Source organism: Somniosus microcephalus, chromosome 8 (assembly GCF_052327205.1).
Source record: "Somniosus microcephalus isolate GS21.2 chromosome 8, FLI_Smic_1.0, whole genome shotgun sequence".
In the NCBI taxonomy this organism is placed as follows: domain Eukaryota; kingdom Metazoa; phylum Chordata; class Chondrichthyes; order Squaliformes; family Somniosidae; genus Somniosus; species Somniosus microcephalus.
In genome coordinates, this window is record NC_140994.1 from 252,594,857 (window position 1) to 252,666,945 (window position 72,089).

Below are 72,089 nucleotides of genomic sequence, written 5' to 3' on the forward strand. Positions count from 1 at the left end.
AATCTATCCACGGTACTGCACCCGCTAAACACTCTTTTACAGAAGGGGGTACCATGGGAATGGAGCGAAAACTGTAAGAAGGCATTTCGCAAAAGCAAAGAATTGATCACCTCAGAGGAAATGTTGGCTCACTTCAACCCGACACTGCCTATTCGGTTGGCTTGTGATGCTTCTCCATATGGTATTGGGGCAGTACTCTCACACAAGTTGCCAAATGGCACGGAAAGGCCAGTCGCGTTTGCATCCAGATCATTGACCTCCGCTGAGCGCAACTATGCGCAGATCGATAGGGAGGCTCTCAGGCTTGTATGGGGAGTGAAGAAGTTTAATCATTACCTGCAGGACCAAAAATTCACACTTCTGACAGACCATCAGCCGTTGGTATCCATTTTTAACCCTAAGAAGGGTGTTTCAGTGATGACAGCACAGCGTCTCCAGAGATGGTCCCTTTTCCTAGGGGCACATCAATATCAAATAGAATTCAAAGGTACGAAGCAGCATGGCAATGCTGATGGGCTGTCGCGCCTGCCACTACCTGAAGAAGAAGAAACGACGAAAGTTGACCCTGTTGAGTTATTTCATTCGACCATCATCGAGTGTTTACCAGTCACCAATGCAAGTATTGAAAGAGAAACCAGGAATGACCCGACACTGTCCAGAGTCTACGAGGTGACAGTGAAAGGATGGCCAACACGTGGTGATCCTCTGTTACCGGCATTCTCGGCAAGGTGAGACCAGCTGTCCATCTGCCATGGTGCTTTGATGTATGGGACAAGAGTGATTATTCCTCCCAAGTTAAGGGAAAGAGTTCTAAAAGAACTGCATGAAGGTCATCTGGGGGGAGTTAAGATGAAAAGTCTTGCTAGGGCTTATGTATGGTGGCCGGGTATTGACCAACAGATAGAGGAGTTGACGAAAAGCTGCGCTGGGTGCCAAAAAGTGCAAAATGCACCTCCGATCGCACCGCTACACCCATGGGAATGGCCTTCAGCCCCATGGCAACGCATACATATTGACTTTGCTGGTCCATTCATGGACTCCATGTTCCTAATTGCGGTGGACGCACATTCCAAATGGCCAGAAGTGATCAAGATGAATACCACTACTTCAGAAAAGACAATTGCGGTGTTAAGAACAATATTCGAAAGGAACGGATTGCCAGAACAGATCTGTTCAGACAACGGACCACAGTTCGTGTCGGAAGAATTCCAAAAATTCTTAAAGAAGAATGGGGTGAAACATTATACCTCTGCCCCATATCATCCGGCGACAAACGGGTTGGCCGAGAGATTTGTTCAAACATTCAAAAAGGCAATAAAGGCCATGAATGATGATCAGATTCTGCTACAGCACAAGGTGGATAATTTCCTAATGGCGTATCAAAACGCCGCTCATGCAGTGACTAACCAAAGTCCTGCCATGATGTTTTATAACAGGAGGTTGCGGTCCAGGTTGGACTTGTTAAAACCAAATGTGCGGAGGGAAGTGGAAAACAAACAGTTCCGGCACATTAATAACAAGTCCACTCGAAGTTTCGAGGTAGGACAACCAGTGTTGGCAAGGGGCTATGGAAACGAAAAATGGCAGTCTGGAACAATTCAGGCCAGACAAGGACCTCTGATGTACACAGTAGATATTGGTAACAATGTGATAAGGCGTCATGCGGATCAACTGGTAGAATCAAGAGCAAGGGTCGAACCCATGGTTGCGACAGAGACAACTGTGGAAGATGTTAATGAACCTGAAGCATCTACCTCGGCAGGGACTGTACCTGATGATGACGTCCAATACATAGGAAACCAACAAGAAGAGTCACCTCAGCAACAAGAATCAGAGACCACTGAAAGGCGTTATCCAGACCGAATCAGAAGGCCTCCTGAGAGACTGATCCTTTGAACTGTTTATACCTGAAGTTATATATGTATATATGTTATGATGTTATGTTAAATGGGGATATGACTATTAAGCTAAAAAGGGAGGATTGTGGTGTATGTAGCCTGTTCCACCTTAAGAGAACTTAAGCCTGTTCCACCTTAAGAGATGTACTACTTTCTCTGGCTGCTGTATACGTAATACCGGTGGTGACCACCGGTATATAAGCACTGTGTAGTAAGATGTATTTAGTATAGTCCTGACCTCCAACCAGTAAAGACCTGTTGAACTTTAATCTTGTAGTCTGTGTTAGTAATTACAACTAGAACACACAGACTTAACAGTGGCGACGAGTCCGATTCTTACCCTGCGGCAGTTTATATCCACGGCGGCTTCGTCCACAGAACGGACGTCGAAGAGAGGCTTCCACCCTCATCACCCTGCTGGAAGACACGTCGCGCGGCAGACATCGAGAAACCAGAGTGCAGAAGACATCCTGAACTCGAAGCCTCCATCAGCGGCTGTCAGCTATCTTCTTTCTACCTCGGTGGTGGGTAAGCCGGGCAGCGACGCGACCAGAAAGTCGGCCGCGTTGGCTGTACATACGGGGAGGGAAGATGGAGGAATAAGGGCGGTGAGATCGATCGTGACCGGAGATAAGGGCCGGGCCGCATTCGGGCCGAAAGGCGCAGCGCGGGGACATCGATCGCGGCTGGTGATAAGGGCCGGGCCGCATTCGGGCTAAAAAGGCACAGCGTCTGGGGCAACTGAAGGCGCGAGAGCCGCGGTGAAGCGGAGACAGCGTCGGGGGACAGGTGAAGACCGCCAAGCGTGGGAAAACTGCCATTTTGTTGGCGGAGGATGAAGACAAGAGCGGGAAGCTGCCATCTTGGATAAAATTAAAATAAATTAAATTGCAACGATGCCTAAACATGGGAACATTAATACCTTTGATAGCGACATCGAAGATTGGGCTATGTATGTAGAACGCATACAAAATTATTGTAAAGCAAATAAAATCCCAGATGAAGAGAAAGCACTAACATTATTAAACTTAATGGGTGCGAAGACATACGGGCAATTGAAACACCTTTTATCACCAGATGAACCGGCGGATAAGACGTTCGAGGAGATTGTTACTGTCTTGAAAAATCACCTAAACCCCACGCCGCTGATGCTAGCGGAACGATTTAAATTTTACAGCAGAAGGCAGCTGAAGGATGAAAGCAATGCTGAATAATAAATGGAATTGCGTAAGCTAGCAAAGTACTGTCAATTTGGAACGAGACTGACAGAGGCGCTACGAGATAAATTTGTGTGTGGTTTATTAAAAGAAGATACACAAAAGCGATTGCTCGAGGAGAATGAGCTGACGCTTGAGAAAGCGGTCACTATGGCAGCAGCACATGAAGCTGCAGCGAGAGGCACGGCAGTAATGCAGCTACGGTCACCGGAACTCAGTACAAATAAATTGGGTTTGAGTACTGTAAAATGTTATCGTTGCGGAAAGACAACGCACGATCAGAACCAGTGTTGGTTTAAAAACCAAGAATGCAGAACGTGTGGCAGGCTTGGCCACATAGCTAAAGTATGCCGGTCAGGAAAGAAGACCAGCAACAAAACGTCACTGCAAGGAAAATACATAAAGGTACACAAGGTGACAAAGAACAGTTCGACCGAACAGAAGTCAGATTCAGACGCTAGCAGTAATGAACTGGGTAGCTTAAGAGTACACAACGTTGGTAAGGATGCAGATCTCCAGACAATTTGGGTAACCCTTCAGATAGCAGGAGTCCAAGTAAAGATGGAATTGGACACTGGATCGGCATTGACGGTCATGAATAAGAAAGATTACAAAAGGTTATTCCAACATATTCCCCTACGGGATACGGAGATTATATTGAAAACATACACGGGGCAAAGAGTGTACCCCATCGGAAAGATAGAGGTAAAAGTGGTCCACAAGGGCGAAGAAAGCCAAGTAATGGACTTATATGTGCTACCTGAAGGAGGTCCACCACTACTGGGACGGGAGTGGATTAGGAAAATGAATATGGACTGGCACTCCTTGAAGGCACTAACGGTAGATTCCGGGGAAACAGATGTCAAACCTAAACGATTGTCCAGAATATTGGATGATGCTAAAGAGGTGTTCCAGCAGGGACTGGGAACACTGAGAGGAATTACGGCAAACATCAAGATTGATGAACATGCACACCCAAATTTTTTTAAAGCCAGACCGGTACCCTATGCAATACGACCTACTGTAGAAGCGGAACTGGAAGCGCTAGAATGTTCAGGTGCACTGTCTAAGGTAGATTGGAGTGAGTGGGCTACGCCCATTGTTCCCGTTATGAAACGTCCTTCGAGCAACAAGCCAGGAGAACCAGGGAAGGTTCGCATCTGTGGAGATTTCAAAATCACCGTTAATCCGGTGCTTCACACGGTGCAGTATCCGCTTCCGCGGATTGAGGATATTTTTGCTTCATTGTCTGGCAGGAAACACTTCACCAAGATAGACCTGGCGCAGGCGTACTTGCAGATGGAGGTTGAAGAAGAGTCACGCCAATACCTCACGATCAACACGCATCGAGGTTTGTACCGATACAATAGGCTGGTTTTTGGAGTGGCATCGGCTCCAGCAATTTGGCAGAGGGCCATGGAGCAGGTATTACAGGGAATTCCAGGCACACAATGTTACCTGGATGATATTCTGATTACAGGTGATGGTGATGAAGAACACCTCGCAAACTTGGAACTGGTGCTCAACAGACTGAAAGAGTAAGAGTTAATCGGCAGAAATGTGAATTCTTCCAGAAGCGGATCTCGTACTGTGGTCATGTCATTGACTGGGAGGGGCTTCATAAGTCTCCTGACAAGATAGAGGCAGTTGTAAAGGCTCCCGCTCCAGATAATGTCTCTCAGTTGAGGTCGTTTCTAGGATTGATTAACTATTACCATAAATTTCTACCAAATCTATCCACGGTACTGCACCCGCTAAACACTCTTTTACAGAAGGGGGTACCATGGGAATGGAGCGAAAACTGTAAGAAGGCATTTCGCAAAAGCAAAGAATTGATCACCTCAGAGGAAATGTTGGCTCACTTCAACCCGACACTGCCTATTCGGTTGGCTTGTGATGCTTCTCCATATGGTATTGGGGCAGTACTCTCACACAAGTTGCCAAATGGCACGGAAAGGCCAGTCGCGTTTGCATCCAGATCATTGACCTCCGCTGAGCGCAACTATGCGCAGATCGATAGGGAGGCTCTCAGGCTTGTATGGGGAGTGAAGAAGTTTAATCATTACCTGCAGGACCAAAAATTCACACTTCTGACAGACCATCAGCCGTTGGTATCCATTTTTAACCCTAAGAAGGGTGTTTCAGTGATGACAGCACAGCGTCTCCAGAGATGGTCCCTTTTCCTAGGGGCACATCAATATCAAATAGAATTCAAAGGTACGAAGCAGCATGGCAATGCTGATGGGCTGTCGCGCCTGCCACTACCTGAAGAAGAAGAAACGACGAAAGTTGACCCTGTTGAGTTATTTCATTCGACCATCATCGAGTGTTTACCAGTCACCAATGCAAGTATTGAAAGAGAAACCAGGAATGACCCGACACTGTCCAGAGTCTACGAGGTGACAGTGAAAGGATGGCCAACACGTGGTGATCCTCTGTTACCGGCATTCTCGGCAAGGTGAGACCAGCTGTCCATCTGCCATGGTGCTTTGATGTATGGGACAAGAGTGATTATTCCTCCCAAGTTAAGGGAAAGAGTTCTAAAAGAACTGCATGAAGGTCATCTGGGGGGAGTTAAGATGAAAAGTCTTGCTAGGGCTTATGTATGGTGGCCGGGTATTGACCAACAGATAGAGGAGTTGACGAAAAGCTGCGCTGGGTGCCAAAAAGTGCAAAATGCACCTCCGATCGCACCGCTACACCCATGGGAATGGCCTTCAGCCCCATGGCAACGCATACATATTGACTTTGCTGGTCCATTCATGGACTCCATGTTCCTAATTGCGGTGGACGCACATTCCAAATGGCCAGAAGTGATCAAGATGAATACCACTACTTCAGAAAAGACAATTGCGGTGTTAAGAACAATATTCGAAAGGAACGGATTGCCAGAACAGATCTGTTCAGACAACGGACCACAGTTCGTGTCGGAAGAATTCCAAAAATTCTTAAAGAAGAATGGGGTGAAACATTATACCTCTGCCCCATATCATCCGGCGACAAACGGGTTGGCCGAGAGATTTGTTCAAACATTCAAAAAGGCAATAAAGGCCATGAATGATGATCAGATTCTGCTACAGCACAAGGTGGATAATTTCCTAATGGCGTATCAAAACGCCGCTCATGCAGTGACTAACCAAAGTCCTGCCATGATGTTTTATAACAGGAGGTTGCGGTCCAGGTTGGACTTGTTAAAACCAAATGTGCGGAGGGAAGTGGAAAACAAACAGTTCCGGCACATTAATAACAAGTCCACTCGAAGTTTCGAGGTAGGACAACCAGTGTTGGCAAGGGGCTATGGAAACGAAAAATGGCAGTCTGGAACAATTCAGGCCAGACAAGGACCTCTGATGTACACAGTAGATATTGGTAACAATGTGATAAGGCGTCATGCGGATCAACTGGTAGAATCAAGAGCAAGGGTCGAACCCATGGTTGCGACAGAGACAACTGTGGAAGATGTTAATGAACCTGAAGCATCTACCTCGGCAGGGACTGTACCTGATGATGACGTCCAATACATAGGAAACCAACAAGAAGAGTCACCTCAGCAACAAGAATCAGAGACCACTGAAAGGCGTTATCCAGACCGAATCAGAAGGCCTCCTGAGAGACTGATCCTTTGAACTGTTTATACCTGAAGTTATATATGTATATATGTTATGATGTTATGTTAAATGGGGATATGACTATTAAGCTAAAAAGGGAGGATTGTGGTGTATGTAGCCTGTTCCACCTTAAGAGAACTTAAGCCTGTTCCACCTTAAGAGATGTACTACTTTCTCTGGCTGCTGTATACGTAATACCGGTGGTGACCACCGGTATATAAGCACTGTGTAGTAAGATGTATTTAGTATAGTCCTGACCTCCAACCAGTAAAGACATGTTGAACTTTAATCTTGTAGTCTGTGTGTTATTAATTACAACTAGAACACACAGACTTTACAAGAGGCCGGTCAGGAGATCATTGGGATAGGCAAGCCTGGAGGTAACAAAGGCGTGAATGAGCGTTTCAACAGCATTGCTGTTTGTGGGACCTGGCGGTGCGCAAATTGGCTGCTGCGTTTCCTACACTGCAAAAAGTGACTGCACTTGAAAAAGTACTTCATTAATTGTAAAGCGCTTTGGGACTTCCTGAGATTGTGTAAAAAACACTATATAAATGCAAGTTCTTTCTTTCAATCCTGACATGAGCATATATGTAGAATTTCCACACTGTTGGCTTTACAGTTCAAGGTTTCCCCTTGGCTCGAAACCTAATTGAATTAATGAATGTATGAGCAGACCCAGTCAAGTCCATTCATGTCTCTTTCTTTCTATTCTTGCTGTAGGGAGACATCAAATTGTTACATCAACTGGCAAATTGGAGGAGGAGGATGTTGTTGGGCGAATTTTTACAATGCAGTAATTCCTGGAGTTCTTAATGTCTATATGGGTCAACAAACTTTTAGCTTCTCTGCTCTCCCATTATGTAATTTCCCTCAGCGCAACCTATCTTTAGCTCACAGCAGATAATGATGATCTTAAGGTAGTCCACAGCTTTTAGTATCTTTAACTCAGAAGAAGCTTTCCCTTTGTTGCCTGAGTCATTGGGGGAGAAATTCGGTATCACCCTGTTAGGGGTGCAATTATCGGCCAGGCGCAAAGATTAGCGCCTGGTGCTAATTATCGCCTCTGACTGCAGACTTGGCCTCTATTGCCCCTGGAGGTGATTGGAGCGCTAAATCAGGCGCTTCACACCTGTCTTAAGGTGCAAAGGCCGAGGAGCGAGGCGTTAACTCAGAGCGCTGGCGAAGCTCATGTGATGTCAGTTAGCAATGGAACACAGACACACTGGCGCCGGCCAGTTCTTAAAGGGGAGGGTCGATCTCGCTCTCCACCCACACCCTGCTCATTGCAGCCTTGAATCTCGGCCTGGAGAGACCTGTACATCAAACCTGCTGGAAAGAACAAGGGAGAGACCCAGGGAAAGAGCTCAGTGTGCAGCCCCCACATTCTCTTCTAAATCGATGCAAGGAAGGTCAAATCAAAATGAACCTGCAAAGTGCTGCTCAGTACCCAAAACTCCTTCACACAGCATTGAATCTCTCCAGAAGTCTCTCTCTCTCTCAGAATGCGTGATGCAAAAATGTCACCGACAAAAAAAAAGGCAGGAAGCGGTCGCCTTTAAATAGCGCTCCCCCAGTCCCTTCCCGACTGCAAAACGCTCCCCTCTACCTGTCGTTGCTAGCGGCAGGCGGCAAGGCAGGGTGCACCACTCAATATCCGGTCCAGGGTACTACCGGGGCGTTGCACGCTCAGCTGACGTCACGATCTGCAGGCGCAGGAGATCGTGGCGGTAGTGTTTAGCGCTGCCGCAAAATGTCTGGTCAATTTCGCGAGCGGCACCAACATCGCCGCGCCCGGGAGCTAATTGCTTTACGCCCCATTAGTGCCCTCTAGGGCACTAAAGGGAGGCGCAAAGCAACAGATTTTTCCCCCCATTATCTGAATAATGTATCGTTGGCTCATTGGTGATCATTTTCTTTCACTCCTAAGTTCTACGATTTTCTTTTTCTCTATTCATTTATTTTACCTTTTCTTCTGACTCCGTCCCTGCCTCAGCTCATCTGCTGCTGAAACCCTCATCCATGCCTTTGTTACCTCTAGACTTGGCTGTTCCAATGCACTCCTGGCCAGTTACCATCTTCCACACTCCTTAAACTACAGCTCATCCAAAATTCTGCTGCCCGTATCCTGACTCCCACCAAGTCCCGTTCACCCATTGCCCCCTGTGCTCGCTGACCTACATTGGCTGCCGGTGAAGAAACACCTCGATATTAAAATTCTCAGCCTTGTTTTCAAATCTCTCCATGGCCTCGCCCCTCCCTATGTCTGTAACCCCTCCAGCCCTACAAACCTTTGAGATCTATGTGCGCCTCCAATTCTGGCCTCTTGCGCATCCTTGATTTTAATCGCTCCACCATTGGCGGCCGTGCCTTCAGCTGACTGGGCCCTAAGCTCCGGAATTCCATCCCTAAACCTCTCCGCCTCTCGACCTCTCTTTCCTCCTTTAAGAGGCTCCTTAAAACCTACCTCATCTGCCCTAATATCATAGAAACATAGAAACATAGAAGATAGGAGCAGGAGTAGGCCATTCGGCCCCTCGAGCCTGCTCCGCCATTCAATGAGATCATGGCTGATCATTCAAATTCAGTACCCTGTCCCTGCCTTCTCCCCATATCCCTTGATCCCTTTTGCATTAAGAAATATATCCAACTCTTTCTTGAATATATTTAATGAACTGGCCTCCACCGCCCTCTGTGGCAGAGAATTCCACAGGTTCACCACTCTCTGGGTGAAGAAATTCCTCCTCATTTCAGTCCTAAATGGCTTACCCCTTATCCTTAGACTATGACCCCTGGTTCTGGACTCCCCGGCCATCAGAAACATCCTTCCTGCATCTAGTCTGTCCAGGCCTGACAGAATTTTATAGATTTTGATGAGATCCCCTCTCAATCTTCTAAACTCCAGTGAGTATAAGCCCAATCGACACAATCTCTCCTCATACGTCACTCCTGCCATCCCAGGTATCAGCCTGGTGAATCTTTGCTGCACTCCTTCCATGGCAAGAACGTCCTTCTTCAGGTAAGGCGACCAAAACTGCACACAATATTCAAGGTGCGGTCTCACCAAGGCCCTGTACAACTGTAGCAAGACATCCTTGTTCCTGTACTCGAACCCTCTTGCTACGAAGGCCAACATACCATTTGCCTTCTTAACCGCCTGCTGCACCTGCATGTTTGCCTTCAGTGACTGGTGCACAAGAACACCCAGGTCTCTTTGCACTTCCCCTTCTCCCAATCTATTGCCATTCAAATAATAATCTGCCTTCCTGTTTTTGCCACCAAAGTGGATAACCTCACATTTATCCACATTATAGTGCATTTTCCATGTTTCTGCCCAATCACCCAACCTGTCCAAATCGTACTGGAGTTTCACGACATCCTCCTCACAGCATACCCTCCCACCCAGCTTTGTGTCGTCTGCAAATTTGGAGATATTACATCCAATTCCCTCGTCCAGATCATTAATATATATTGTGAACAGCTGGGGTCCTAGGACCGATCCTTGCGGTACCCCACTAGTCACTGCCTGCCACTCGGAAAATGACCCGTTTATTCCAACTCTTTGCTTTCTGTCCGCCAACCAGTTCTCTATCCAAGTCAATACCTTGCCCCCGATCCAATGTGCCTTAATTTTGCACGCTAATCTCTTATGCGGGACCTTATTGAAAGCCTTCTGAAAGTCCAAATACACCACATCCACTGGTTCTCCCTTATCTATTTCACCAGTTACATCCTCAAAAAGTTCCAGTAGATTAGTCAAGCATGATTTACCTTTTGTAAATCCATGTTGACTTTGTTCGATCCTGTCACTGCTTTCCAAGTGCTCTGCTATTACATCTTTTATAATGGACTCTAGCATTTTCCCCACTACTGATGTCAGGCTTACCGGTCAATAATTCCCCGCTTTTTCTCTACCACCTTTTTTGAATAGTGGGGTAACATTAGCTACCCTCCAATCCATGGGTACTGTTCCAGAGTCTATCGAGTTCTGGAAGATGACCAGCAATGCATCTACTATTTCTAGGGCCACTTCCTTAAGTACCCTGGGATGTAGATTATCAGGCCCTGGGGATTTATCGGCCTTCAGTCCCATCAATTTTCCAAACACCATTTCCCTACAAATACTGATTTCTTTCAGTTCCACCCTTTGATCAGACCCTATGTTCCCCAGCATCTCTGGGAGGTTATTTGTGTCTTCCTTTGTGAAGACAGAACCAAAATATGTATTTAGTTGGTTTGCCATTTCTTTGTTCCCCATTATAAATTCCCCTGATTCTGACTGCAAGGGACCTACGCTTGACTTCACCAACCTTTTTCTCTTCACATATCTATAAAAGCTTTTACAGTCAGTTTTTATGTTCCCTGAAAACTTACTCTCATACTCTATTTTCCCTTTCTTAATTAATCTCTTTGTCCTCCTTTGTTGAATCCTAAACTGCTCCCAATCCTCAGGATTATTGCTTTTTATGGCCAATTTATATGTCCTCTCCTTGGATCTTATGCTATCCCTAATTTCCCTTGTTAGCCACGGTTAGGCTCGGTGACAAATTTTGTTTGATAATGCTCCTGTGCAGCGCCTTGGGATATTTTTACTATGTTAAAGGTGCTATATAAGTGCAAGTTGTTATAGTTGTTGTTTTTCTCCTGAAGGCAATGTCTGTGCCACAGGTCCCACTGAGACCTCAATTGCATGGCCACACTTTGTATATGCACCCAAACAGTAAGGTGGTAATTCTAACCTAACCCACTCACAGGAAGCTGACTGATTCGGGTTCACTGTACTTTTTACATAAAAACATAAGAATTAGGAGCAGGAGTAGGCCATACGGCCCCTCGAGCTTGCTCTGCTATTCAATAAACCCTTGGCTGATCCACTTTCAGGCTTGATCTCCATATCCCTTGATTCCCCTAGAGTCTAAAAAAATCTATCGATCTCTGCCTTGAATATACTCAATGACTCAGCATCCACAGCCCTTTGGGGTAGAGAATTCTAAAGATTCACAACCCTCTGAGTGAAGAAATTCCACCTCATCTCGGTCTTAAATGGCCGACCCCTTATCCTGAGACTATACCCCTCCCAAATTTTACTTTCCACTGACTTCAATGGAAAGCAAAAATCGGGCGGGGTGTAAAACGGGCGCCCGATCTGATCCCGTCAGCTTCTCACCTGGTGGGATGGGTCCCAATTACCCTGTAATGTTGGCAGGGTATTGAACTGGTGGGAGCAGTGAGTCCAGGCCCACCCTGACTCGATGTCAGTAAATAGATAGAACTTGCATCTAAATAGTGCCTTTCACCACCTCAGGACATCCCAAAGCTCTTTACAGCCAACAAAATAATTTTGGAAATGTAGTCACTGCTGTAAACTTAAACGCCACAGCTAGTTTGCACACAGCAAGATCGCACAAACATAATTGTGATAATAACCAGATCATCTGCCTTATTTAGCGATGTTGGTTGAGGGATAAAATGTTGGGCAGGACACCGGGCCGAACCTCCCTGCTTTTCTTCGAAATAGTTGCCACGGGGTGTTTTACGTCCACGTAAGAGAGCAGACTTGGTTTAAAATCCCATCCAAAAGATGGGTATACACATATTCCAACCAAGGTCACCGCAGAGCAATCAGAAGTGTAAACTGGCGGACTTATTTGCCCTCCCAATAAACTGGGGGCACTGAGGCTAATTGCCACTTCTGCTGAAATCGGCCAAGTCCACATACAGCAAGACACAAAAGGCATCAAGGGGTATGGGGAGAGAGGCGGGAATATGGTATTGAGATAAAGGATCAGCCATGATCATATTGAATGGCGGAGCAGGCTCGAAGGGCCAAATGGCCGACTCCTGCTCCTATTTTTCTATGTTTCTATGAATGCACTCAAGATCGCCGGAGTGTCTATGTCTCAATTCTAAAGCAGATTAACAAATAAACCATTGGTACAGCCTTACGTTCTATGAATACTGTTGGGTTTGAGTTAAAATTATTGAATTGAGTTCTGACTCACCAACGCTATGTGGTCCTGCACTTGGTAGATGTCTCCCAGGAAACTATATTTTGTGTTCCGCTAAAGAATCAGACTGTCTTGTTACACCCTCAGCCACTCCGTTTCATTAGTTTTGTGGTTTTTAATGGCTTGTTCAACATTTAACTCGCCTCTTAAATTACATAGAATTGACACAGCAACAGGCCATTCGGCCCAATTGGTCTATTCCATTGTTTATGCTCCACAAGAGCCTCCTCCCACAGTTCTTCATCTCTCACTATCATTATAAGTTGTAACTATCTTATATTCAAGGCCCTTAGTTTTGGATTCCTCCACAAGTGTAAAAAGCATCTCTACGTCTCCCCCTGGGTGGGGGACTTCAATGTCCATCACCAAGAGTGGCTCGGTAGCACCACTACTGACCGAACTGGCCGAGTCCTGAAGGACATAGCTGCCAGAATGGGCCTGCGGCAGATGGTGAGAGAACCAACACGAGGGAAAAACCTACTTGACCTCGTCCTCACCAATCTACCTGTCGCAGATGCACCTGTCCATGGCAGCACTGGGAGCAGGGACCACCGCAGTCATTGTGGAGATGAAGTCCTGTCTTCACACTGGGGACACCCTCCATCATGTTGTGTGGCAGTACCACCGTGCTAAATGGGATAGATTGGGAACAGATCTAGCAGCTCAAAATTGGGCATCCATGAGGTGCTGTGGGCACATCAGCAGCAGCAGATCTTATTCCACCACAATCTGTAACCTCATGGCCCGGCACATCCCTCACTCTACCATTACCATCAAGCCAAGGGACCAACCCTGGTTCAATGAGGAGTGTAGAAGAGCATGCCAGGAGCAGCACCAGGCCTACCTAAAAATGAGGTGCCAACCTGGGGAAGCTGCAGCACAGGACTACACGTATGCTAAACAGCGGAAGCAGCATGCTACAGACAGAGCTAAGTGATCCCGCAATCAACGGATCAGATCAAAGCTCTGCAGTCCTGCCACATCCAGTTGTGAATGGTGGTGGACAATTAAACAATAACGGGAGGAGGAGGCTCCATGAATATCCCCATCCTCAATGATGGCGGAGCCCAGCACGTGAGTGCAAAAGACAAGGCTGAAGTGATTGCAACCATCTTCAGCCAGAAGTGCCAAGAGGATTATCCATATCGGCCTACTCCTGAGATCCCCACCATCATAGAAGCCAGTCTTCAGCCCATTCAATTCACTCCATGTGATATCAAGAAACGGTTGAGCGCACTGGATACAGCAAAGGCTATGGACTGTTTCAGTACAGCTACAACACAATGTGGAACAACTGCCCAGGTATGTCCTGTCTACAAAAAGCAGGACAAATCCAATCCGGCCAATTACTGGCCCATCAGCCTACTCTCAATCATCAGCAAAGTGAAGGAAGGTGTCGTCAACAGTGCTATCAAGCGGCACATACTCACCAATAACCTGCTCACCGATGCTCAGTTGGGGTTCTGCAAGGACCACTCAGCTCCAGACCTCATTACAGCCTTGGTCCAAACATGGACAAAGGAGCTGAATTCCAGAGGTGAGGTGAGAGTGACTGCCTTTGACATCAAGGCACCATTTGATCCAGTGTAGTATCAAGGAGCCCTAGTAAAATTGAAGTCAATGGGAATCAGGGGGAAACTCTCCACTAGCTGGAGTCATACCTTGCACAAGATGGTTGTGGTTGTTGGAGGTCAATCATCTCAGCCCCAGGACATCACTGCAGGAGTTCCTCAAGGCAATGTCCTAGGGCCAACCATCTTCAGTTGCTTCATTAATGACCTACCCTCCATCATAAGGTCAGAAGTTGGGATGTTTGCTGATGATTGCACAGTGTTCAGTTCCATTCGCAACTCCTCAGAAAATGAAGCAGTCCATGCCCACATTTACAAGACCTGGATGACATTCAGTCTTGGGCTGATAAGTGGCTAGTAACATTCACGCCACACAAGTTCCATTCAATAGCTATCTCCAACAAGCGCGTGTCTAACCACCTCCCCTTGACAGTCAGCAGCATTACCATCACCGAATCCCCCACCATCAACATCCTGGGGGTCACCATTGACCAGAAACTTAATTGGACCAGTCACGTAAATACTGTGGCAACAAGAGCAGGCCAGAGGCTAGGTATTCTGCAGCGAGTGTCTCACCTCCTGACTCCCTAAAGCCTTTCCATCATTTACAAGGCACAAGTAAGGAGTGTGATGGAATACTCCCCACTTGCCTGGTTGAGTGCAGCTCCAACAACACTCAAGAAGCTCAACACCATCCAGGACAAAGCAGCCCGCTTGATTGGCACCCCATCCATCACCTTAAACAGTCACTCCCTCCACCACCGGCGTACCATGGCTGCAGTGTGTACCATCTACAAGATGAACTGCAGCAACTCAGCTTCTTCGGCAGCGCCTCCCAAACCCGTGACCTCTACCTCCCAGAAGGACAAGGGCAGCAGGCGCATGGGAACGCCACCACCTCCAAGTTCCCCTCCAAGTTACACACCATCCTGGCTTGGAAATATATCGCCGTTCCTTCATCATCGCTAGGTCAAAATTCTGGATCTCCCTCCCTAGCAGCACTGTGGGAGTACCTTCACCACACGGACTGCAGCGGTTCAAGAAGGCAGCTCACTACCACCTTCTGAGGGCAATTAGGGATGGACAATAAATGCTGGCTTTGCCAGCGACACCCACACCCTGGAACTAATAAAAAAATAATGGGGATAAGGTGGGAAAGTGGATTTGAGGTAGAAGACCAGCCATGATCTTACTGAATGGCGGAGCAGGCTCGAAGGGCTGAATGGCCGACTCCTGCTCCTATTTGTTATGTTTTAATGTTCAATGAGCGATTTCGAGTTTTAAGTCTGGATGTAATACTGAGAATGAAACTGCACGAGTGGGCTTGGAGGAAGCAAACCCTTCACCTGCAGCCGGGCAACCAGGGGGAATTCACCTGACTCTGCCACGTTGGGCCCACATAGACTGAAAGCTTCACAGAAATGTCCTCATCCCCTATTTTAACGGAGGTGGGAACCAATTTAAAATGCAGGCCATTTAACTCCTGTTAAAGCAATGGAGAAGGTTGAGTTCTCCTGCACTAATATCTATTTTCTGGGTCTCAGCGCTGCTAGATGAGGTTACATACACCAGATAAACTTCCATTCGAGTCATTCTGCCGAAGAATTGTTCTCTTCCCTCAAACCCCACCTTTTGCGACATTTATTTGAAGCAATCAGCTGCATTTTCTTCCAGTAGTCATTTTTCCAGTAGTCTTGATGAATCTGCATTTGCCTTTGTGTGCGGACGGCAGAGAATGCTGCGCCTGTGAGGAAATGTTATTGATTGCACAATAAATGGCGACAGCGATGGTGACCTAAATGATAGGCTAATGCTGCCCTCGGTTATATTTTACTGTAATGGAGTCCTGCTTTATAGAGCAAACTGGCACTCGAAGAGATTGTAGGCTTCAGGATTGAATGCAGAGCGGGGCATCCTGGTGGCCTCTTTACGTCAGTGTGATAGCAGTTCTGGCATGTGCTGGGGCTCCCAGTGCTCCGGGATCTGCCCTGCTGATATTGTGCGTCCTATATCAGAGCGCTGACAGCAACGGGGAAAGTGCTGCGCAGGCGCGAGCTGGCACATGTACAGTTGTTTGGAAAAGTTTGCGGTCGAGTCTTTCACTGTTGCTGTCAATCTGCCGGAACGTCCACAGTGTAACACACCACTAATATTAGTGGAACCGCCTGTTGGCTGGGCAATCAGCCTTAGCCCAGCGGCTCAGCTTTGAGTCACAATGTCATGGGTTCGTAGTTCCACTCCAGGAACATGCGCACGTAATCCAGGCTGACGCTTCCAATGATAGCACTGAGGGAGTGCTGCACTGTCGGAGGTGCTGTCTTTCAGGGGTTAAACCGAGGCCCCTTCTGCTTTCTCAGGTGGACATGAAAGATCCCATGGCACTATTTCGAAGAAGAGCAGAGGGAGTTATCCCCAGTACCCTGACCAATATTTATCCCTCAATCAACATCACAAAAACAGATTATCTGGTCATTATCACATTGCTGTTTGTGGGAGCTTGCTGTGCGCAGATTGGCTGCCGCGTTTCCCACATTACAACAGTGACTACACTTCAAAAAGTACTTCATTGGCTGTAAAGCGCTTTGGGGCGTCCGGTGGTTGTGACAGGCGCTGTATGAATGCACATTCTATCTAATCAACAAGTTTTGCTTAAAACATAATCGGGAAGAACAGGCTAAAGAAAAACTAAGATTTAAATAATGCCTTTCACATCCTCAAGGCAAAAGTGTTTCCGAGCCAATGAGTTACTCCTGACGTGCAGTCACTGTTCTGTAGGCAAATGCGGCAGCTGGTTTGCACACGACAAGATGCCAAATGAAGGAATGGCCAGATCATTTGTTTTGGCGGAGCTGGGCGATTTTTCCGCTCTACAAGCCAGAGACTTTGAGGTCAATTGTAATGACCTCTACTGCTGCTCCAGTTTGGCATCAGCTAATTCAGCACAGACTGGGAATCACAGCATGGGATCGTCAAGTCTTTATGGTTTAGTACTGCCCTGCGACCTCATAGAATTGGGTCTTGTGTAACCCAGCTTATTGGAGCTGCCATATTTGCAACAGTGTGGGGGTGCAGCTTGGTCCTGCACGAAATTCTGGCACGTGTACTCTCAATGGAGGGCGATAGCACAACAACAACAACTTGCATTTATATAGCACCTTTAACATAGCAAAACATCCCAAGGTGCTTCACAAGAGCGATATCATTAATAACATTTTTACACTGAACCACAGAAGGAGATATCAGAACAGATGATCAAAAGCTTGGTCAAAGAGGTAGGTTTTAACCAGCACCAGTCCAAAGATGTGCGGGTATGGTTGATTGGCTATGATAAATTGACCCTTAGCGTTAGGAGGATTAAATACGTGGGGTTGCGGGGATAGGGTGGGATATGTGTTGATGTAGGGGTTACGGGGATCGGGTGGGATATGTGTCGGTGCAGGCTCGATGGGCCGAAATGGCCTCTATCTGCACTGTGGGGTTTCTGTTCTGTTCTGTTCTGTTCTTAGAGAAGGAGAGTGAGCTAGAGAGGCAAACTGGTTTAGGGAGGAAATTCCAGAGCTCAGAGCCAAGGCAGCTGAAAGCACACCCGCCAATGGTGGAGTGATTAAAATCGGGGATGTGCAAGAGGCCAAAATTGGAGGAGTGCAGAGATCATGGATTGCTGTAGGTCTGCAGGAGCACAGGAATCAGACTTGTAGGGCTGGAGGAGGTTGCAGGGATAGGGACGGGCGAAGCCATGGATGGATTTAAAATCAAGGATGAGAACTTTTTGAATTGAGGCGTTGTCGGACTGGGAACCTGTGTAGCTCAGCAAGTATGAGGGTGATGGGTGAATGAGACTTGGAGTGAATTAAGGTAGAGGCAGCAGAGTTCTGGATCAGCACAAGTTTATGTAGGGAGGAAGATGGGACGTTGGCCAGGAGAGCGTTGGAATAGTCAAGTCTAGAGGTAACAAAGGCATGGATGAGGGTTTCAGGAGCAGATGAGCCACATAAGGAGATATTAGGGCAGATGAGGTAGGTTTTAAGGAGCCTCTTAAAGGAGGAAAGAAAGGTAGAGAGGCGGGGAGGTTTAGGGAGGGAATTCCAGAGCTTAGGGCCCAGGCAGCTGAAGGCATGGCCGCCAATGGTGGAGCAATTAAAATCAAGGCTGTGCATGAGGCCAGAATTGGAGGAGCACATAGATCTCGAAGGGTTTTAGGGCTGGAGGAGTTTACAGACATAGGGAGGGGTGAGGCCATGGAGAGATTTGAAAAGAAGGCTGAGAATTTTAATATCGAGGCGTTGCTTAACTGGGAGCCAATGTAGGTCAGCGAGCACAGGAGTGATGGGTGAGCGGGACTTGGTGAGAGTTAGAACAGGGGCAGCAGAGTTTTGAATGAGCTCAAGTTTATGGAGGGTGCAAGTTGGGAGGCCGGCCAGGAGTGCATTAGAATAGCCAAGTCTAGAGGTAACAAAGGCATGGATGAGGGTTTCAGCAGCAGATGAGCTGAGGCAGGGTCGGAGTCGGGAGATGTTGCGGAGGTGGAAGTAGGCAGTCTTGGTGATGGAGCAGATAAGTGTTCGGAAGCTTATCTCAGGGTCAAACACAACACCAAGGTGCGAACGGTCTGGCTCAGCTTCAGACAGTTACCAGGGATGGAAAAGGTGGCCAGAGAACGGAGTTTGTGGCGGGGACCAAAGACACCTAATGTGCTCACCCGCGTCCGTTGGGCACTGCAGGGGCTGAAGGCCTCAAGCGGACAACACGTGCTCCTTCTTCAGGGCCACCTGGGCACACAGACAAGGCCACGGAAAAGAGGCAGCCGGCCAGAGCGAATCCCCCATCCCCCACCCCCCAAAACCCATCCCCGCCACAGGCCCGCATCCAACTTGGACCTGCGGATGGCCACCTTGATACTCCCTAGTATGTCTGATGTGAAGGATGGCTCTCCTTGCAGTGCCGCACTGTGAAGTCAGCCTAGATAACATGCTTCAGTTCCTCATGTGGGACTCAGACCCATAAGTTACCGGAGTAGAAATTCACCTTGGTCTGTATCGCATTGGCTGCCTGTTATATTGAAATCAATGGAATTGAAGGCTGTTCCCACTAGTTGATGATACAAGGACTAGGGGACACAGATTTAAGGTTTTGGGCAAGCGATACAGGGGGGACGTGAGGAAAAAGTTTTTTACGCAGCGAGTGGTGAGGACCTGGAATTCGCTGCCGACGGAAGTGGTGGAAGCGGAGACACTCGATATTTTCAAGGGGAGACTGGATAGGCACTTGAGGGAAATAAACTTGCAGGGCTACGGGGATAGAGCGGGGAAATGGGACTGACTGGATTGCTCTACAGAGAGCCGGCACGGACTCGATGGGCCGAATGGCCTCCTTCTGTGCCGTTATGACTCTGTGACTCTATGAATATCGTGCCATCATAACGGCCGGCAGATTTTATAACCCCCCCCCCCCCCCATTTTGCACTGCCGCCCAAGATGAGTTTCTTTCCCGATGACTCAGCGGTAAGAGTGTTACCAACCGAGCCAAGCTGACACTTCCATTCTGGATTACATCATGTCTGGCGTAAGGCAGCTTGTTCCTGCATGAAATTCTGGCACGTGTACTGTCAATGGAGGGCATAGCACAACAACAACTTGCATTTATATAACGCCTTTAACATAGCAAAACATCCTGAGGTGCTTAATAAGAGCGATGTCAGTAAAATCATTTTTGACACTGAACCACAGAAGGAGATATCAGGACAGATGACCAAAAGCTGATTTCCTGATAGATTATCAGTGTAAACATTATTAGGTCTTTCTGCTCCGTTGCTCGCCCGTTCCTGTGTGTTAATGGATTTCATGCTAAATCCCATCTTCTTCCATTGTGTTTATGTAAGGTTGACAGTGTGTTTATATTGCAAACATTTTTAATCGTATGAGATCAGAGCTTCCTTACAGCATCACGTTAACATGATACGTCGGAGTCTGTGATATGCAGGGGTACAATCAGGCTCGGCCCTGTGTCTAACATCTGGCGTTGTGCGAACTGTACTTTTGAACATTTGGTACCATGGCAATAAATTCATAAACAATCGGAAGACAGGACGCAGTCTTGACCCCGTTACTTAGTGGGAGCACAGAATAACTCGGGAGAAATTGCACCAGAGTACGAAAGAGCAAGTCACGGATTTCCCATAACCTAATCGATCCTTTTAAAAACCGTGGGAATTGCGGACTTGTATTCCTGTGCATAAGAGCACTGGCAAATGTAGATTTCTGTATGCGAAGTTCATCCAATTGCAACCTCGCCTTTGCTGAGGTTGGAACACACAACATAAACTGACTGAACGTGATCCATCCCACCGTGAGCGAGAATTCCCATGAACAAACACTAAAGACGGGAGATTTTCCGTTCGGCTGAACATCTGCAGCTAACTGGGCTGCTTGCCTGGAAGGCTGTGCATCAAACTGTGCGAAGAGATGCTCAGCTCCCCGATGACCCAGCGAGTGCGCGGATTGCCCAGTGTGCTCATGAGTAATACAACAATTAGAGAGGAAACCCAGCGTAAGCTCGAGGAACAGCACCTCATCTTTCGATTAGGTACTTTACAGCCTTCCGGACTCAATATCGAGTTCAACAATTTCAGATCATAACCTCGGCCCCCATTACATTTTTACTTATTTTTTTATCCACACCTTTGTTTTGGCCCTTTCCCCCCCCCCTTCTTTTTTTCTCTCTCCCACATGGCAGCTGTCTCCCATTCTGCCAGCGCTTTTCACACCTAATCTAGAGCCGTCTTTTGTCTCCACTAGTCCTATCACCATCTCGTCTCGTTTTGAATACCTCTTAATGGCCCAGAAATTCGGGTCTCCACGGGTGAGTACGCACGGGGTACTCACCCGTAAGCCCAATGGAAGTGCCGGTTTCCTGCATGCACTGCGCATGCGTGGGAAACCGGCACTTCCGTTCCCCTGAAAGAAGGGGTTAAGAGGTGGAATGCGTGCGCAGGAGAGGCTGCGCGTGCGCATCGAACTTACGGTTTTTTTGAGGCTTTCTCCTGGAGGGTAAGTCTCCAGAAGTTACACATTTAAAAAGCAGTCGCAAGGCCTGCTTTTTACAAGGTAAGTGGTGAATTAATTAAAATTAAAACATTTTTCCACAGGTTTATTATTTTTATTAAATACTTTAAAGAAAGGTAAGTTTATTTTTAGCCCTGTTAGAAAGTAAAATTATTTTTTTCAAAAATTTAAATTATTGTTTAAAATAGTTATTTCATGTAATTTATAGTTTATTTAAAAGATGTGATTTAAAAAAAAAAATTATTTGAAGATTTAGTGATGTTTTGGGGTTTATAGTATTTATAAGTTTAAAAGTCCTTCCTGTCAAACTTATGAATGAAGCATTCCCTGCTCCGATTGGCTCCCCATGGCCCACGTGATCCCAGGGGACGCATCAAACTAACTGCGCCCCTGGGATACGCAAGCACTGCGCGCCGGCAGTTGGAGGAGGCCCAGGATCGGAATCCCACGCGGGCCCACAGCTGAACGGCCGGCGTGCAAGGTAAGTGCAGGTCAGGGGCTTACACCCGCGGGAAGCCCCCGACCCGAATTTCTGGGCCAATGTCTCTTCACTTCTCTTTTGTTCTCTCCCAGCCTGGCCTTTTAATCTATTTCATATCCTGTGCTTTTACAGTCTTGACAAAGGGTTTTGACCCGAAACGTTGACTCTATTTTCTCTCCATGGATGTTGCCTGGCCTGCTGAGTTTTTCCAGCATTTTCTGTTGTTATTTCGGATTTCCAGCATCTGCCGTATTTTGTTATCGTACAATTAGAAAGGTTCGGTGCCCATGCTGGGCTGTGGAGCTAACTGGTTTTGGTTGAGGTGGTGGTGGGGCGGGTTGGTATACCGGCCTCAGCTCATTCCTGATGGCCAGCCAGTGAAGCAGAGTGATATTTCCTGTGTACGCTATTTCTAACAATATTCTAAATGCAACTACAAAAGCAAGAAAGGACTTGCGCCTTTCACGACCTCAGGAAGTCCCAAAGCACTTTACAGCCAACACAAAGCTTTATTTAAAGTGTAGTCACTGTTGTAAGGAAGGAAACGTGGTAGCCAGCTTGTGCACAGCAAGATTCCACAAACAGCAATGCGATAACGATCTGTTTTAGTGATGTTGGATTGAGGGGCAAAACATTGGCCAGGACGAACTCTTGTACTCTTCTTGTTATAATGCCATGGGATCTTTCACGTCCCACTGGAAAATTCCACATCTCACCTGAAAAGCAGCACCTCTGACAGTGCAGTATTCCCTCAGTACTGCACTCGATGTCAGCCTAGATGTTTAATGCTCGAGTCGTTGGAGCGAGGGCTTGAACCCACAACCTTCTGGTCTCAAAGTCTGCGAGTGGCTACCAACCGAGCCAGGGCTGACACCACTTGCTGTGTGACAATTGGCCACTGGGGTTTGTTTATATAACAACAGTGACTATAAAAGTAATTCATTGGTTGTGCTGCACTTTGGGATATGTTGTGAGATGATATCAGTGGCATGTTTTAAAAAAAAAATTCTTTCTTTCATTGCCTTCAATCCATTTTGCTGGCTTGTCTCATTTTTTGTAGAAAGTGGCGTTCACTCTGCATCTTGCTGCAACAGAAAAATGAGACGATAGTTGATTGTGCCCAGACCTATAATGGGACGTTACTACAACAACTTGCATTTATATATAGCGCCTCTAACGTAGTACAACGTCCCCCAAGGCACTTCGCAGGAGCGATTGTCAGACAAAATTTGACACCGAGCCACGTAACGAGATATTAGGGCAGGTGACCAAAAGCTTGGTCAAAGAGATAGGTCTTAAGCAGCATCTTATCTGAGGAAGGATGTTCTTGCCATGGAGGGAGTGCAGCGAAGATTCACCAGACTGATACCTGGGATGGCAGGAATGACGTATGAGGAGAGATTGGGTCGATTGGGCTTATATTTGCTCGAGTTTAGAAGAATGAGAGGGGATCTCATTGAAACTTACAAAATTCTAACAGGACTAGACAGACTAGATGCAGGAAGGCTGTTCCCAATGGTGGGAGAGTCCAGAACCAGGAGTCACAGTCTAAAGATAAGGGGTAAGTCATTTAGGATTGAGATGAGGAGGAATTTCTTCACCCAGAGAGTGGTGAACCTATGGAATTCTCTACCACAGAAGGCAGTTGAGGCCAATTCATTAAATATATTCAAGAAGGAGTTGGATATATTTCTTAAGGCTAAAGGGGTCAAGAGATATGGGGAGAAGGCAAGAGCGGGGTACTGATTTTGGATGATCAGCCATGATCGCATTAAATGGCGGAACAGGCTCGAGGGGCCGTATGGCCCACTCCTGCTCCTATCTTCTATGTTTCTATGTTTCTATGTTAAAGGAGGAGAGAGAGAGTTAGAGAGGTTTAGGGAGGGAATTCCAGAGCTTAGGGCCTAGGCAGCTGAAGTCACGGCCGCCAATGTCGGAGCGATAAAAGTCGGGGATGCACAAGAAATTGGATGAGCGCAGAGGTCTCAGAGGGTTTTAGGGTTGGAGGAGGTTACAGAGATAATGAGGGGCAACGGCATGGAGAGATCTGAAACAACAACTTGCATTTCTATAGCGCCTTTAATGTAGTAAAAATTCTGAAGGCGCTTCACAGGAGCATTATCATACAAAATTTGACACCGAGCCACAAAAGGAGATATTCGGACAGGTGACCAAAAGCTTGGTCAAAGATGTTATGTTCATTAATAACCAGACATTCTTATTATGAACACAGCTAGCTTCTAGCTAGTTATTTATTCAGTACACGTTCTCTAGGTACAGTATCTCTAGAGGCTTCCATGTGTGCTCCTGTCTGCAGGCTGCCATCTTGACTGTTGCCTTCTGGGTAGCCTAGTGCCTCATGGGTAATGTAGTCTTAAACATTCAGCTATATACAGCTCTACACAGCTCCACCTAGTGTCCACTATAGAATGACATGCTATTGATCACTACATCCCCCTTTCTTTGAGGTTTAACAAAATCAATATCAATCAACTTTCAAGAAAACAATAAAGATAATATCAGTAACACTTTTGTTAGTGCTCTATAAACATAAACATTTTCAAAACAGTCAACACATTTTCAAAGCTTTACATTGTACATTGCTCTCCCAAAAAGAATGACATGCTATTGATCACTACAAAAGAGGTAGGTTTTAAGGTGCGACTTAAAGTAGGAAAGAGAGGTAGAGAGGTTTAGGGAGGGAATCCATAACAAAAAGTAATTTGTTAACACAGATTACATAACAGCACAGTCCAGTTTTTGTGCTGTGCTTTGATTTTTGCAGTTTGTGTATTATCTCTCACTGTAAAGGAGAGATTGACAAGGCAATTACAATGGCATGAGGGCAGAACTGGCTAAAGTGGACTGGAAAAATAAATTCAAGGGTAAGACAGTTGAAATGCAGTGGCGGACATTTAAGGAGATATTCCATAACCCTCAACAAAAATATATTCCAGAAAGAAAGAAAGATTTTAAGAGAAGGGAGCACCATCTGTGGCTAACTAAGGAAGTAAAGGATGGTATCAAATTGAAAACAGAGGCATACAATGTTGCCAAGATTATTGGGAGACCAGAGGATTAGGAAACTTTAAAAAACCAGCAAAGGATGACTAAAAAAATAATAAAGAGAGAGAAGATGAATTATGAGAGTAAACTGGCAAGAAACATTAAAACAGGTAGTAAGAGCTTCTACAGGTATATAAAAAGGAAGAGAGTAGCTAAAGCAAACGTTGGTCCCTTAGAGGATGAGAATGGGGAATTAATAATAGGGAACGGGGAAATGGCAGAGACTCTGAACAAATATTTTGTATCTGTCTTCACGGTAGAAGACACTAACAACATCCCAATAATGGATAATCAAGGGGCCACAGGGAGGGGGGAACTAAAGACAATCACTATCACTAAGGAAATAGTACTTGGTAAAATAATGGGACTAAAAGATGACAAGTCCCCTGGACCAGGTGGCCTGCATCCCAGGGTCTTAAAAGAAGTGGCTGCAGAGATAGTGGACGCATTGATTGCAATATACCAAAATTCCCTGGACTCTGGAGAGGTCCCAGCGGACTGGAAAACCGCAAATGTAACACCACTATTTAAGAAAGGAGGGAGATAGTGTTGTGTATGTACCTTTAAGGGAATAACTGGTCTCAGACTGCAGTACCGGCAGTGACCACCCCTGTATAAAAGGCCCTAGCAGGCTTCTGTGGTTTCAGTTTCCAGGTTGTCTCCATTCAGTGAAGACTTGTTATAATCAACTCCTGCAGTCCGTGTCTCAATAATACACGGACATAATACTGGCGACGAGTAAGAAACGAACTTACCTGCAACTCGGCAGCACCTCAGACGACGTTATTGAAGGTCGAAGCCAGAAGAAAAAAAAATCCAAAGAAACTCGAGAAACGGGCGTCGACCGTGGGCAACCGCCCTCCAAATCATCGAATTGAAAAGCGCAGGAGAGACTGTCGAGAGCCAGGCTTGGTTCTCCAGTCTGTGGTTTCCCAGCTAATCGGGCTGGTGGCAGGTAGTGCACTGATCCTTCCTGGGCTGCGGTGGGCTAGAGCTCAATCGGGTGGCTCTGCAACGGGGCCGGGCAGCGAGTCGGGAAGCAAAGAGAGAGAGAGAGGGTGGAGCACACAGGGCGCGGCCGGTGCTTCGAAGCCGGGCAGCGTTCGGACCTAAGAAGAGGGAGGGAAGTGTCCCAGAGGGTCCGCTCCACGACGGGAACGGTTCTTCAATTAACGGAGCAAATATTGAAGCGCGATAGAAAAATAAAAATACCGCGGAGCGCGGCGTTGGCAGCAGCGATCGGGGAGGCGCGAAGACCATAGGGCGTCGTCATTACAGGATAGTAAAATAAATATAATCACCAGCAACAGCGTTGGCAGCAGCGGCAGCGGCGGGAAAGCGCGGGAGGCGCCATCTTAACTCGGCAGGGAAAAAGGAAAAGTGCGGGAGGCGTCATTTTGATCCATCGGGGACGAAGGTAAAGCGCGGGAGGCGCCATTTAGATTTTCAAGATGCCAAAGACTGGCGATATCACTGCCTTCGATAATGCAATAGAAGACTGGATCACGTAAGTGGAAAGAGTCGAGGTATATTGCGAGGCAAACGAAATAGCCGATGAGAAAAAGGCATCGGTATTGCTAAATTTAATGGGCGCAAGATCGTACGGCCTATTGCGGGACCTGATTACTCCAGCCAAACCGAAGGCGAAGAGTTTTAACGAAATTGTTGCTATCCAAAGGAACACCTAAATCCTACACCGCTGCTGATAGCAGAAAGATTTAAATTCCACAGGAGAAATCAGCATAAAAATGAGAGCAATGCTGATTACCTTACGGAACTACGCAAGCTATCAAAGCACTGCCAGTTCGGAGCAGGACTGGCAGATACCTTACGGGACAAATTTGTCTGTGGACTGCTGAGTGAAGGAACCCAGAAGAGGTTACTCTCAGAGAAAGAGCTGACACTAGATAAGGCTTTCAGCGTGGCAGTATCGTACGCAGCAGCAGCAAGGGAAGCTGCGGAAATACAACAAAAGCCACAGGAATACGGCACCCACGAAATGACATGGGGATTTGCAAAATGTCATCGCTGCGGCAGAACAAACCATGACCAGAAGGACTGCTGGTCCAAGGACAAAATATGCAGGCAATGCGGAAAGATGGGACACATTGCACGAGTTTCCAGGTCTGGGAAGAAGACCAACGACAACAAAAAGGCTACAAAGGAACCGTACAGGAAAGTACAAAAGATGACGGACAGCAGTTCCGAAGACCAGATGAGCGATAGTGAATCCGGGAACAAGAGACTAAGCTGTCTCAAACTTCACAACGTAATCACAAAAGAGGATCTCCGAACCATTTGGGTCACCCTCACGATAGCAGGGTCCCAAGTCAAAATGGAATTGGATACAGGATCAGCTCTAACCATCATGAATCGACGAGACTACGAGCGGCTATTCTCACACATACCCTTGAGAGAGACATCCATTGTCTTGAGGACGTATATGGGGCAAAAAGTATACCCCAGAGGAAAAATAAGGGTGCCTGTCGAATACAACGGCAAGAAAATACGGAAATTATATCTCTACATCCTGCAAGATGGTGGACCACCGTTATTGGGATGTGAATGGATCAGAAAGATAAGTTTAGACTGGCACTCCATTCAGACACTGACGGTGGCTGGTAAAAAGGATGACGACGTCACTCCTGGACGATTGTCAACAATCTTAGCTGACGCCAAAGAGGTATTTCAACAAGAACTGGGCACTCTTAAAGGCATAACCGCCTCGATAAAAATAGAGGAGAATGCAATTCCCAAGTTTTTCAAAGCAATTCGCCCAGCCGTCGAGGCAGAGCTGGAGAATCTGAAGAATGCAGGCGTGTTATCTAAGGTAGACTGGAGTGAGTGGGCGACACCCATCATTCCTGTCATGAAGAAAACATTAAACAATATGTCTGAGGAGCCAAGGAAGGTTCGCATCTGTGGGGACTTCAAGGTGACGGTGAACCCAGTCCTTCACACAGTTCAATATCCTCTTCCAAGGATAGAAGATATCTTCGCCTCGCTATCTGGAGGGAAGCGTTTTACAAAAATTGACCTAGCACAAGCATATTTGCAGATGGAGGTTGAAGAATCCTCTAGGAAGTGTCTCACGATAAACACTCACAAAGGTCTTTACCAGTATAATCGACTGGTATTCGGAGTAGCATCAGCTCCGGCGATATGGCAAAGAGCGATGGAACAAGTCCTGCAAGGGATTCCGGGGACTCAGTGTTACTTAGACGACATCCTAGTGACAGGTGAAGATGACAGTGAACACCTTGCCAACCTAGAGCAGGTGCTCACTAGACTACGTGAACATGGGCTACGAGCCAATCGCCCCAAGTGCGAGTTTTTTAAGAAACAGATATCGTATTGTGGCCACGTGATTGATGAAGAGGGGTTGCATAAGTCCCCTGACAAAATTGAAGCGGTAGTTAAGGCTCCAGCGCCTGAAAATGTGTCGCAACTGAGGTCATTCCTCGGATTGGTGAATTACTACCATAAGTTTTTGCCGAATTTGTCCACAACTCTGCATCCACTGAACGCCCTACTACGAACGGGAGTAGCATGGAAATGGAGCGATGAATGTCAGCGGGCCTTTCAGAAGAGTAAGAATCTAATCACTTCAAGAGAAGTATTGGCTCACTACAACCCATCACTACCGATAAGACTGGCGTGTGATGCGTCTCCCTACGGCATTGGGGCGGTACTGTCACATAAATTCCTTGATGGTTCAGCGAGGCTGATAACTTTTGCGTCACGCTCGTTAACTTCAGCCGAGCGTAACTACGCTCAGATTGACAGAGAGGCCCTCAGCCTGGTGTGGGGGGGTGAAGAAGTTCAATCACTACCTGCACGGTCAGAAATTTACTCAACTAACTGATCATCAACCTCTCGTCTCCATTTTCAACCCTCAGAAGGGCGTACCGATAATGACGGCACAACGGCTACAGAGGTGGTCCCTTTTCCTAGGGGCACTTCAATATGACATCGAGTACAAAGGAACTAAACAGCATGGGAATGCTGATGGATTGTCGCGCCTACCGTTGCCGACGGTGGAAGAAGAACTGGCAGTGGATCCAGTGGAGTTATTCCACTCGACTATAGTCGAATGTCTCCCTGTGACGAATGCAAACATAGAAAAGGAAACACGAAATGACCCGACACTCTCCAGGGTCTATGATTTAATCGTGAAGGGATGGCCAGCACATGGCGAACCACTGCTGCCAGCATTCTCGCCGAGAAGAGAACAGCTGTCAGTGTGCAGAGGAACCTTGATGTGTGGATCCAGAGTAGTAATTCCACCCAAATTGAAGGATAGAGTGCTCAATGAGCTTCATGAGGGTCATCTGGGAGGGGTAAAAATGAAGAACATAGCCAGAGCGTTTGTGTGGTGGCCGGGAATCGATAGAGAAATCGAAGAGATGACCAAGAGCTGTACAGGTTGCCAGAAGGTCCAAAACACCCCACCACAAGCCCCTCTACATCCATGGGAATGGCCCTCATCTCCATGACAAAGGTGCACATTGATTTTGCTGGTCCCTTTATGGACTCGATGTTTTTAATTGCGGTGGATGCACATTCAAAGTGGCCAGAGGTAATAAAAATGTCCTCAACCACCACAGAAAAAACTATCACAGTCTTACGAACCATATTCGCCAGGAATGGGCTGCCTGAACAGATTTGCTCTGACAATGGACCACAGTTTGTGTCTGAAGAGTTCCGGAGGTTCTTAAAGAACAATGGTGTTAAGCATTACACATCCACCCCATATCATCCAGCCACTAATGGAATGGCCGGGAGGTTTGTTCAAACATTCAAGAAGGCTATCAAGGCAATGTGTAATGAAGATATACCCCTACAACACAAGGTGGATAACTTCTTGTTTGCCTACCGGAATGCGACACATGCGGTTACCAACCAAACTCCAGCCATGATGTTCTTCAATCGAAGACTACGATGCTGCTTGGATTTGGTTAAGCCAAACGTCAGAAGAGATGTGGAGAACAGGCAGTTTCAGAATATGAATGAAAGGTCGACCAGGAGTTTTAAGATAGGTCAACCAGTTTTGGCCCGGAACTACCACACAGAGAAATGGCAGCCAGGAACGATCTGTATACGGCAAGGACCTCTAATGTATACCGTGGACGTTTGAGAGAGCATTGTAAGAAGCCATGCTGACCAGATTCTAGAGTCACTGGAAAACGTCAACTCCACACCACGATCTGATACACCTGGCGATGAAACCGAAGTACCAATTTCATCTACCGCAGAATCGGTGATATTGGAAGCAGATGAACCAAACAACAACATTGATCCCGACGCAACCTTGCCAGAAGAACCTGATATCCCAAAGAGGCGTTATCCAGACAGAATCAGGAAGCCTCCTCAAAGACTGAACTTATAATTGCTTAACATTCAACCAATGTATCTAGCAACCGTAATTGTAATTGTAATTAGTTATTATTTAGTTGTTAAATGAATGTTATGTACTGTTTATCTAAAAGGGGAGGAATTGTTGTGTATGTACCTTTAAGGGAATAACTGGTCTCAGACTGCAGTACCGGCAGTGACCACCCCTGTATAAAAGGCCCTAGCAGGCTTCTGTAGTTTCAGTTTCCAGTTTGTCTCCATTCAGTAAAGACTTGTTATAATCAACTCCTGCAGTCCGTGTCTCAATTATACACGGACATAATAGACAGAAAGCAGGAAACTATAGATCAATTAGCCTAACATCTGTTGTTGGGAAAATGCTGGAGTCCTTCATTAAGGAAGCAGTAGCAGGGCATTTGGAAAATCATAGTGCAGTCAAGCAGAGTCAGCATGGTTTTATGAAAGGGAAATCATGTTTAACAAATTTGCTGGTGTTCTTTGACGAGGTAACGAATAGGGTGGACAAAGGTGAACCAGTGGATGTGGATTATTTGGATTTCCAGAAGGCATTTGATAAGGTGCCACATAAAAGGTTATTGCATAAGATAAGAGTTCACGGAATTGGGGGTAATAGATGCATAGAGAATTGGTTAACTAACAGAAAGCAGAGAGTCGGGATGAATGGGTCATTTTCCCGTTGGCAAACGGTAACTAGTGGGGTGCCACAGGGATCGGGCCTCAACTATATACAATCTACATTAATGACTTGGATGAAGGGATCGAGTGTAATGTAGCCAGGTTTGCGGATGCTACAAAGATGGGTGGGAAAGCAAGTTGTGCAGAGGACTCAAAGAACCTGCAAAGGGATATAGACAGGCTAAGTGAGTGGGCAAACATTTGGCAGATGGAGTATAATGTGGAAAAGTGCGAGGTTATACACTTTGGCAGGAAAAATAAAAGAGCAAATTATTATTTAAATGGAGAGAGATTACAAAATGCTACAGTTCAGAGGGACCTGGGGGTCCTTGTGCATGAAACACAAAAAGTTAGCATGCAGGTGCAGCAAGTAATCAAAAAGGCAAATAGAATGGTGGCCTTTATTTCAAAGGAGTTGGAGTATAAAAGCAGGGAAGTCCTGCTACAACTGTACAGGGTATTGGTGAGACCACACCTTGAGTACTGCGTACAGTTTTGGTCTCCTTATTTAAGGAAGGATATACTTGCATTGGAGATAGTTCAGAGATGATTCACTAGGTTAATTCCAGAGGTGAGGGTTGTAAATTTTTTGTTATTCATTTATGGGATCAGGGCATTACTGGCAATGCCAGCTTTTATTGCCCATCCCTAGTTGCCCTTAAGAAGATGGTGGTGAGCCGCTTTCTTGAACCGCTGCAGTCCGTGTGGTGAAGGTACTCCCACAGTGCTGTTAGGTAGGGATTTCCAGGATTTTGACCCAGTGACGATGAAGGATTGGCGATATACTTCTAAGTCAGGATGGTGTGTGACTTGGAGGGGAACGTGGAGGTGGTGGTGTTCCCATGCGCCTGCTGCCCTTGTCCTTCTAGGTGGAAGAGGTCGCGGGTTTGGGAGGTGCTGCTGAAGAAGCCTTGGCGAGTTGCTGCACTGCACCTTGTAGATGGTACACACTGCAGCCACGGCACGCCGATGGTGGAGGGAGTGAATGTTTAAGGTGGTGGATGGGGTGCCAATCAAGCGGGCTGCTTTGTCCTGGATGGTGTCGAGCTTCTTGAATGTTTTTGGAGCTGCACTCATCCAGGCAAGTGGAGAGTATTCCATCACACTCCTTACTTGTGCCTTGTAGATGGTGGAAAGGCTTCAGGGAGTCATGAGGTGAGACACTCACCGCAGAATACTTAGCCTCTGACCTGCTCTTGTTGCCACAGTATTTATGTAGCTGTTAGCTTTATGGTTAATGGTGACCCCCAGGATTTTGACAGTGGGGGATTCGGCGATGGTAATGCCATTGAGTGTCAAGGGGAGGTGGTTAGCCTCTCAGTGCTGGAGATAGTCATTGCCTGGCACTTCTGTTGCGCGAATGTTACCTGCCACTTATCAGCCCAAGCCTGATCGTCGTCCAGGTCATTGAAGATAGGAGCAGGAGTAGGCCATTCGGCCCCTCGAGCCTGTTCCGCCATTTAGTGAGATCATGGCTGATCATCCAAATTCAGTACCCTGTCCCTTGTTGCATGTTGGCATGGACTGCTTCACTATCTGTGGTGTTGCGAATGGCGCTGAACACGGTGCAGTCGTCAGCGAACATCCCCATTTTGGACCTTATGTTAGAGGGAAGGTCATTGATGAAGCAGCTGAAGATGGTTGGGCCTAGGACACTGCCCTGAGGACCTCCTGCAGCGATGTCCTGGGGCTGTGATGATTGACCTTCAACCACCACAACCATCTTCCTTTGTGCTAGGTATGACTCCAGCCAGTGTAGCATTTTCCTCCTGATTCCCATTGACTTCAGTTTTACTAGGGCTCCTTGTTGCCAGACTCGGTAAAATGCTGCCTTGATGTCAAGGGCAGTCACTCTCACCTCACCATTGGAATTCAGCTCCTTTGTCCATGTTTCCACCAAGGCTGTAATGAGGTCGGGAGCGGAGTGGTCTTGGCGGAACCGAAACTGGGCATCAGTGAGTAGGTTATTGGTGAGTAAGTGCCGCTTGATAGCACTGTTGATGACACCTGACTTATGAGGAAAGGTTGAGCAGGCTGGGCCTATACTCATTGGAATTTAGAAGAATGAGAGGTGATCTTGTTGAAAAATATAAGCTACTGAGGGGGCTGGACAAGGTAGATGCAAAGAGGATGTTTCCCCTCGTGGGGAAATCTAGAATGCGGGGGCATAGTTTCAGAATAAAGGGTCGCCCTTTTAGAACTGAGATGAGGAGGAATTTCTTCTCTGAGGGTCATAAAACTGTGGAATTCTCTGCCCCAGTGAGCTGTGGAGGGTGGGTCATTAAATACATTTAAGGCGGAGATAGACAGATTTTTGCAAGATAAGGGAGTGAAGGGTTATGGGGAGCGGGCGGGGAAGTGCCTTTGAGCCCAAGTAGAGCCATGATCTTATTGGGTGGCGGAGCAGGCTCGAGGGGCCAAGTGGCCTATTCCTGCTCCTATTTCTCATGTTTGTATGTTCGAAGGTATTCAAGAGGTATGTTGCCTGGGGCAGTACAGCGTTTTTGCTAGTCAACACACTCCCACTGTATTCAATGTCAGCAGGCAATCGAGCTTTGTTCATGAAACATTTCCTCCGCAGAACTGCAGCTCAGAGGATCTTGTGCTGCCGGGAGAAATTCATCCCTTAAACGTTGCATTTGAACTGGAAAGTGGGAGAAAAAAAATAGCTTTTCAGCTTCTGTTTTGCTGTAAGTCTCAAGCTCAGGTTCTCGTACGTTCTTCTGAAAGGACTGTGTGTGTGTGTGTGTGTGTCTATTGTATGACATCCAGCAGCAGGTGAGCCTGGCTTTTCAGCATTCAAAGGAGCAGGAAGCACCTGGCTCCTGTACTCTCCAATGAACTGGCCTTTCTTTATTTACACGAATCCCAGTGAATGTAGGGAAGGATGCAGCATACCTGAACAATGATGGGAACAGAGAGTAAACCAGTGCTTGAATGCACTAATACTGCTGTTCACACAATAACTTGGTTATCAAGTTCCCACGGTACATTTCATTCTGTTTGCCCTTTCCAAGAGATTTCTTTTTTTTTAAAGGCTTCTGTAGTGTCGTGGTTGCGTTTCATTAAGATCTGGAACTAACTCACCAGTAGAACGTGAGTTCGAATCCCACCGTGGCTATTTGAGAATTGAATCCTGGAAAGTTAATAAAAGGCTGTAGTCTGTAAAAGTGACCATGAAGCTGTAAAAATCTGATGGGAGTCGCATAGAGGCAAGGGCAGTGGGTTTACTTCCCGAAAGGACATTAGTAACACACTCGTGTTGTGCCAGGTGTCTTTGTAAATCTTATCGTAGTTTAAGGATTAGAATTATGATTTGAAGTAAGCATGGTTCAAGGCTGTGAGGTACAACTGAAACCCTTATGTGTTACCAGTCTGCTACCAGCAAACTCGAGTTGGCACCAGACTTGGCAGCATAAACCATAAGCTGGAGATACCCAGCAACATCAAAGTTGACGTTTTCTGTACAGGATCAGTCTCTATTATGGATTAAAGCAGTGAGTGATCAGCCAGCAAACACACACGGCCGCCACGTATTAGTCAACCATGTGGCAGAACATTTAATTTATTTTTTAACGGCAGCTTGATAAATTAGTCAAGTTGTGCACAAGTTGCCTCACACCCCCCTCCCTATCTCTGTAACCTCCTCCAGCCCCACAACCCTAAGAGCTATCTGCGCTCCACTAATTCTGGCCCCTTGCGCAGTCCTGATTTCAATCGCTCCACCGTTGGCGGCCGTGCCTTCTGTTGCCGAGGCCCTAAGCTCTGGAAACATAGAAACATAGAAACATAGAAGATAGGAGCAGGAGTAGGCCATTCGGCCCTTCGAGCCTGCTCCGCCATTCAATGTGATCATGGCTGATCATCCAAATTCAGTACCCTGTCGCTGCCTTTTCCCCATACCCCTTGATCCCTTTAGCCTCAAGAAATATATCCAACTCTTTCTTGAATATATTTAATGAACTAGCCTCCACTGCCCTCTGTGGCAGAGAATTCCACAGGTTCACCACTCTCTGGGTGAAGAAATTCCTCCTCATTTCAGTCCTAAATGGCTTACCCCTTATCCTTAGACTGTGACCCCTGGTTCTGGACTCCCCGGCCATCAGAAACATCCTTCCTGCATCTAGTCTGTCCAGGCCTGACAGAATTTTATAGGTCTCGATGAGATCCCCTCTCAATCTTCTAAACTCCAGTGAGTATAAGCCCAATCGACACAATCTCTCCTCATACGTCATTCCTGCCATCCCAGGTATCAGCCTGGTGAATCTTCGCTGCACTCCTTCCATGGCAAGAACGTCCTTCCTCAGGTAAGGTGACCAAACTGCACACAATACTCAAGGTGCGGTCTCACCAAGGCCCTGTACAACTGTAGCAAGACACCCTTGTTCCTGTACTCGAACCCTCTTGCTACGAAGGCCAACATACCATTTGCCTTCTTAACCGGAGGGAATTCCCTCCCTAAACCTCTCCGCCTCGCTACCTCTCTTTCTTCCTTTAAGACGCTCCTTAAAACCTACCTCTCGCCTGCCCTAATATCTCCTTATGTGGCTCGGTGTCAAATTTTGTTTTATAACGCTCCTGTGATGCACCGTGGGACATTTTACTATGTTAAAGGCGCTATATAAATGCAAGTTGTTGTTATTTTAGCCTGACGAGCACTCACAATCTCCAGGCAATAAAAATCATCACTGGGCTTTCTAGTTACAAAGTTCTTTATTGAAGTCCACACAACATAATGGAGAACATGACACTGGCAGTGTGTGCTTGTGTCTGTGTACTTGCAAACAGTGCACAACACAAGGGAAATATGAAAATCCTGTTGCTTGAAAACCTGCCAGTGCGCCCTCACCTTCATTCCTTTCATCCAGACACCTCCAGATCCGAATAATCCAATGCTCTCCGGACCTATGTCCCTTCCTTCAGCTCATTCAAAATTCTGCTGTCCGTGTACTAACCCGCGCAAAGTCCCACGCACCCATCGCTGCAGCCCTCTCGCTGACCTACATTGGCTCCCAGTCCCCCAACGCTTCCAATTTAAAATTCACATCCTTGTGTTTAAATTCCTTGGCTCCTTCCTATCTCTGTAAACTTCTACAGCCTTACAATTCGCCAATCTCGCCTGCCACAGCAGCCCCCACCCCCAGAACTCTGCGTTGCTCCAACTCTGTCCTCTTCTGCATCTCCCCTCCCTTCGTCCCACCATTGGCAGCCGTGCCTTCAACCGTGTAGGCCCCATTTTCTGCAATTCTCTCCCTTAACCCCTCTGCACCCCCTCTGCACCCCTCTCTTCCCTTAAGATCCTCCTTAAAATCTAATATCTTTTTGACCAAGCTTTTGGTCACACCTTTTTTTGACACAACATCCATTTTTGTCTGATTACTTGCGTTTCTATCACGCCTTTTACAACCTCAGGATGTCCCAAAGCACGGTACAGCTAACGAGGAAACTGAGCCCTTCCATCTTAAATCAGACCAGGCTCAGCTGTGAAATCTTCCAGGGTGAAGTGGCTCAAGGGGAGTTTTCAGGACTTGTGCTGTCTGGGTTCTGCGCCTACTGATGGAACTTTGAGGAGGCCCAGGGAATGGCAGGGCAGTGCAGTGAGGGAGGGCGGAGACCTCATGTAACAGGACCACACCTCTTTTTTTTTTAACCTCTTCATTGCATCTGGGAGCTGAGCATTCCCAGGGGCACAACAAAGAGAAATATCTACCCTGTGCAGACCAGTGTCAGTTTATACTTACCTTCCCCATCCATGGGATAAGGCAGGACAGACAGGAAATAAGGTATTGGATTACAATTGAAAAACAAGTTGATTTGGTATTTTGTTCCAGTGCTTTAGAATGGCCGAAATGTTGGTTCCAGTTTCATAAATTCAACATTGGGTTTCTGGGGTAGTAAGTATATTTTTAGCTCATTCCAGGACTTGCGCACAGTATGTAAAAGAAAAATAGAAAGAACTTGCATTGATATAGCGCCTTTCACATCCTCAGGATATTCCAAAGTGCTTTACAACCAATTAAGTACTTTTTGAAGTCTAGTCACTGTTGTAATGTAGGAAACGCAGCAGCCAATTTGCACACAGCAAGCTCCCACAAACAGGAATGTGATAATGACCAGATAATCTGTTTCAGCGATGTTGGTTTGGGATAAATGTTGGCCTGGTCATGAGGCAGAACTCCCCTGCTCTTTAAGCATAGCTGTGGGATCTTTTTCGTTCACTTAAAAGAGAGCACGGGGTCTCAGTTTATCGCCTCACCTGAAAGGCGGCACCTCCGATGGTGCAGCTCTCCCTCAGCACTGCACTGGGATTGCCAGCTTGGATTATGAGCTCAAGTCTCTGCTGCGGCAATTGAGCCCATAACCTTCTGACTCGGGGGACGAGAGTCCGACCCACGGAGCCGAAGCTGACATGTAGCCTAACACCTCAGCAGTACTGAGGGAGCGTTGCATTGTCAACTGTTAGATGAGCTTTTAAACGGAGGTCCCGTCTGCCTGGTTCAGGTGGACATAAAAGACCCCATGGCGCTATTTGAATAAGAATTAATGGCCAGAACTTCGGGTCCCCATGGGTGAGTACGCACGGGGTACTCATGCGTAGGCCCAACGAAAGTGCTGGTTTTGTGCATGCACTCCGCATGCGCGGGAAACCGGAAATTCCGTTCCCTTAAAGGAAAGGGTTCACAGATCGAACGCGTGCGCTGGAGAGGCCGCGCGTACGCCTGGAACTTCCGTTTTTTTTTACAGCTTTCTCCGGGAGGGTAAGTCTCCAGCAGCTACGCTTTTAAAAAGCAGTCACAAGGCCTGCTTTTAACAAGGTAAGTGGTGAATTAATTAAAATTAAAACATTTTTTCCACAGGTTTATTATTTTTAAATACTTTAAAGAAAGGTAAGTTTATTTTTAGCCCTGTTAGAAACTGTAATTAATTTTTCAAAAATTTAAATTATTGTTTAAAATAGTTATTTTATGTAATTTATAGTTATTTTAAAAATGTGATTTAAAAAAAAAAATTATTTGAAGTTTTAGTGAAGTTTTGGGGCTGAATTGTATTCATAGATTTGACAGGCCTTCCTGTCAAATCTATGAATACAGATTCCCTGCTACCATTGGCTCTCCATGGCCCACGTGATCCCAGGGGACGCTTCGAACTAACTGCGCCCCTGGGATACGCAAGCACTGCGCGCCGGCAGTTGGAGCAGGCCCAGGATCGGAATCCCGCGCGGGCCCACAGCACAATGGCCGGCGCGCTAGGTAAGTGCAGGACGGAGGCTTGCACCCGCGGGAAGCCTCCGACCCGAATTTCTGGAATGTGTTCTCCCAGTGAGCTGGCCAAAATTGCGCCCTCAAACAACATATCTAAAAAAAAACCCACCAAATCATCAAGTCATTTATTTCATTAATGGGACCTCAGTGTGGGTCAAATGGCTGCCGAACTTGCCTTAAGGTGGCCCATCCTCCAGGATTGCCCTGGAGTCTCTGTGTGGAGTTTGCACATTCTCCCCGTGTTTGCGTGGGTTTCCTCCGGGTGCTCCGGTTTCCTCCCACAGTCCAAAGATGTGTGGGTTAGGTTGATTGGCCATGATAAAAAAAAAATTGGCCCTTAGTGTTAGGGGGGATTAAATACGTGGGGTTACGGGGTTACGGGGATGGGGCTTGGGTGGGATGGCTGTCGGTGTAGGGACCGGGTGCTAGGGTTTGGATGATCAGCCATGATCTCGTTGAATGGCGGAGCAGGCTCGAAGGGCCGAATGGCCTACTCCTGCTCCTATCTTCTATGTTTCTATGTTTCTATGAATTACAGATTAATCTCCAGCGAGTAATCCAGGTGAAAAATCTAAAAAAAAATGGTGTTTTTTCCATTTTCTTTCGATGCTTTTGTCTATTAGTTATCTAACTATTGGAGATGGCGGGGGTTGGGGGAGGGTGTTTTTATTGGGGGTGAGAGGTCATGTGATGAAACCTTCAGCAATACATCCGACCAGAGTTGGCAAACCCTTGTCTACACAACAACAGCAGCTGCACTTTAAGGGCGTTCACTGTGTGATGCACTTTGAGATGATCCGAGAGACGTGATAAGGTGTTACCTAAGTACAAGCTTTAAAAAGAAGCCTTTTATGCTTTGTGTGAAAAGATGGGCTCCTAATTGGCTCATATTTTAAGTTGCATCGCCTGGTACTTGATGTTGAAGCAAACTTTGCAGCAGGAACGAGAACCTTTGCACTGACCAAGAAAATTAATCTTCTGCAGCTGTGCTTCAACAAGGAAAAGCAGCTCAGAGAAGACAATGATTAGGCGACAAACAGAAAATAGCATTTAACGGCGTTACAACCTACAGTAGGAGGTTTAGTTGAACACAATGGGCCACAATGCAGTAATCGACCAGCATTTCACTGCTATGATCCTATATATAGGCCGTTAGTCATTCAGCAACAATAAATCAGAGTGTGAGAGGCCACACATTTCCATATCGCCCGGTCTTTGTATCTCTCATGGGGGCATATTGTTTCCATTATGAGTAAACTCCAGCAGTGGTATTCCTCCACTGATGCTTTGTGTTCAAGACACAATAGGCTGCATTTAAACATGGGTTTTTTTTAAACTGTTTTTTGCAAACAGTCTGTTATTCCAAAAATCCCGTGTCCTAACCCACACCAAATCCCGTTCACCCATCACCCCTGTGCTCGCTGACCTACATTGGTTTCCGGTCTGGCACCGCCTCTATTTTGTAAAAATCCTCATCCTTGCTTTCAAATCCTTCCATGGGGCCTCACACCCTCCCTATCTCTGTAACCTTCTCCAGCCCCTAAACCCTTCGAGATCTCTGCTCCCCTCCAGTTCTGGCCTCTTGCGCACCCCCCGATTTTAATCGCTCCACCATTGGCGGCCGTGCCTTCAGCTGCCTGGGCCCTAAGCTCTGGAATTCTCTCCCGAAACCTCTCCGCCTCCTCACCTCTCCCTCCTCCTTTCAGTCGCTCCTTTAAACCAACCTGTTTGACCAAGCTTTTGGTGACTTGTCCTAATATCTCCTTATGTGGCTCAATGCCAAATATTGTTTGATAATCGCTCCTGTGAAGCACCTTGGGAGGTTTTACTACGTTAAAGGCGTGATGTAAATACAAGTTGTTGTTGCTAAGTTGTCATACCAGCATTCAGTGTTGTCACAATGGGTCAATATTTTATCATTTTATATTTTCTTGACCCACTATTTATTGCTGTTTTTAAACCCAGTAACAAAATGGCCGAGCCGAGCAGTTTTTGATAGGTCTTTTTGTTTTATACAAAGTGATTAAAAAAAAAACAGAAATTACAAAACAAACAGGCAATCACGATGTACCTGTAAAAAAGATCTTGCTGGAATCAGTTGACTCAATTGCTGGCACTCTGCTCTGAGTCAGAAGTTTGTGGGTTAAGCCGTCACTCCATGACTTGAGGACGTAGGATCACAGAATCTCACAGCACAGAAGGAGGCCATTCGGCCCATCGTGCCTATGTCAGCCTTTTGAAAGGGCGATCCAATTAGTCCCACTCTCCTGCTCTTTCCCTATAGCCCTGCACCCTTTCCCTTTCAAGTATTTATCCAATTCACTTTTGAAAGTTACTACTGAATCTGCTTCCGCCGCCCTTTCAGGCAGCGCATTCCAGATCATAACAACTCGCTGTGTTCAAAAAAATTCTCCTCTTCTCCCTCCTGGTTCTTTTGCCAAATATCTTAAATCCTCTGGTTACCGACCCTCCCGCCAGTGGAAACAGTTTCTCCTTATCTAATCTATCAAAACCCTTCTTAATTTTGAACACCTCTATTAAACCTCCCCTTAACCTTCTCTGCTCTAAGCAGAACAATCCCAGGTTCTCTAGTCTCTCCACGCAATCGAAGTCCCTCAACCCCGGTACCATTCTAGTAAATCTCTTCTGCACCCCCTCCAAGGCCTGATACTCTTCATAAAGTGCGGTGCCCAGAATCAGACACAATACTTCAGCTGAGGCCTAACCAATGATTTATGACGGTTTAGCGTAGCTTTCTTGCTTTTGTACTCTATGCCTCTATTTATAAAGCCCAGGATCTTGTATGTTTTTTTTAACAGCCACGTCAACTTGTCCTACCACCTTCAAAGGTTTGTGTACGTAAACCCCCAGGTTTCTCTGTCATAATACAGGCTGACACGTTATGGAGCTATTGAGGGAGTTGCTAGATTTTTAGAGATGATACTTTTTAGTTGAGAACAGGCGCCCATCTCCCTGGACCCGGCGGTTCTTTGGATGTGAAGAATTCCACGGCACCATTTGAAGAAAAGCAAGGAGTTCTCCAGCTGTCCTGGCCAACATTTATCCCTCAAACAACATTACTCTAAAACAGATTGACTGCATTCAGGAAATCCCGGAGCGGTGATGCCATGGTTGGCTTTGAAGGTGAGGCTTAGGATCTTTGAGTCAGTTCTCTGGGATAAAGGCAGTCAATGGAGCTCGACAAGGTTAGGGTTGTGAGCCTTAGTGCAGATGAGAACTCATTTCTATTGGGTTGTATTTCACGAAGGGTGGTGATGTGGAGGTCAGCACGAAGAACATTGAAGGTATCCAGTTTCGGGGTGATAAAAGCATAGATTATAGTTTTTGCATGTGAGCAGGAGAAGTGGGATGATGTTTTGCAGGAAAGTGGCCTTGGTAATGAATTGAAAGTGGGTGAGAAGCTGGGTACGTCAAGTTTCTGTGCCTCTGGGCTGAAGTTGAGGTGGCAGACAGGAAGGTTGGTTTAAGTCAAGGGCAGAGGTGCTTACAGGAGCTGAAGAAGAAAGCTTCAGTGATGCCTACCTTTAGTTAGAGGTAGATTTGACTTGTGCATGGCTTAGTGTGAGATTGGCAGTTAGAGAGAGAGAGAACATAAGGACATAAGAAATGGGAGCAGGGATCGAGTCTGCTCCGCCATTTAATAAGGTCGCGGCTGATTTTCTACCTCAACTCCACTTTCCCACAATATCCCCATATCCCTTGATTCCCCTAGTGTCCAAAGATGGAATACTCCTAGGGTCGATGGAAGATGGAACTTCCTGTTGTTTGTGAAAGCTGACGCCATTCTTTTGATAGCACTGTTGAGGTGTAGCATACAAACAAGAGGGCCAAAGGTGACTCCCTAGGGTACATGAGAATTGACCAGGAAGAAAACTGAAATGTACCACCTAGGGTACAACAGACAGGAGTGTAAACTTAAGAGAGCAATACTGCAGAAATTAAATTTGTAGGAGAAATGTTAGAAGAGGATGGAGTGATTGATAATGGAGAAGAAAATGGATAGTTCTAATGTGAATCACCTGCGGTCACATTCACAGAGCACCATGTTGGTGCTTTGACCAGCGGGATCTCGATGAGAGTGGACATAATGTGGCAGGAATGGTGGAAACTTGATTGAAGGGCCTTGAACATGGAGCAGTGGGAGAGTATGAAGCTACAACGTGTTCTCGGGATTTGGAAAGAAAAGAAAGATTGGAGATAATGGAGGGATTGAGAGGTTTATTTTGGAAAGATGGGGTAAAGACAGCAACTTGAACCATACTAGAAGAAAGGGATAGATGTTGGCATGGATGCAGGAGGGAAGAGGAAGCTGCTGGCCGTGAGCTCAGTCAGGAAGAGATGGGCTTCATGGATGAGGTGCATTTAATAATTGAGCTGAGGAGAAGGCATGGCATGGAGATGATGGTGGCTTGGTTGGGTATAGGCCAGAGTGAAGCGCTTAAGGTCAGGAAGGGCTAACAGTCAGGGTGTGTGATGGGGAGGAGTCAGAGGAAGCAAAAGTAGTATTTGACATGAAGAACAAACTCCTCATATGAATGCATTGACATGTTCCAATGCTAACATTGCACGGAATCCTTTCACTTCAATGTACTAGAGTCTTAGCTGTGGCTCACTCTTGCCTCTGAAACCAAAGGTTGTGGGTTCCAATCCCACTCCAAAGACTTGAGCACATAATCTATGCTGACACTCCCAGTGCAGCACTGTCGGAAGTGTTGGGTTTCAGATGAGATGCTTCGGGTGAGACGTCTGCTCTCGCACATGGATGCAAAAGATCCCATGGCACTATTTCGAAGAAGAGTTCTCCCCAGTGTCCTGACCAATATCTATCCCTCAACCAACATCACTAATAATCAGATTATCTGGTCATTTATCTCATTGCTGTTTGTGGGAGCTTGCTGTGTGCAAAATTGGTGTTTCCTGCATTATAACAATAGCTATACTTCAAAAGTACTGCATTGGCTGTAAAGCACGTTGGGACGTCCTGAGGTTGTGAAAGGCACTATGCAAATGCAAGTTCTTTCTTTCTAGAGGGATGAGCTTCTGTGGGCCAAATGGCCTTTTCTAATCCTTGACGTTTCTTTTGCTCCCTCGCTCGGCTCAGCTCCGCATTGCCTTTACCTACTGAGCCACCAGGGGAAATGTTCTAATTTGCTAGTTACCACCAGAAATGGAATGTATTTAGAGCAGTGGGTGGTTAGACATCCCACGGGGAGTAATCAGTAATCTGCTGCCCACCCAGAGCAACATCAAGATTCAGAAATCTGTAAAGATAACATGATCAGTCCCAAAGGTAATTATCTGTAACAGCTTTCACAGTACTGTTACTGGAAGGAGAGAAATAATTCATATTCATTTTTGTTTATCTGTTAATAACTAATTCCATCACTTTTCTTCCCTGCATGCGGCTCACTGTCTCATTAGGAGGTTGAGATGGGTAATGGAGTGTCCCATGATTAACGGGAATGCTGTTATCAACAGGGGTGACACAAATGTTGACCAAAAGGCCAAGCTGCTGTCTCCGCAGCCCCAGGTAGAAGTGCTGTGTGCCGTGCCCCATCTCATGACCCAGCTGAGAATTGATGAACCGTCCCTGGGGCCGGCACACTCCGAACTTCAGGAGAAGTGGCTCGTAGCCCAGCACTGTGCATCGAGTGCCCCACAAAACAAAGTGACCAAGGTCACTTGTGTGACCTTGAACCGTCAATACATCTTGATGAGCCATTATACATGACGTAATAAAACTCACTACACACTTGGTTTGAGTATAAAGCAAGGCTTTAATCAACTTGTTTCAGAACATGGAGGTCTAGTTGTACTTCACTAGTTCCTTGTCTTACAAAATGTCCCTGAGCAAGCTGGGCCCACGCCCGAGTATTTATACTCCTTGGACGGCGCCACCAGCTGGCCGTCCAGCGTTATTTCATGAGTAGTTTCTTTATGATGATGAGATTTATAACAATATACATATTCGATGTACTGGGCTTGTGGGAAGAGTGTGTTGCTAGATGAGGTTACTTAACATAGTTGTACATATGATAGCAAAATACTGCAGATGCTGGAAATCCGAAATAACAACAGAAAATGCTGGAAAAACTCAGCAGGCCAGGCAACATCTGTGGAGAGAAATTAGAGTTGACGTTTCAGGTCGAAACCCTTTTTCAAATACATATGTTGGGAGCATGTTTTTTTTTAAAGATTGAGGCAATCTGCTTGGTTTAGGCCATTGGGGTCCAGCTGGGATGAGGGAAGTTTTGGGTATACATGTCAAAGGTAGACTGAGTAATGGTTGGAACTGAATTCTTGGACACATTGGCCCGTAATCTGCGGTCAGCGGTGAACCGAAGGTGCTCACCGCTGGCCCCGAAGTAAGCTTCCTACAAAGATCTCGCGATCTCTGTGGCGGGAAGTTCGGCTTACCCGACGCGTAATTGAAATCAGCGCAAGTTAATGGGGAATCCCTAACGTGAGTTTCTGTGACATCAACAAGCTGCCTAAGCAGCCAAACAAAATGCAGCACTCTCGCAGACCGGGAACCGGGGAAGTGAGTAAGCTCCTTTGATTCTAACTTTTTACGAATTTTAGAGCAAAACAAAGATTGGGGCTCTCACATGGGGAAAAGGCAAACCTGAAATAAAGATGAACAAACTTTTAACAAAAATTCAAAACATTTTTTTTAAAGTTTCATAAAAATTTTCATCAACAAGGATAAAATTGACGCTCCGCAAAATTAAAATGAGTTTTTCAAGGCCATAACCTTTGTTTAGCAGTCAATACGCTGCTAAAACCCCAGTTACACCTAATCCAATGGGGTATTTAACAGTGGTATTACCGCGGAAGAGGTGAAGTTTAAGGTCATCGACCTGAAACGTTAACTCTGTTTCTCTCTCCACCGATGCTGCCTGGCCTGCTGAGTTTTTCCAGCATTTCTTGAAGTTTTCAGATGTTTCCTTAATTTGACTGATTACACTGATGGCCAGCTATGGGCGGGTGGTGGGGTGAGGGGCAGGGTCGTGGGAGGGTGGTGGGTGGGGTGGGTGCTACAGCTCAGCCAGTGTCAGAGCAGTGAATGACAGACCGCAACTTCAGGATTTCTGTGTTAGGATGCGCATGCACTAAATCCTGAGGATGCCGTCAGTTTCAAAGGGGTAGTGACGGTGAACGCTGAGAGCTCGCTGTTATTACCCTCCGCAAATTCCGGGCCCAGTACAGTTTGTAGCATTCTGAAGTTGAGACGTTCTGAGATTGGTTGAGATTCTCTGATTATAATTAGCCACCATCTCACCGTAGCTCAATGGGCAGATTCGCCGCGGTGTGCGCGACTGAACCATATGGACGAGAGAGGTCCCAAGTTGCAGCCCTCGTCTATTTCTCAGCCATTGTGGTGTTGAGGGTTCCACAATTGACTTAGCGCCCCCGGGCTAGGGAAGGGAATAAATCATTGCCCCCATCTGACCACTTTATGGCTATCCATCATGGAAAGGGTGCATTTCGGACGTTGGATGAGAACGGAGTTAGATACGGTCATCATGCTTTCCGTAGTCAAACATTTCGCACTTGAGGGGTAGAGGCTTTACCCACTGAAAGCTCATCATGAAAATATAGGTACACGCCGCCCAAGATTTTCCAATGATAATTATAGGCAGTTCATCATTGAAGAATGGCAACTTGAAAAAGAAAGCTTGCAATTTACATCACAGAATCACAGAAACCCCACAGTGCAGATAGAGGCCATTTCGGCCCATCGAGCCTGCGCCGACACATATCCCACCCGATCCCCGTAACCCCTACACCAACACATATCCCACCCTATCCCCGTAACCCCACGTATTTAATCCCCCTAACACTAAGGGTCAATTTATCATGGCCAATCAACCTAACCTGCATATCTTTGGGCTGTGGGAGGAAACCGGAGCACCCGGAGGAAACCCACGCAAACACGGGAGAATGTGCAAACTCCACACAGTCACCCGAGGCCGGATTCGAACCCGGGTCCCTGGCGCTGTGAGGCAACAGTGCTAACCACTATGCCACCGTGCTGCCCCTTTCACGGCCTCAAGATGCTTCAAAACACTTTAAATGCAATGAAGTACTGTTGTAATGCAGGAAACGCAGCAGTCAATTTGCAAACAGCAAGCTCCCACAAACAGCAATGTGATAATAATCAGATAATCTGTTTTAGTGATGTTGATTGAGGGATAAATATTGGTCAGGGCACTGGGGAGAACTGCTCCTGCTCTTCTTCGAAATAGTGCCTCGGGATCTATTTACGTCCTTCTGAGAGGGCAGACGGGGCCTCGGTTTAATGTTTAACGCATTCCTTCGGTACTGCAATGAAGTGTCAGCCTGCATTACATGCTGAAATCCCTGGAGTGGAACTTGAACCCACAGCCATCCAAGCCCCAGGGCGGGACTGCTAACCACTGAGCCAAGGCTGACGCCACGGTTCAGTGACCACGGGGAATCCAGCAAAGTTCTAACCGTACCACAATAAAAGTCACCAATTCCAGGAGAGGCAAGGAAAAGGGGGTTGCTGAAAGAAAACCAGAGGAAATGGAAAGCCCACAAAAAAATTGTGCCGCATCCTTATCACCCAGACTAAAGTGCAGGTTCTGGTGTTGAAAACATTCGAAGGTAAATCACGTCCGGCTCACGGTAAGAGGCAGTGCCTTCAGGACAAGCGGGGAAGAGACAAGCATATTAATTTTGCAGCACTCCTGACAGATTAGCCTCTTGTCAAATGATATTTGCATATACACATTTTTGGCTTGCAATTCCTTTGAAAGAAAACAGTGACACTGGCCCTTTAAGAAGAATGATGTGCTCCTTTTTAAGTACATACTTCAGTGACACATGAATAAATAGCCCGCAGATGATTGACTGGGTACGTGATTTATAAGCTGACAGTAAATAGTCAGCAGGATATGACAAGGAGAAATGTGTCAACAATTAAAATATTGATCAGTCTGTCAATACCTGGTTATGATTTATTACTTACAATGGAGTCATTCACCACTGACAAAACCACCAGTTTCAATGTGTATCATGACCGGGAGCTTTCTGCAAGAGTATACCAAACTCAGAAACGGATCACGTGATGAACCAAGAGAGTTCTTTACCGCCTCGCTTCCTGCTGTATTTATGACACAGGATTGCTTCAAGTTGGCTATAGACTGGCGCAGCACCGCCACACCAATTTGTATTTATATAGCGCCTTTAACGTAACAAAATATCCCAAGGCTCCTCACAGAGGGATGAGGACAAAATCAATGTCCATCAAAGCAAATGGATTACTTTTGAAGTGGTCTGTCGGCAAATTCAGCATTCCTTCTGTACTCGAAAGCTCTACAAACAACAATGAGATGCACTTTGGGAGGAAGAATGACGAGAGGCAATATGTACTCAATGTCACAAATTTAAAAGCTTTACAGGAACAGAGAAACTTGAAGGTCCGCGTACACAAATCTTAGAAGGTGGCGGGACAAGTTGATTAGGCTGTTAAAAAAGCCTATGGGATCCTTGGGCGATATAAAAGAGAGGCACAGAGTACAAAAAGCGAGGAAGTTATGCTTAACCTTTACAAATCACTGCTTAGGCCTCAGCTGGAGTATCATTTCCAATTCTGGGCACCGCACTTTAGGAAGGATGTCAAATCATCGGGACGTGCACGCCATTTTAACCATGGGCCCAACTACAGCCCGCACCGTCTCTGGCCTGTTAGCAAAAGATGGTGGCAGCAAGGATCCAGGCCCAGGAGGAGCAGTAAATCAGGATTACAATAGATAGGAAAAGAGGGTTTTACTGAGAAATAATGCACTCTGCGTTATATATGCATATTTATATGCTATTATGGATTGCCCGTGGTGTTGCACGCGGGAAACAGGACCAAGTGTAGGCCTATATTCCCTAGAGTTTAGAAGAATGAGCGGTGATCTCATTGAAACGTATAAAATTCTTAAGGTGCTTGACAGGGTAGATGCAGAGAGGCTGTTTCCCCTGGCTGGGGAGTCCAGAACTAGACTCAGAATAAGGGGTCGGTCATTTAGGACTGAGCTGAGGAGAAATTGCTTCACTCACAGTTTTGTAAATCTTTGAAATTCTCTACCCCAGAGGGCTGTGGAGGCTCAGTCGTTGAGTATATTCAAGACAGAGATCGATAGATTTTTGATCACTAAGGGAATCAAGGGATATGGGGATAGGGTGGGAAGGTGGAGTTGAGGTAGAAGATCAGCCATGATCTTATTGAATGGTGGAGCAGCCTCGAATGGCCTACTCCTGCTTTTAATTCTTACATTTTTACATAATTATGTTCTTTCAGGTGAAGCAGTTTTAGTGGACAAAGGCATTCAGACATAATTCGTTTCCCATTCACACATCCTAACAACTCCATTATAATTTGCTATGTCCCCCATTTATAATGGCAGCAGCTTAAGTCAATTGTCAAAATGTATTAAACCCTTCTGCCAATAATGGCACTGCAGCGCCTCCACGGGGAGTAGGGTGTAATTACAATGCACGCAACAGCTTAACAAAGGCAGTTCCCATTATAAATGCAGATACTAGGAGGAGAAGTTGACACAATCTGCACACAGGCACATGAGTTTTTTTTTAATATAATATAAAATGATCCAAGAAACTTGGCATTTTGTTCTTCCACCGCAGAAGTCTAACTTCGAAGCCAGCTCGGACTGATGAGGTGGACATCTAGGGGTCAATTGTCCTGAAGCTGTCGGGAAGAAGGCGGGACTACAACTTTCGGGTTTTAGACCCGCCTACTTCGACGTCCAGCCAATCCGCGCGATTTTCCCTTGATTGACCTTGTTGAGCCCGCCCAGCAGGCTCAGCAGGCCAATTAAGGGCCACCCGGCAACAGGTGATGTCACAGACTGCAATTTCATCTGTCAAGAGTTCTTGACAGATGAAATATCAGTGTTTCACAGCTGTTTGAAGCTGTGAAACACTGACACTCTGAGTTCTAACATGAGTCCTTCTGTACAGACTCAGTTAGAACTCACACTGGCACTCAAAGCTGAAGGCTGTCACTTTTCACAGATCGCAGCCGTTCAGCTTTAAGTGCCGGCTGAGTGATGGGCTCCCGACGCCTACAGGAAGAAAGGCTGTTAAGGTAAGTACAGGTAAGTAAAAGTTCTTTACACACTTTAGACACACTAAACACACTTACCTTTGCACTCATGCACCCATCACTCACCTGAACACCGATATCACGACCCCTCCAAGTCCTTCAACCCGACGGCCCGCCTGCTGTAACCTGGCGTGGTTTGGAGCCGTCGGGGATCCCACACGAAACCCCTCAAAATAGGGATTAGGCTAAAAACTGCCTGTTAACTACCTGTTAACAGGCAGTTAATTGGCACTAATCCCTTCCCGCCTGGTTTCGGTGGGTCCCAGTGCAGGGCGGGGACCCGCCGCCTCTGAAAGTTGCCTGGAGTGGGGTTTTGGGTGGGATGGTGTCGGGACCCCCTAATTCGGGATTTCCCCCCCCCCCACATGTCTGAAACCCTGCCTGACGGCTCCACGAAAATCGCCCCCTTCACTCCGCCAGCCACTGAGACCTCTGTGAAAAGAGCTTTGACGCTCTCAATCCAGTTTCTAGTCGACGCTGGTCCACATTACATAAGAACATAAGAAATAGGAGCAGGAGTCGGCCATTTGGCCCTTCGAGCCTGCTCCACCATTCAATAAGATCGTGGCTGATTTTCTACCTCGCCTCCACTTTCCTGCACTATCCCCATATCCCTTGATTCCATTAATATTCAAAAATCTATCGATTTCTGTCTTGAATATACTCAACGACTGAGCCTCCCCAGCCCTCTACTGCCCGGTCTTTGAGCACTGATTGCAGAGTTTGGATCAGCATTTCCAAAGCACAGCAGCTGACCTGCAGATGGAACCAGATTTTGCAATCAGCCTGTTTCAGGCAGAGCGCTTTCAGCAAAGGACGGGAAAAGCAGCAAAGGTGCACTGCTATATGTGCATGCGGTTACAAAAGGAATGTGTGAGAGATTTAGGGAGAGAGCGACATTAAGTGAGAGATTGAGATGGAGTGAGGGACTGATAAACCATGGACTGGAGTTGAAACAAAACCCTTCCAGACTGGAGCAAGAAAAGTAAGGATTAAAGACTGTAAAGATAAAAAGGAAGAAGTTGAGAGCAAAGGATGGAGATGAGTGATGACAATTAATGGAATGAATTATTTTGGTTTCACAATAAATGCTGCAAATTCATATATTTTTAGTTGATTTTTACACAACCATAGTTATTTAACTCTTGCTGTAAGAGATGATAAAGATGTTTGCCATGTGAAATACAAATAGGTCCCCACACTATCTGTGTAACCTCCACCAGCCCTACAACCCTCCGAGACCTCTACGCTCCTCCAATTCTGGCCTCTTGCGCATCCCCGATTTTCACAGTTGCACTTTTGCTGGCCGTGCCTTCAGCTGCCTGGGCCCTACACTCTGGAATTCCTTCCCTAAACCTCTCCGCCTCCCTCTCCTTCTTTAAGGTGCACCTTAAACCTACCTTGTTGACCAAGCTTTGTGGCTGGGTGCCAAATTTTGTTCGGTCACGTTGCTGTGAAGCACCTTGCATCATTTTACTACGTTAAAGGCGATATATATAAATGAAAGTTGTTATTGTTGCTGCCTTAACGAGTAATCATCTGAGCTAAAGGGTTTGGGAAGAGTAGAGCGTACTTTACTGGGTGCACTTGAAGTTGACTGTTTGCACAATTCTTGGTTCCCAGCACCAAGGTTTATGGGCGGGGGTTCCTGATTTCAGAACACTAGCAGTAAAAGAAAGACTTGCATTTCTATGGCACCTTTCACGACCACCAGATGTCGCAAAGCGCTTTACAGTCAATGAAGCAATTTTAAAGTGTAGCCACTGTTGTAATGTAGGAAACGCAGCAGCCAATTTGCGTATAGCAAGATCCCACAAACAGCAATGTGATGATGACCAGATAATCTGTTTTGGTGATGTTGATTGAGGGATCAGCTGAGAGAGCAGACGGTGCCTCGGTTTAACGTCCCATCCAAAAGATGGCCCGCCCGACAGTGCGGCACTCCCTCAGCACTGCACAGGGAGGATCAGCCTAGATTTTTGTGCTCAAGTCCCTGGAGTGGGACTGTGAACCCACAATCTTCTGATTCAGAGGCTAGGGTGCTACCCACTGAGCCACTGGCTGACGTAGAGTTCAATCTCTGCAGGATGCATTAGGCGGGAGCCAGGAGTTTGTCGTGGGGGACGGAGTGGAGGCTGGAGTTGGACTGTCACAACTGAACCACAGTGGCTCATGGAAGAGCATCTTGGGAAGTTTAACTCGTCCCTGCAAACCCAACGAATCGCAGACAATTGGTGTGCAGATGTCTTATTTCTTCCTTTAGCCTGTGCTGGTCCTTTTCATTGACGCTATCTGCCTATTCTGAATATTTTTTACACAAATACCATCATTCTCTTATCACACCAGTCAGCTGCAAGTTTATGTAGCGCCCTGCATACGAGTTCCGTCATCACAGTGTCAGCCATGGCTCACAGGTAGCACTCTTGCCTTTGACTCAGAAGGGCGTGGGTTCAAGTTTCCACTCAAGAGACTTGAGCACAAAAAATCTAGGCTGACACTCCCAGTGCAGTACTGAGGGAGCGCTGCACTGTTGGAGGTGCCATCTTTTGGATGAGGTGTTAAACTGTGGCCCTGTCTGCTCTCTCAGGTGGCGGTAAAAGATCCCTTGGCAATATATCAAAGAAGAGCGGGGGAGTTATCCCTGGTGTCCCGGCCAATATTTATCCCTAAATTAACATCACTAGATGTTCTGGTCATTATCACATTGCTGTTTGGGGAGCTTGCTGTGTGCAAATTGGCTGCTGCATTTCCTACCTTACAACAGTGACTGCACTTCAAAAGTACTTCACTGGCTGTGAAGTGCTTTGGGATCATGAAAGGCGCTATACAAATGCAAGTTCTTTCTTTTAGTCATTTTGTTTCTGATGCTAGCCCATAAATGACCAGATTTAAATAATTCAATTTTATATCATGCCATGATGGGATTTGAACGTGCAACCTCCCTGTAGCTACTCAATGTTGACAGCCATATACAGCAGCAGAATTGTATTCTACCACAACCTGTAACCTCATGGCCTGGCATATCACTCACTCAACCATTACCATCAAGCCAGGGGACCAACCCTGGTTCAATGTAGAAGAGTATGCCAGGAGCAGCACCAGGTGTACCTAAAAATGAGGTGCCAACCTGGGGAAGCTGCATCTCAGGACTACATACATGCTAAAAAGCAAAAGCAGCATGCTATAGACAGGGTTAAGCGATCCCACAATCAATGGATAAGATCAAAGTTCTGCAGCCCTGCCACATCCAGTCGTGAATCGTGGTGGACAATTAAACGACTAACGGGAGGAGGAGGCACCATGAATATCCCCATCCTCAATGATGGTGGAGCCCAGCAGGTGAGTGCAAAAGATAAGACTGAAGCGTTTGCAACAATCTTCAGCCAGAAGTGCCGAGTGGATGATCCACATTGGCCTCCTCCTGAGGTCCCCAACATCACAGAAGCCAGTCTTCAGCCAATTCGATGCACTCCACATGATACCAAGAAACGGCTGAGTGCACTAGATACAGTAAAGGCTATGGGCCCCGACAACATCCCAGCTGTCGTGCTGAAGACTTCTGCTCCACAACTAGCCGTGCCTCTAGCCAAGCTGTTCCAGTACAGCTACAACACTGGCATCTGTCCAACATGTGGAAAACTGCCCAGGAATGTCCTGTCCACAAAAACCAGGACAAGTCCAATCCGGCCAATTACCACCCCATCAGTCTACTCTCAACCATCAGCAAAGTGATGGAAGGTGTAATCGACAGTGCTATCAAGCGGCACTTACTCACCAATAACCTGCTCACTGATGCCCAGTTTGGGTTCCACCAGGACCACTCAGCTCCAGACCTCATTACAGCCTTGGTCCAAACATGGACAAAAGAGCTGAATTCCAGAGATGAGGTGAGAGTGACTGCCCTTGACATCAAGGCAGCATTTGACCGAGTGTGGCATCAAGGAGCCCTAGTAAAACTGAAGTCAATGGGAATCGGGGGGAAAACTCTCCACTGGCTGGAGTCATACCTAGCACAAAGGAAGATGGTTTTGGTGGTTGAAGGTCAATCATCACAGCCCCAGGATATCGCTGCAGGAGGTCCTCAGGGCAGTGTCCCAGGCCCAATCATCTTCAGCTGCTTCATCAATGAGCTTCCCTCCATCATAAGGTCAGAAATGGGGATGTTCGCTGAAGACTGCACAGTGTTAAGTGCCATGCCCGCAAGCAGCAATATCTGGACGACATTCAGGCTTGGGCTTATAAGTAGCAGGTAACATTCGCGCTACACAAGTGCCAAGCAATGATTATCTCCAACAAGAGAGCATCTAACCACCTCCCCTTAACATTCAATGGCATTGCCATCGCCGAATCCCCCACCATCAACATCCTGGGAGTCAGCATTGACCAGAAACTTAACTGGACCAGCCACATATATACTGTGGCAACAAGAGCAGGTCAGAGGTTAGGTATTCTCTGGTGAGTGTCAACACCCGAATCCTCAATGCCTTTCCACCATCTACAAGGCACAAGTAAGGAGCGTGATGGAATATGCTCCACTTGCCTGGATGAGTGCAGCTCCAACAACACTCAAGAAGCTCAACACCATCCAGGACAAAGCAGCCCGCTTGTTTGACACCCCATTCACTACCTTAAACATTCACTCCCTCCTCCAATGGCGTACCGTGGCTGTAGTGTGTACCATCTATAAGATGCACTGCAGCAACTCGCCAAGGCTTCTTCGGCAGCACCCCCCAAAGCCGCAACCTCTACCACCTAGAAGGACAAGGGCAGCAGGCGCATGGGAACACCACCACCTCCAAGTTACACTCCAAGTCACACGCCATCCCGACTTGGAAATATATCGCCGTTCCTTCATCGTCGCTGGGTCAAAACCCTGGAACTCCCTCCCTAACAGCGCTGTGGGAGGCCCTTCACCACACGGACTGCAGCGGTTGAAGAAGGCGGCTCACCACCACCTCCTCAAGGGCAATTAGGGATAGGCAATAAATGCTGGCCTTGCCAGCGACACCCACATCCTATGAACGAATAAAAAAAATTACGCTACCATACCCCATGCTGGTGTTAAACAAAGATATCTTTCTGTATATCAAATGTCAATGAGCCAAACTTGAACAAACCCTGGCAATTATCGCCACTCCCAACTTTAGCCTGTTGCTGCTTTGAGGATATCACAGAATCACAGAAACCCCACAGTGCAGATAGAGGCCATTTCGGCCCATCGAGCCTGCACCGACACATATCCCACCCGATCCCCATAACCCCTACACCAACACATGTCCCACCCTATCCCTGTAACCCCATGTATTTAATCCCCCTAACACTAAGGGTCAATTTATCATAACCAATCAACCTAACCCGCACATCTTTGGACTGTGGGAGGAAACCGGAGCACCCAAAGAAAACCCACGCAAACATGGGGAGAATGTGCAAACTCCACACAGACAGTCACCCGAGGCCGGATTTGAACCCGGGTCTCTGGCGCTGTGAGGCAACAGTGCTAACCACTATGCCACCGTGCTGCCCTGCTACAGGCAGGAATACCTGACCTCGTAAAACGATCGCAAGATTTCCTGGTGATAGTGGAGCCCCACTCACCCATCAACCCCGTGCTTGCTGATGTAACTTGGCTTTTGGTTCGGCAACGAACTAATTAAAATTTTCATCCTTGTGTTCTATTCCCTCCGTGGCCTCATGAGAACATAAAACATAAGAATTAGGAGCAGGAGTCAGCCATACGGCCCATCGAGCCTGCCCCGCCATTCAATAAGATCATGGCTGATCTTTGACCTCAACTCCACTTTCCCGCTCGATACCCGTATCCCTAGATTCCCCTAGAGTCCAAAAATATATCGATCTCAGTCTTGAATATACTCAACGATTCAGCATCCACAGCCCTTTGGGATAGAGAATTCCAAAGATTCACAACTCTCTGAGTGAATAAGTTCCACCTCATCTCAGTCTTAAATGGCCGACCCCTTATCCAGAGAAAATGCCTCCTAGGTCTAGGCTCTCCAGCCAGGGGAAACAACCTCTGAGTATCTACCCTGCCAATCCCCCTCAGAATCTTATATGTTTCAATTCATTCTTCTAAACTTCACAGAGTATTGGCCCAATCTACTCAATCTGTCCTCATAGGAAAACCCTCTCATCCCAGAGATCAATCTAGTGAACCTTCATTGCACCACCTCTAAGGCATGTACGTCCTTTCTCAGATAAGGAGACCAAAACTGTGCACAGTACTACATGTGTGGTCTCACCAAAGCCCTGTACAATTGTAATAAGACTTCCTTACTCTTGTACTCTAAGCCCCTAGTAATAAAGGCGAAGATGCCATTTTCCTTCCAAATTGCTTGCTGTACGTGCAAGCTAACTCTGTGTTTCCTGTACGAGGACACCTAAATCTCTCTGAACACCAACATTTAAAAATCTCTCACGATTCTCGCTCAAACCTATCTCTGTAGCCTCCTCCAGCCCTCCAACCTCCGAGGTTTCTGAGATCCTCCAATTCTGGTCTCTCGTGCATCCCCCTCTGCCTTCACCCCACTGGTGATCATGCCTTCAGCTGTCTAGGCCCTAAGATCTGGAATTCATTGCCTAAACATCTCCACCTCACCGCCTCTCTGTCCTCCTTTAAGGTGCTCCTTAGATCCTACTTCATTGACCAAGCCCTTAGTAACATTGGCAGAGCAGGCTCGAGGGGCCAAATGGCCTACTCCTGCTCCTATCTTCTATGTTTCTATGTTTCTATGCCCTAACATCTCCTTATGTGGCTCGGTGGCAATTTTGTTTTGGCTGATAACGCTCCTGTGAAGCACATTGGGGTGTTTTATTTTGTTGGAGACGCTAAATAAATGTAAGAAGTTGTTATTAAAGGTGCTATATCAATGCAAGTTGTTGTTAAAGGCGCTATATAAATGCAAGTTGTTGTTGTTAAAGGCACTATAGAAATGCAAGTTGTTGTTGTTAAAGGTGCTATATGAATGCAAGTTGTTGTTAAAGGCACTTTATAAATGCAAGTTGTTGTTGTTAAAGGCGCCATATAAATGCAAGTTGTTGTTGTTGAAGGTGCTATATAAATGCACGTTGTTGTTGTTAAAGGTGCTATATAAATGCAAGTTGTTGTTAAAGGCACTTTATAAATGTAAGTTGTTGTTGTTAAAGGCACTTTGAAAATGTAAGTTGTTGTTGTTAAAGGCACGATATAAATGCAAGTTGTTGTTGTTGAAGGTGCTGTATAAATGCAAGTTGTTAAAGGCGCTATATAAATGCAAGTTGTTGTTGAAGGTGCTATATAAATGCAAGTTGTTGTTAAAGGCACTTTAAAAATGTAAGTTGTTGTTGTTAAAGGCGCTATATAAGTGCACGTTGTTGTTAAAGGCATTTTATAAGTGTAAGTTGTTGCTGTTAAAGGCACAATATAAATGCAAGTTATTGTTGTTCCAGCAGCAGCAGCAGGTCAGTGCCTGGAGTGCTGATGTGGATCAGAGCTGGGAATGGTGCTCTGGGGAAGGAGACCAGACTGACGCTGATTTCGTCTGCAAACACTGAATTCAAAACGCCGATTGTCTGCGTCAATCTGGGACGGCTGGTGTTTAAGCAACAGTCAGTCGGCTGGTGACGAGGCCTTTTCCGTGGGCCTCTGTAGATCCTCTGAGTGTTGCTTCCTGTTCACAGCTTACAGTGCCAACCACAGAGAGATCAGAGGGGTCTTAAAATAGCTCTTTGTCTCCCAGCACAGAAAACGAGAAACCTCAGCTTCTCTGAAGTGATAATGAATCCAAAATTACTTTATTATTCTGGGATGTGGGTTTATATCCAGCCCAGTTTCCTCTGTTGGCTCTAAAGGTTTGTGAAATAAATTGCGAGGAGACATAACCCAATTGTACAACTCGCCAAGGCTTCTTCGCGTCAGCTCCCAAACCCGCGGCCTCTGCCACTGAGAAGAATGAAAAGAAAGAAAGACTTGCATTTATATAGCGCCTTTCACGACTGCCTGACATCTCAAAGCGCTTTACAGCCAATGAAGTACTTTTCTGAAGTGTAGTCACTGTTGTAATGTGGGAAACGCAGCAGCCAATTTGCGCACAGCAAGCTCCCACAAACAGCAATGTGATAATGACCAGATAATCTGTTTTTGTTATGTTGGTTGAGGGATAAATATTGGCCAGGACACGGGGGATATCTCCCCTGCTCTTCTTTGAAACAGTGCCATGGGATCATTTACGTCCACCTGAGAGAGCAGACGGGGCATCGGTTTCAAAGTCTCATCCAAAAGACGGCTCCTCCGACAGTGCAGCACTCCCTGAGCACTGCACTGCGAGTGTCAGCTTAGCTTTATGTGCTCAAGTCCCTGGAGTTGAACCCACAACCTTCTGACTCGGAGGTGAGTGTACTACCAACTGAGCCACAGCTGACAGAAAGACAAGGGCAGCAGGCTCATGGGAACACCACCACTTCCAAGTTCCCCTCCAACTCACACACCATCCTGACTTCGAAATATGTCGCTGGGTCAAAATCCTGGAACTAACTGCCGAATAGCACTGTGAGAGTACCATCACCACGAGGACTGCAGCGGTTCAAGAAGGCGGCTCACCACCACTTTCTCAAGGGTAATTAGGGATGGGCAATAAATGCTGGCCTTGTCAGCGACGCCCACATCCCAGGAGCAAATAAAAAAAATACACAACCCAATTGCAATTGCGAAGGGACCATTCCCTTCGTGACACCCTCGTCCATGCTTCAATCACCCCCAACACCCGCTCCCCGTCCCACGGCACCATCCCATGAAAGCGCAGGAGATGCAACAGCTGCCCTTTCATTTCCTCCCTTCCCACCGTCCAGGGTCTCAAACACTCCCTCCAGGTGAAACAGCGATTCACTTGCACTTCTTTCAATTGAGTATACTGTATTCGCTGCTCAGGATGTGGTCTCTACACTGGGGAGACCAAACGTAGAGTGGGTGAATGCTTTGCTGAACACCTCCGTGCAGTCCGCGAGTGTGACGCTTAGCTTCCAGTCGCTTGCCATTTTAATTCTCCATCCCACTCCCACTCTGACCTCTCTGTCTTCAGCCTCCTACATTGTTCCAACGAAGCGCGACAGAAGCTCGAGGAGCAGCACCTCATCTTTTGATTAGGCACTTTACAACCTTGCGGAATCTACATCCGGGGTCACGTGGATACGGTGTGGTTTGGAGTGTTGGGTGATGGTCACGGGGGGTCAGAAAGAGATTGGGGGCAGAGATGGGAGGTTAGGGGGGTGGGTCAGAGAACGTGGGGTGGTGGGGGAGGTGTTGGTAAAAGCAGGGGGTGTCAGATTGAGGGGCTGATCTGATTATGGCGGTGGGGGGGTGAGGCCCGAATGTGGGGGGAGTGCTGTTTCCGATCCCAGGCGGATTCCAATTGTGGGGGGAGGGGGGAGAAACAGGTTTTCTTGGCTCTGGGGAACAGCGATCATAATATGATAGAATTGAGTGTTGAGTTTGAGAGTGATTTAGTTAAGTTCGAAATGAGGGTCCTAAACCTGAACAAAGCAAATTACATAGGTATGAGAAGCGAGTTGGCTAAGGTAGGTTGGGAAACTAGATTAAAAGATATGACAGTAGAAAGGCAATGGCAAACATTTAAAGACATAATTCATAATTCGCAACAAATATACATTCCCTTAAGGAATAAAAACACCATGGGAAAAATAGTCCACCCGTGGCTAACAAGAGAAATGAACGATAGTATTAGATCAAAGGAAGAGGCCTATAATGTTGCCAAAAAGAGTAGTAAGCCCGAGGATTTTAGAATTCAACAAAGGAGGACCAAGAAATTGATAAAGAAAGGCAAAATAGATTATGAGAGTAAACTAGCAAGAGACATAAAAAATGATTTCAAAAAATTCTATTGTTATATAGAAAAGATTAGCGAAAGTAAACGTGGGTCCGTTACAGTCTGAGACAGGAGAAATTATAATGGGGAATAAGGGAATGGCAGAGAAATTAAACAAATACTGTGTCTGCCTTCACGGAAGAAGACGCAAAAAATATTCAGGAAATAGTGGAGAATCAAGGGTCTACTGAATGAGGAACTGAAAGAAATTAGTATCAGTAAGGAAATAGTACTGGAGAAATTAATGGGACTGAAAGCCGATAAATCCCCTGGACCTGATGGCCTACATCCTAGGGTTTTAAAAGAGGTGGCTATAGAGATAGTGGATGCACTTGATTGTCATCTTCCAAAATTCCATAGATTCTGGAATGGTTCCCACGGATTGGAAGGTAGCAAATTTAATCCCACTATTTAAGAAAGGAGGGAGAGAGAAAACGTGGAACTATAGACCAGTTAGCCTGACATCAGTTTTAGGGAAAATGCTAGAATCTATTATTAAGGATGTGGTAACAGGGCATTAGAAAATAATAATAGGATTGGGCAGAGTCAACACAGATTTATGAAAGGGAAATCGTGTTTGACAAATCTGTTAGAGATTTTTGAGGGGATAACTAGTAGGATGGATAAGGAGGAACCAGTGGATGTGGTGTATTTGGATTTTCAGAAGGCATTCGATAAGGTGCCACACAAGAAGTTATTAAACAAAATTAGGACTCATGAGATTGGTTAACGGATAGAAAACAGAAAGTAGGAATAAACGGGCCATTTTTGATTTGGCAGGCTGTAACTGATGGGGTGCGACAAGGATCAGTACTTGGGCCTCAGATATTTACAATCTATATCAATGATTTGGATGAGGGGACCAAATGTAATATATCCAAGTTTGCTGATGATACAAAGCTAGGTGGGAATATAAGTTGTGAGGAGGATGCTAGGCGGCTTTAAGGGGATATAGACAGTTTAAGTGAGTGGACAAGAACATTGCAAATGGAATATAATGTGGAGAAATGTGAAATTATTCACTTTGGTAGGAAAAATAGAAAAACAGAGTATGTTTTAAATGGAGAGAGATTGGGAAATGTTGGTGTTCAGAGGAACCTGGGTGTCCTTGTACACAAATCACTGAATGTTAACATGCAGGTACAGCAAGCAATTAGGAAAACAAATGGTATGTTGGCCTTTATTACAAGAGGATTTGAGTACAGGAGTAAAGACGTATTACTGCAATTATATAGGACCTTGATGAGACCACACCTGCAGTATTGTGTACAGTTTTGGTCTCCTTGATATACTTGCCATAGAGGGAGTGCACCAAAGGTTCACTGGACTGATTCCTGGGATGGGGGATTGTCCTATGAGGAGAGATTGAGTAGACTAGGCATATATTCTCTGGAGTTTAGAAGAATGAGAGGAGATCTCATTGAAACATACAACATTCTTACAGCGTTTGACAGGGTAGATGCAGTGAGGATGTTTCCCATAGCTGGGTAGTCTAGAACCAGGGGTCACAGTCTCAGGATAAGGGATCGGCCATTTAGGACTGAGATGGGGAGAATTTTCTTCACTCAGATGGTAGTGAATCTTTGGAATTCTCTACCCCAGAGGGCTGTGGAGGCTCAGTTGTTGAGTATATTCAAGACAGAGATCGATAGATTTTTGGATATTAAGGGAATCAAGGGATATGGCGATAGTGCAGGAAAGTGGAGTTGAGGTAGAAGGTCAGCCATGATCATATTGAATGGCGGAGCAGGCTCGAAGGGCTGAATGGCCGACTCCTGCTCTTATTTCTTATATTCTTATGTTGTTATAACACATTTTTGGTACCGCACTTAGGTGTGTGGAGAAAGTCACTTAAGATGCTTTGTATTTGCTAATTGGTCCAGCAGGAGTTTGATGAAGACCAGTGGTCTGAATCGTACATTATTTTGTCTAAAGAAGGCCTGTTGGAAGCTGATGACTTGTAATACCCCTTCGAAGCCAGTCCTGCAATTTTATCAATGTGGCTCTGTTGGTAGCATGCTTGCCTTTGAGTCAGAAGGTTGTGGTTTCAAGTCCTACTCCTGAGATTTGAGCACAAATTCTAGAGCAGTACTTTGGGAGTGCTGCACTGTCGGAGGTGCCGTCTTTCAGATGAGACGTTAAACCGCTGCCCCGTCTGCTCTCTCGGGTGGATGTAAATGATCCCATGGCACTATTTGAAGAACAGCAGGGGCTTTCTCCCTGGAGTCCTGGTCAATATTTATCCCTCAACCCAAACCTAATGCAGATGATCTGGTCATTTATTTCATCTTTAGATATGAGGATGATGCTGGAGGATTGCAAATGTTACACCCCTGTTCAAGAAGAGGATATACCTGACAATTACAAATCAATCAGCCTAATGCCAGTGGTGGGTAAACACTTAGAGACCAGTAATCCGGGACAACACTTGGAAAAGTATGAAAGTCCTCACGGATTTGTTAAAGGCAAATCGTGTTAAGTTCTTTGATGTGACGGAAAAAGTTGTGCAGTTGATGTTGTGTATATGAACTTTCACAAAGCGTTTGATAAAGAACCACATAAATAGACTTGTGATCAAAATTAAAGCCCACGGGATTAAAGGGTCAGTGGCAGACATGGACACGAAACTGGTGAAGGGTCAGAAAGCAGAGAGTAGTGGTGAACGGTTGTTTTTGGAATGGAAGGAGGAATACACTGGATATCCCCAGGGGTTGATATTAGGACCATTACTCCTTTTGATATATAATAATGACCTGTACTGGGGTATACAGTGCATCATTTAAAAGTTTGCAAATTACACGAAACTCGGAAATGTAGTTAATAATGAGGAGGATAGTAACAGGCTTCAGGAGGACATAGACAGATTTGTAAAATGGGCAGATGAAATATAACGCAGACAAGAGTGGAGTGATACATTTTGGTAGGAAGAATGAGGCGAGGTGGCGAGGGCAGCACGGTGGCATAGTGGTTAGCACTGTTGCCTCACAGCGCCAGGGACCCGGGTTCGAATTCGGCCTCGGGTAACTGTCTGTGTGGAGTTTGCACGTTCTCCCCGTGTTTGCGTGGGTTTCCTCCGGGTGCTCCGGTTTCCTCCCACAGTCCAAAGATGTGCAGGTTAGGTTGATTGGCTATGATAAATTGACCCTTAGTGTTAGGGGGATTAAATACGTGGGGTTACGGGGATAGGGTGGGCTATGTGTTGGTATAGGGATTACGGGGATCGGGTGGGATATGTGTCGGTGCAGGCTTGATGGGCCGAAATGGCCTCTATCTGCACTGTGGGGTTTCTGTGATTTCTGTGATTTCTGAGGTAACATAAACTAAATGGTACAATATTAAAAGGGCGTGCAGGAACAGAGAGACCTGGGGGATATGTACACAAATCTTTGAAAGTGGGAGGTGAAGTTGACAAAGCTGTGAAAAAAGCATATGGGCTCCTTGACTTTATTAATAGAGGCATTGAGTACAAAAGCAAGGAAGTTATGCTAAACCATTATAAAACACTGGTTAAGTCTCCGCTACAGTATTGCATTTGATTGTGGGCATCATACTTTAGGAAGAATGTCAATGCCTTGGAGAGGGTTCAGAAGCGATTTACTGGAATGGTACCAGGGATGAGGCACTTCAGTTATGTGGAGAGACTGGGGCTGTCCTCCTTCGAGCAGAGAAGATTAAGAGGAGATTTGATAGAGGTGTTCAAAATCATGAACGGATTTGTTAGAGTAAATAAGGAGAAACTGTTTCCAGTGGCAGAAGGGTCGGCAACCAAAGGACACAGATTTAAGGTGATTGGCAAAAGAACCAGAGGCGACATGAGGAAAAATTATTTTACGCAGCGAGTTGTTGTGATCTGGAATGCGCTGTCTGAAAGGGTGGTGGAAGCAGATTCAATAGTGTCTTTCAAAAGGGATTTGGATAAATACTTGAAGGGAAAAGATTTACAGGGCTACGAGGAAAGAGGAGGGTGTAGTGATCAATAACATGTCATTCTGTGGTGGACACTAGGTGGAGCAGTAGAGCTGTATATAGCTGTATGTATAAGACTACACTACCCAGCTGTATGATATTAAGACTACATTACCCATGAGGCACTAGGCTACCCACAAGGCAGCAGTCAAGATGGAAGCCTCTACAAGATGCTGTACAAGTCCACATGTGCTCAACAAAAGTAGCTAGCAAAAGCTAGCTGTGTTCATAATAAGAATGTCTAGTTATTAATGAACATAACAGAGGGGAGTGGGACTAATTGGATAGCTCTACCAAAGAGCCGGCAAAGGCACGATGAAAAAATTGGCCGCCTTCTAAGCTGTATCATTCTATGTATTATGTCCGTGTATAATTGAGACACGGACTGCAGGAGTAGATTATAACAAGTCTTTACTGAATGGAGACAACCTGGAAACTGAAACTACAGAAGCCTGCTAGGGCCTTTTATACAGGGGTGGTCACTGCCGGTACTGCAGTCTGAGACCAGTTATTCTCTTAAAGGTACATACACAACAATTCCTCCCCTTTTAGATAAACAGTACATAACATTCATTTAACAACTAAATAATAACTAATTACAATTACAATTACGGTTGCTAGATACATTGGTTGAAGTTAAGCAATTATAAGTTCAGTCTTTGAGGAGGCTTCCTGATTCTGTCTGGATAACGCCTCTTTGGGATATCAGGTTCTTCTGGTAAGGTTGAATCGGGATCAATGTCGTTGTTTGGTTCGTCTGCTTCCAATATCACCGATTCTGTGGTCGATTCAATTGGTACTTCGGTTTCATCGTCAGGTGTATCAGATCGTGGTGTGGAGTTGACGTTTTCCAGTGACTCTAGAATCTGGTCAGCATGGCGTCTTACAATGCTCTCCCCAACGTCCACGGTATAGATTAGAGGTCCTGGCCGTGTACAGATCGTTCCTGGCTGCCATTTTTCTGTGCGGTAGTCCCGGGCCAAAACTGGTTGACCTATCTTAAAACTCCTGGTCGGCCTTTCATTCATATTCTGAAACTGCCTGTTCTCCACATCTCTTCTGACGTTTGGCTTAACCAAATCCAAGTGGCATCGTAGTCTTCGATTGAAGAACATCATGGCTGGAGTTTGGTTGGTAACCGCATGTGTCGCATTCCGGTAGGCAAACAAGAAGTTATCCACCTTGTGTTGTAGGGGTATATCTTCATTACACATTGCCTTGATAGCCTTCTTGAATGTTTGAACAAACCTCTCGGCCAATCCATTAGTGGCTGGATGATATGGGGCGGATGTGTAATGCATAACACCATTGTTCTTTAAGAACCTCCGGAACTCTTCAGACACAAACTGTGGTCCATTGTCAGAGCAAATCTGTTCAGGCAGCCCATTCCTGGCGAATATGGTTCGTAAGACTGTGATAGTTTTTTCTGTGGTGGTTGAGGACATTTTTATTACCTCTGGCCACTTTGAATGTGCATCCACCGCAATTAAAAACATCGAGTCCATAAAGGGACCAGCAAAATCAATGTGCACCCTTTGCCATGGAGATGAGTGCCACTCCCATGGATGTAGAGGGGCTTGTGGTGGGAAGTTTTCGACCTTCTGGCATCCTGTACAGCTCTTGGTCATCTCTTCGATTTCTCTATCGATTCCTGGCCACCACACAAACGCTCTGGCTAAGTTTTTCATTTTTACCCCTCCCAGATGACCCTCATGAAGCTCATTGAGCACTCTATCCTTCAATTTGGGTGGAATTACTACTCTGGATCCACACATCAAGGTTCCTCTGCACACTGACAGCTGTTCTCTTCTCGGCGAGAATGCTGGCAGCAGTGGTTCGCCATGTGCTGGCCATCCCTTCACCGTTAAATCATAGACCCAGGAGAGTGTCGGGTCATTTCGTGTTTCCTTTTCTATGTTTGCATTCGTCACAGGGAGACATTCAACTATAGTCGAGTGGAATAACTCCACTGGATCCACTGCCAGTTCTTCTTCCACCGTCGGCAACGGTAGGCGCGACAATCCATCAGCATTCCCATGCTGTTTAGTTCCTTTGTACTCGATGTCATATTGGTGAGCCCCTAGGAAAAGGGACCACCTCTGTAGCCGTTGTGCCGTCATTATCGGTACGCCCTTCTGAGGGTTGATAATGGAGACGAGAGGTTGATGATCAGTTAGTAGAGTAAATTTCTGACCGTGCAGGTAGTGATTGAACTTCTTCAACCCCCACACCAGGCTGAGGGCCTCTCTGTCAATCTGGGCGTAGTTGCGCTCGGCTGAAGTTAACGAGCATGACGCAAAAGCTATCGGCCTCTCTGAACCATCAAGGAATTTATGTGACAGTACCGCCCCAATGCCGTAGGGAGACGCATCACACGTCAGTCTTATCGGTAGTGATGGGTTGTAGTGAGACAATACTTCTCTTGAAGTGATTAGGTCCTTACTCTTCTGAAAGGCCCGCTTGCATTCATCGCTCCATTTCCATGCTACTCCCGTTCGTAGTAGGGCATTCAGTGGATTCAGAATTGTGGACAAATTCGACAAAAACTTATGGTAGTAATTCACCAATCCGAGGAATGACCTCAGTTGCGACACATTTTCAGGCGCTGGAGCCTTAACTACCGCTTCAATTATGCCAGGGGATTTATGCAACCCCTCTTCATCAATCACGTGGCCGCAATACGATATCTGTTTCTTAAAAAACTCGCACTTGGGGCGATTGGCTCATAGCCCATGTTCACGTAATCTAGTGAGCACCTGCTCTAGGTTGGCAAGGTGTTCACTGTCATCTTCACCTGTCACTAGGATGTCGTCCAAGTAACACTGAGTCCCCGGAATCCCTTGCAGGACTTGTTCCATCGCTCTTTGCCATATCGCCGGAGCTGATGCTACTCCGAATACCAGTCGATTATACTGGTAAAGACCTTTGTGAGTGTTTATCGTGAGATACTTCCTAGAGGATTCTTCAACCTCCATCTGCAAATATGCTTGTGCTAGGTCAATTTTTGAAAAACGCTTCCCTCCAGATAGTGAGGCAAAGATATCTTCTATCCTTGGAAGAGGATATTGTACTGTGTGAAGGACTGGGTTCACCGTTACCTTGAAGTCCCCACAGATGCGAACCTTCCTTGGCTCCTCAGACTTATTGTTTAACGTTTTTTTCATGACAGGAACGATGGGTGTCGCCCACTCGCTCCAGTCTACCTTAGATAACATGCCTGCATTCTCCAGATTCTCCAGCTCTGCCTCGACGGCTGGGCGAATTGCATATGGTACCGGTCTTGCTTTGAAAAACTTAGGAATTGCATTCTCCTCTATTTTTATCGAGACGGTTACGCCTTTAAGAGTGCCAAGTTCTTGTTGAAATACCTCTTTGGCGTCAGCTAAGATTGTTGACAATCGTCCAGGAGTGACGTCGTCATCCTTTTTACCAGCCACCGTCAGTGCCTGAATGGAGTGCCAGTCTAAACTTATCTTTCTGATCCATTCACGTCCCAATAACGGTGGTCCACCATCTTGCAGAATGTAGAGATACAATTTCCGTATTTTCTTGCCGTTGTATTCGACAGGCACCCTTATTTTTCCTCTGGGGTATACTTTTTGCCCCGTATACGTCCTCAAGACAACGGATGTCTCTCTCAAGTGTATGTGTGAGAATAGCTGCTCGTAGTCTCGTCGATTCATGACGGTTAGAGCTGATCCTGTATCCAATTCCATTTTGACTTGGGACCCTGCTATCGTGAGGGTGACCCAAATGGTTTGGTGATCCTCTTTTGCGATTATGTTGTGAAGTTTGAGACAGCTTAGTCTCTTGTTCCCAGATTCACTATCGCTCATCTGGTCTTCGGAACTACTGTCCGTCATCTTTTGTACTTTCCTGTACGGTTCCTTAGTAGCCTTTTTGTTGTCGTTGGTCTTCTTCCCAGACCTGCAAACTCGTGCAATGTGTCCCATCTTTCCGCATTGCCTGCATATTTTGTCCTTGGACCAGCAGTCCTTCTGGTCATGGTTTGTTCTGCCGCAGCGATAACATTTTGCAAATCCCCGTGTCATTTCGTGGGTGCCGTATTCCTGTGGCTTTTGTTGTATTTCCGCAGCTCCCCTTGCTGCTGCTTCGTACGATACTGCCACGCTGAAAGCCTTATCTAGCGTCAGCTCTTTCTCTGAGAGTAACCTCTTCTGGGTTCCTTCACTCAGGAGTCCACAGACAAATTTGTCCCATAAGGTATCTGCCAGTCCTGCTCCGAACTGGCAGTGCTTTGATAGCTTGCGTAGTTCCGTAAGGTAATCAGCATTGCTCTCATTTTTATGCTGATTTCTCCTGTGGAATTTAAATCTTTCTGCTATCAGCAGCAGTGTAGGATTGAGGTGTTCCTGTAGGATAGCAACAATTTCGTTTAAACTCTTCGCCTTCAGTTTGGCTGGAGTAATCAGGTCCCGCAATAGGCCGTACGTTCTTGCGCCCATTAAATTTAGCAATACCGATGCCTTTTTCTCATCGGCTATTTCATTTGCCTCGCAATATACCTCGACTCTTTCCACATACGTGGTGCAGTCTTCTATTGCATTATCGAAGGCAGTGATATCGCCAGTCTTTGGCATCTTGAAAATCTAATATGGCGCCTCCCGTGCTTTGCCTTCATCCCCAATGGATCAAAATGGCGCCTCCCGCGCTTTTCCTTCTTCCCCGCTGAGTTAAGATGGCGCCTCCCGCTCTTTCCCACTGCTGCCGCAGCTGCCAATGCTGTTGCTGGCGATTATATTTATTTTACTATCCTGTAATGGCGACGCCCTATGGTCTTAGCGCCTCCCCGATCGCTGCTGCCAATGCCGCTCTCCGCGGTATTTTTATTTTTCTATCGCGCTTCAATATTTGCTCCGTTAATTGAAGAACCATTCCCGTCGTGGAGCGGACCCTCTGGGACACTTCCCTCCCTCTTCTTAGGTCCGAACGCTGCCCGGCTGCGAAGCACCGGCCGCGCCCTGTGTGCTCCACCCTCTCTCTCTCTCTTTGCTTCCCGACTCGCTGCCCGGCCCCGTTGCAGAGCCACCCGATCGAGCTCTCGCCCGCCGCAGCCCAGGAAGGATCAGTGCACTACCTGCCACCAGCCCGACTAGCTGGGAAACCACAGACTGGAGGCCAAGCCTGGCTCTCGACAGTCTCTCCTGCACTTTTCAGTTTGATGATTTGGAGGGCGGATGCCCATGGTCGACGCCCGTTCCTCGAGTTTCTTTGGATTATTTTTTTTTTTCTTTCTTCTGTCTTCGACCTTCAATAACGTCATCTGAGGTGCTGCCGAGTTGCAGGTAAGTTCGTTTCTTACTCGTCGCCAGTATTATGCCCGTGTATAATTGAGACACGGACTGCAGGAGTTGATTATAACAAGTCTTTACTGAATGGAGACAACCTGGAAACTGAAACTACAGAAGCCTGCTCGGGCCTTTTATACAGGGGTGGTCACTGCCAGTACTGCAGTCTGAGACCAGTTATTCCCTTAAAGGTACATACACAACACTATGATTCTATGATTGCTGTATGTGGCAGCTTGCTGTGCTGCTGCACTTACCTACATGACAACAGTGACTTCACTTCCAAAGCAATTCATCTGTTACAAAATGCTGAGGATGCAATGAGGTGCTTTCTCAATGTAGGTTCTTCGCCCAGGGCAAGACAGAAGGACTTGCATTTCTATAGCGCCTTTCATGACCACTGGATGCCCCAAAGCACTTTACAACCAATGAAGTACTTTTTGAAGTGTAGTCACTGTTGTAATGTAGGGAAACGCAGCAGTCAATTTGCAAACAGCAAGCTCCCACAAACAGCAATGTGATAATGACCAGATAATCTGTTTTAGTGCTGTTGATTGAGGGTTAATATTGGCCCAGACACCGGGGATAACTCCCCTGCTCTTCTTCGAAATAGTGCCATGAGATCTTTTACGCCCACCTGAGAGAGCAGACGGGGCCTCGGTTTAACATCTCAGCCGAAAGAAGGCACCTCCGACAGTGCAGCACTCCCTCAGTACTGACCTGGCGTGGCAGCCTAGATTTTTGTGTTCAAGCCTCTGTAGTGGGACTTGAACCCATGACCTTCTGACTCAGAGGTGAGGGTGCCACGGCTCAGCAGAAGTCAGTGGATTCGTCCAGTGTGGAATTATGGGTGTGAATCAGAACCTTCACGTCCCAATGCGCAGAGCTTGGAGCCCTAGGGGGAAAAATTCGGTATCGCCCCGTTTGGGGCACCGTTATCGGCCGTGCGCAAAGTTCAGCGCCTGGCACTAATTATCGCCTCCGACAGCAAACTTGGCTTTTATCGCCCCTGGAGGTGATTGGAGCGTTCAGTCAGGCGCTTCACATCTGTCTTAAGGCGCAAAGGCCGAGAAGTGAGGCGCTACCTCAGAGTGCTGGCGAAACAAGGAAGGGCAAATCAAAATAAACCTGCAAAGTGCTGCGCAGTACTCAAAACTCCGCCACACAGTGTTGAATCGCTCCAGAAGTCTCTCTCTCTCTCTCTCAGACTGCGTGGTGCAAAAATGTCACCGACCAAAAAAAGGCAGGAAGCGGTCGCCTTTAAATAGCGCTCCCCCAGTCCCTTTCTGACAGGATAACGCTCCCCTCAAAATGTCGTTGCTACCGGAAGGCGGTAAGGCAGGGGGCGCCACTCAATACCCAGTCTGGGGCGCTACCGGGGCGTTGCGCACTCGACTGATGTCACAATCTGCTGGCGCTGGAGATTGTGTTGTTAGTGTTTTGCGCCGCCGCAAAAAGTCTAGTTAATTTCGCGAGCGGCGCAAACATCGCTGCGCCCGGGCTCTAGTGGCTTTGCGCCCCAATTGGCACCCTCTTAAGGCGCTAATGGGAGGCGCAGACAACTGAATTTTTCCCCCTAGCTAGTGTTATGTACCTGTTTACTGCAGGGTGACCTTTAGCACAGGAAAGCAACCCGGGGTTTCTGTCTAATCAGCAGCAGAAACGTATTTCAGTTAAACAACTCGGGCTAGATTTTCAGTTGCTTGCGCCAGCAGTTAGCGCCTTAAGAGAAGTGATTTTCGGGCGCTATGCGTGTAGCGCCTGGGCGCAGCGCAGTTTGCGCCCCGCCCCAAATTAAGTTGGCCGTTAGCGCCGGCGCAAAGTTTAGCGGCCGCCCGGATGCGCGCGCAGAAAATGACGTCACATCCTCGTGCAACGCCCTTTGGCCGCCCCGAATCCAAACTTCAGTCGGACCGCCCCATTGTGCGCCTGGCGTCCAGAGCGTTTGTAAAATGGAACGCAACAAACCCTGGGGAGCGCAAATTAAAGGGCACTCGTACAAAAGGCACTCTGCATGTGTTGTGTGGAAGTAAGCTGTGTGTTGTTCTGAACGGTCTATTTATGTTTCCGGGTGTGGTAAACCACTTTTATCGTTACACTATAGTTATCACTGTTGTATTGTTATCACCGTTATCACTGTTGTATCACGATACGAGGTCGCCTCTTGTCGCGCTGTTATACCTGGGCTGACCACCTCCGACTCCGCCCATGGCTCCACCTACCTGCCCAGGTATAAAGGTAGTCGACTGGCTGGTATTCCTCCTTGTTGGACCCGATCACCCACGAGGGTGGGCTCTGTTATTTAGTCAATAAAAACCTTTAGTTACGTTCCTAACTCGTCGCTTTTTATTGGACGAATTGATAGGTATATCAATTTTATTGACTAAATTTTAAAGATGTCTACTACTGGCCAGCCAGAAGCCCTCCCAGAAGCACAGCCACACCAGCCGGCTTGGCTGCAAGCCCTCAAACCACCGTACCTGGATCTAAACCCACAGGCAGCAAACGCAGCCCTCAACTTCAAACACTGGCTGGACTGCTTCGAATCCTACCTGGAAGAATCCGGCGCCCCGCAGAGATCCAAACTAAGACTTCTGAACGCCCAAGCGAGCCCGAGAGTATACGCACTCATACAGGACACGACTACGTACGAGGCCGCTATCAACCTACTGAAACAGCAGTACCGCAGCCCGGTAAATTACATGTACACCAGGCACCTCCTAAGATCCCGCCCGCAACAGCCAGGAGAGTCTGTAGCTGAATTTTTACGGGCGCTAAGAGCACTCGGCAGGAACTGTGACTTTAAAGCGGTGACGGCTGTTGAAAATACGGAAGATAATATCCGCGATGCCTTTGTGAAAGGCCTACGGTCCGACTACTCACGGCAAAGACTGCTTGAAGCTAAAGACCTCGACCTGGACAAAGCTGAAGCCCTCGCTCTCTCCCTGGAGGTGGCCCATCAGGACCAGGAGGCGTTTTCCAGGTACTGCTCGCGACCCTGGGACTCGGGCCCGACCCCTACCGCAATACCCTTCGCAGCGCCGCCCCCGGGACCTACCTCAGCGTCGGCGTCCCGGACCCGACCGGGCCCGCCACCCCCGGTACCGGCTCCGACATCGGGCACCCGCGATCGGGCCGCCGGCTGCTTCTTTTGCGGCCAGGAGAAGCACCCGAGGTCGCGCTGCCCAGCCAGGAACTCTACCTGCACAACCTGCAGGAAGAAAGGCCATTTCTCTAAGGCCTGCAGGAGCGGATCTTCAGAGGCCAGCAGTGCCTCATGCGAACTGTGGGGGCGGCCATCTTCTTTCACGGCAACTGAGGCCAGTATCCCCACACGTGAGTCATGGGGGCGGCCATCTTTGATCAAGGCAACCGACCCCAATAGTGCCTCATGTGAGTTATGGGGGCAGCCATCTTCTCCGCCATTTTGTCCTACCTCGTGGGAGACGCCATTTTACCCACCACGCCCGACTGCCACCGGGCCCCCGGACCCGACGACCGCCTCGCCCGCAGACGACAACGACTCGCTTACCTACACGCTAGCCTCCGTCACTC